The sequence below is a fragment of the Mixophyes fleayi genome, chromosome 6 (assembly GCF_038048845.1).
Source record: "Mixophyes fleayi isolate aMixFle1 chromosome 6, aMixFle1.hap1, whole genome shotgun sequence".
NCBI classification, from domain to species: domain Eukaryota; kingdom Metazoa; phylum Chordata; class Amphibia; order Anura; family Limnodynastidae; genus Mixophyes; species Mixophyes fleayi.
Window position 1 is genome coordinate 130,691,762 of NC_134407.1, and position 72,089 is coordinate 130,763,850.

Sequence of the window (72,089 nt, forward strand, 5' to 3'; positions counted from 1 at the left end):
GTATTAACCATACTTACCAACTTTATTGCATAGTCTTCCGGGAGCTGCCGTGGGTGGGCGTGCAGGGGGCGGGGCTCCAAAATCACGATTCCCGGAGAATCACTGTATTTTGGCCCTTATTCTGCAGATGCGGGATTTTGCCATACTCTCCCGGGAATCCAGGAGACTCACCCAAAATGCGGGAGTCTCCCGGACATTCCGGGAGAGTTGGCAAGTATGGTATTAACTAAACTATAAAAAGCACACATTGCTGAAGACCTCTGCTAGTTTAACTACTGATTCCTTTCAGACTTCTGCTTAGTCCACTAACCATACCTCTGCTTACAGAACTTGACCTGCGTCTCCTGCCTGTCTTACTCTGATGTTCTCTCTTAATCTCCTTTACAAGGGGAGAAAACTTTAATAAATAGACCCCATAGAGAGCATATCTAACACACTATAGTAACTAGAGTAACTAGGCAGGGGTTCCATTAATAAAAATGATGTTTGGGGTTTACTTCAGTTTAATACATAGCGGTATATTTACTAAACTGTGTATTTGAAAAAGTGGAGATGTTGCCGATAGCAACCAATCAGATTCTAGCTATCATTTATTTAGTTAATTCTACAAAATGACAGCTAGAATCTGATTGGTTGCTATAGGCAACATCTCCACTTTTTCAAACCTGCAGTTTAGTAAATATACCCCATAGAGTGCACAAAATGTTGACATATCGGTTTATCAGGGTCATATTGTGATATGATGGCATTGTCTTAAGCTGCATAATTCAAAGGGCAGCAGAGATTAGGTTCTTACCACCACTACATACTTTTCTACTCGCTTCCCAGTGTCTAGCAGCTGTCACTTCTTCAAACGCAGGAGGAAGCTCAAGATCACTTTGCTTTTCTTCCTTCAATGTATGTTATTGACCGCACTCCTCATATAGCTTCCTCCTCTGTACCTCCTTTGGTCCTACAGTCAGTTACCCCATTCCTGACAAGGTGACCGTAGGATGTATCACAGAAAGACAAGAATCACTGTGAGATTCTATCTTCAATCGTTGTTTAATGTTGTTGATATCTGTTGTGTGGTGGAGGAAAAAGAGAGTTATTTTGTAGCTGTGGACTGTCTCATGAAGCAGAGGGAAGCTTAAAAGCTCTAGTCACCAACATTTTGTGTTCCACACTTCAAAACTATGGCATAAGATTTGCAAAGTATGAGGCATGAAATACAACACTCTCATGAACACATTGGTCTAGATTTACCAAAGTTGCTGTCTCACTAACTGCCAGGAAAACCACCAAAAACAGAGGGGGCTGTGAGAGCGATTTTCAATTTGCTAGACATCTAACATCTCAGCTTCACACCGCCCTATATGCAACGGTGTGGAGTGATTTTTTTTTAGTCCATTTACCCAATGGTCTTATTTACGATTAATTCTCTTTGATATATTTTGTATTATATAGTATGTTATGTATTACACCCCCCTCAAGAAATAACTCTTGTGCCCCTACACAGCCCTGTGTTTTTTAATTAGTAAATGTTAAATCAAACAGAAGAGATGTAAAATATGATACCATGCTTTTGAATTGTTAAGAACTTCTTCATTAAAATGATCTTATATCTGTACTGTTAGTACTTGCCAGCTTGAAAATAAGCTTCACCACCTCATAAAACATACAAACCCATTAAACCAAATTAAAAATTGATCTAGCATTGGAATTGGATTTTCTTGTTGTCAAATTCTACGCTTCATGTTGTTCTGTGACCACATTGTTTAAAAATATGGACATAAATTATATCCATGCTTTTCTAATACTTTACAAAGGACCTCAGATGAGGTAGAGTGTTTAGAAAAATATCTCTCCTCCTCAATGTTAGGCTCTCATTTAGAAATACATTTCAGAACAGTGCACAGAAAAGCTGCAAACCAATTTGGGGGTTAAAGCCTGAGATATTTACATGTGAGCGGTTTGTACAGATAGAGCGCAGTGTGATGTCTCCGTGTACCAGATGTAAGTGAGACTATTTACTGCACTTGTCAGAATCCCGGTGCACTTAGCTAAAATTCTTTATAGAGACACCGGTCCCTGGTGACCATCTGCTACACTCAGCTGAACTTGAAATACAGAAGGAACATTTTGCTGAAGTGATGCAGCAGAGTGTGATATTAATCCCTACAGTTATTCTCATGAAAACAAACATCAGAGCAGCCAGTTCTCCTGCTTTACTTCCATACCTTCCTCTTGTATGTATAATCCTTACCTTTGCCCACATTGCTTAACTGCAGATAAAACTTGTTACACAGCTTCCCTGGGCAGTTAGTTTGTTGTCAATGAAGTAACTAATTGATTTTTTTTCTCCTTCTAAGTAATTTGCAACTATAATTCTTTTCATATTTGATCAGTCCTAGCTTAATGCAATCTAAGGAAACACAGTGTTATATCACACATCATTTCGCATGTCACCTGGGATGGGTCTACTTAACAATGGCGGGCAGTGGGCGGCAATAAGATTAATTATGTATCGTTGTATACTGCAGCAATACAAAATGTCCTGCCGCTTAATGCACTTATTGCTATATTGTACTATGGTATGTCTCTTGTTTTATATATATATATATACATATATATATATATATATATATATATATATATATATATATGTGGGAGAAAAAATGAAAGAACCAACTCCTAAATCGCTTGTCTATGGAAAAGAAACAGGAACTTGCGGAACATCATTTATATCAAGTACTGTGACTTTTGCGTAATCTCGGTGAGAGTCCCCTGTGGTGAGATTTGTATTCTAGGGTCAGAGTCTAGGCACAGAAGGCTGCTTATGATTGTTTGCACTGATTCACTTTTTTTTTTTTAAGCAAGTTTTATGGATGGTTTAATACATCTCAGAAATAGCTGGCAGAGAACATTTATTCCAGGAAGAAGGGAAAACCTGCTTATGGAGACCGTAGTTGGCAAAGAATGGTTAATAGATTGATTTAAAGCACTGCTGTATACAACCTTGGCTATCAGTAGTAATTGAGACCAGTTATTTCACTGAAAATTAATAAATGCTCTGAGATGTACGGATACAATATCCTCTGGATATCCATGAAGGCGATACATTACTTTAATAATGATCCAAGCTGTGAGAGGAGCTAAGGGAAGGCCTTTTAAAGGGACAAAATTACTATTTGTTGAACCTGTCCACAATGATTTATATGGTATAATCACCAGAGGGCAAATCTGAAATAAATTGCATAGAAATAGATCTCCAGAATCCTAAAGGGGAGCTAGTTGCTGTATAAGCCTGGATGAGCGAGTATTATGAATTAATTTATGGCACAAGTAGAAAGGGATGCAACATGATGCCATATTTTGTGCTGAAAAGTTGACCACGAGTAGTATTGACTAGATTAATACAGACCTCTAGGTGTTCAGCTTTCACTGCCTTAGCCCTTTCTTTGTGATTCCTTGGTAGTAATAAACAATCTGGATTTATGTCAGATATCCATGCACTTCTATCATGATTCCAGGATACCTAAGTCGAACCTCAGAGAATAAGTGTCCCTTCCTGGTAGCTGCCCCAATAGATGTGGGGAACTTGCCTGGACGAGCTCCGTCTGGGGGGGGTCCCTTTGAGTGGGTCAGTTCTCTCCAGCAGCACCAATTATACTGGCCGGGACGGAAGGCCAAACAGGGCTCCCAAATTGGCCATTTAGATTTTGGTGCCGTGGCAAGCCAATCAAGACTCGCGGTGTCATCACGCAACGGCGCTGTGATGTCACAAGACGTCAGCGCATTGGCGTCTATTTAAAGTCCGGCGCCATGTCAGTTCTGCGTAAGCAGATTCAGACAGAAGACGTCGGAAAAGAAGCTCCGCCAGAGCTCCGCGCAGAAGAAAGAAGAGGAAAGAGACAGCGGCGGCGACCAGTGGCAGGGAGCCATTGTAAGTCCCAAGAGCTATCCTGCCAAGTAGACGTCGGAGACAAGTGGGGAGTGAAGACCTCCGCAGCGGGTCAAAAGGATGGCGGTAGAGGCCAGGAATCAGGTAGGGTCCTGCTGGGCACCCCTTCATCTGGGCCCCCGCCCGCACTTTCATCTATCCCCTTTTTTACAATGGGCACTAGGCCCAAGCCTTAAAACGGGCAATAGGCCCGAGCAGCAGATAGGGTGGCCACAGTAGGGAGATTTTGTTGGGCACCAGGCCCCTTATAGTAGTTAGTGGGACACCAGGCCCCTTATAGTAGTTAGTGGGGCACCAGGCCTCTTATAGTGTTTAGTGCAGAACCAGGACCCTATAGCAGTTAGTTGTTTACTAGGCTCATTAGTTATAGTTGGGCACCAGGCCCTTTAGTTAGGGCTGAAAGCCCTTTAGTTGGAGTTGGGCATAAGGCCCATTAGGTAGTAAATGGATGCACAAGGCCTCTAGCTTGTTAGGAGGGGCACCAGGCTCCTGATAAAGTAGAAAGGGCACTAGGCCCTGGTTGCTAGAGGAGCTATAGGCTCCTGATAGAGTAGGAGAGTACTAAGCACTGTGACGAGAGAGACAGATGCTCCCTGATCTTAGTTACTGCTAGGTTGTCAAGATGTAGTATACCAGACTCCTCTTTCCGTTCCAGAAAGGCACCCAAAGTCCTGAGCCCCACTAGGCTGGCTCAAAAGCCGGGATACAGGCCATGGGCAGAGGCCTATGGAGTGATTGTGCCGGTTGATACGGGAGGTCAGAAGTTAGGAGGTTATGGCAGTAACCAGAATGGGGAACCAACGCAAGGAGAGCGTTCCAAATTGCTGAGAGGGAAAATACGGTGCGCTTCCTAGCTATCCCTCGAGATTGGGTGAGTACCAGGGGTGTTGGGAGTGGGATTGAGGTTTGTTTGACTTTGTTTCCCCTAGCACCCGTGACACTGGTTTGCTGAAATGGCCATAATCAACAGTGGCAAGAATAGCTCTTTTAGGAAGGATATGATCTGGCCGTTGAAGCAGTTCATCTGCTTTTGCAGTGTCGAGAGACTGTAATGTGAAATGGAAAAGTTCAAAGAACAGGGACCAACAAGTCTGACTAGATATAAGTATTTTAGTAGCCTTGAAGCATTGTATATTGTTGTGATCTGTGAAGACAGTAAAGAGAACTTAAGCCCTGTCCACAAGTGTTGCCATTCCTTTAAAGCAGCTTTCACAACAAGAAGCTCTTTATCCTTGATAACATAGTTTTGTTCAGCCGGTAGTCCTTTCTGTGATTAATAGGCAAACAAAGCCTCTTATGTCCTTTTCTTTGGGAGAGAATGGCTCCTATGACTCTCTCTGATGTGTCTACCTCCTCAGCAATGGATAATGTAGGATCTGGATAAGCTAGGACCAGAGCTGTGATAAAGGTCTTCTTTAACGTGATGAAGCCATGTTGCCCCCGACCATTTGAAAGTGTGAGTCTCATGGGTATAGACAATAATAAGAGTCAAACTTTTAGAAAACTTCCAGATAAAGCTGAGGTAATACGGATAACGTTCCCTGGCTCTACAGAGTAAATGTTGTGTGAATGGTAATTATACAACTGTTTTGTGCATCACTTGTTGGCGTTTTTCTGCAGTGTGCCGGCTTTTTCGAGCCTCATACTCATCCCTCAAGAAGCCTTACCTAAGGTGAAACACATACGAGAATAAGATACATTAATTATTTTTATCTTCAGCGTTCCTAATCTGGTCGCAGAGCAAAGCCAAGCAATCATCTATCAATTGAAGCCGCTATCAGTGTGGTAAAACATAGCTGGCACACTGCAGCAAAGAGCACCGCAGGAGGTGAGACGACCATCCAGGACACTACTGTATAACAATTCCCATGTGCATGTGGAAGACAAGAAGAGATGCCGAAAATAAGACCAGACCGCTGAAGACAGTAAAGATCACCCCGTGTTTAAGTTATCATTAGCATTATGCTACTGGTCATTATCGAGGGACTAACGATGTAAACCATTTAACAGGAATTTAGTCAGAAACATCCAGGGGATCTGGAACTACTTCACACTAAATCTTTCTGAACAATTTACTACACGGAACATTTCCTTCTGGAATGCTTAAGCAATACGAGTAAATAATTAAGTTAATAAGTGAACATTTGTAAGCTATCTTTTGTTTTATTACTTGATACAATTATTAAAAAATATGTGCTACTTCTATTTGTTGCCAATATATGAATGTTGTTTCCATAGTAACATAGTAACATAGTTGATGAGCTTGAAAAAAGACACCAGTCCATCAAGTTCAACCTATTTTGGATCTCCTGCAATCCTGCACTTATATTTGAAATTAATCCAGAGTAAGCAACCGCCAATCTGTTTCAATTTTGAAAATCTCCCCAGACTCAATATTGCAATCCAATTTTTACCCTATATCCACTACTATCCTTTATTTTAAATTAACGGTCGTATCCCTGGATACAACTTTCCGCTAAAAATTTGTCTAACCCTTTCTTAAACATATCTATTGAATCTGCCATCACAACCTTCCCTGGCAATGAATTCCATATCTTGACTGCCCTTACTGTAAAGAACCCCTTCCTTTGCTGGTTGTGAAATTTCCTCTCCTCTAACCTTAGGGGATGACCACGTGTCCTGTGTATGGTCCTTGGGGTAAAAAGTTCCCTAGTGTATTTGTACATAGTAATCATATCTCCCCTTAGACGCCTCTTTTCTAAAGTAAACATGCCTAAACTGGCTAACCTTTCCTCATAACTTAATGACTCCATACCCTTTATCAATTTTGTCGCCCTTCTCTGAACCCTTTCTAGTTTAAAATTATCTTTTTTATAAAGTGGTGCCCAGAACTGTACTGAATATTCAAGATGAGGTCTTACCAACGATTTATACAGTGGCAAAATTACACTGTCTTCCCTTGCATCTATGCCCCTTTTTATGCATGCCAATACTTTGTTTGCCCTTGCAGCTGCTGCTTGACATTGAGCACTATTGCTAAGTCTACTGTCTACGAGCACTCCCAAATCCTTTTCCATTATCGATTCTCCTAAATTAATTCCATTTAATTTATAGATTGCATTCTTGTTTTTGATTCCTGAATGCATAACCTTACATTTATCTGTGTTAAACCTCATATTCCATTTAGCCGCCCAATCCTCCAGTTTATTTAAGTCCCTCTGTAGAGAAGCTACATCTTGCTCTGATTTTATTTACCTTACAGAGTTTAGTGTCATCTGCAAAAATAGAAACTTTACTCTCTAAACCATCACCAAGGTCCTTAATAAATATATTAAAAAGGAGTGGTCCCAGCACGGAACCTTGAGGTACTCCACTTAAGACTTTTGACCAATTAGAAAATGTTCCATTTATCACAACTCTCTGTTCCCTATTCTCTAACCAGTTTTTGATCCAAGTACAAATTTTGATTCCTAGACCCAGTTCCCTTATTTTGTAAATCAACCTCTTGTGTGGCACTGTATCAAAGGCCTTTGCAAAATCTAAGTAGACCACATCTACTGTCCTGCCCTGGTCTAAGTTCCCACTAACTTCCTCGTAGAAACTAATTAGATTAGTTTGACATGACCTATCCCTCACAAATCCATGTTGATTCCCACTAATAATTTTATTGCGTACCAAGTAATCCTGAATACTGTCCCTTAAAATACCTTCCAGTAGTTTCCCCACTATTGATGTCAGGCATACAGGTCTATAATTCTCTGGTTGTGAGCTCGTCCCCTTTTTAAACAACGGCACCACATCTGCTATTCACCAATCCCTTGGTACTGAGCCTGATGAGATTGAATCTCTGAAAATTAAGAATAGCGGTCTAGCTATTTCCGAGTTTATCTCCATAAGGACCCTTGGGTGTATGCCATCTGGACCTGGAGCTTTATTTATCTTTATATTCTTCAGTCGCCTTTGGACTTCTTCCTCTGACAACAAAGTATTAATTAATGGCATGGTTTCATTTCCATTTTTATGTATTACTCCTGTCATTTGTTCCTCTCTGGTAAATACTAAAGAAAAGAACGTGTTTAATACCTCTGCTTTTTTCTTAGTATCATTTATCAATTCACCCATCTCACTTCTTAGGAGTCCTATATTATCTTTTTTAATCCTTTTGCCATTTATATACTTAAAAAACTTTTTGGGGTTTGTCTTACTTTCTTTTGCAACGTGCCTTTCATTTTTTAATTTAGCCAATCTAATTTCCTTTTTGCATGTTTTATTACATTCCTTGTACCTACGGAAGGACTCCTCTGACCCTTCAGACTTAAACAATTTAAATGCACGCTTTTTGCTTTGCAATTCTTCCCTTACCTTTTTATTTAGCCACATTGGTTTAGACTTAATTCTTTTACATTTATTTCCAATAGGAATGAACTTATACGTGTATGTTTCCAACAACATTTTAAAGACAGCCCACATTTCTTCCGTATTTTTTCCTTCAAAGGCTTTGTCCCAGTCTATGCTCTTTATAGACTTCTTTAGCATATTAAAATTTGCCTTTTTAAAGTTTAAAGTCCTAGTTGATCCCTTATACTGTTGTTTCTGGAAACTAATTTCAAATGAGACCATATTATGATCACTGTTTCCCAAGTGCTCCTTTACTTGAATATTTGTCTGTACAGTCCGTATAAATTATGCACAGTTGTATAATTACGATTCACACAACATTTACCCTATAGCGCCAGGGAACATTAACTGTAAGACACATAAAAATACATAATACCCCATTTTGGCTGCTAAACTGGGTACTGAGGGAAACAAACTAAGGAGAGCAGTGATAGTTAAACTTTCTAAAGCTGGGGTAATATTTGATGAAGCCAACCAAGTATCTATAACATCTTTAGGAATAGGCCAGTCATCAATGGGATTGGTTTTGGCAGGATCCTTCTGTAAGCATTGTGGTGAAATAATGTGGCCAAAGAATTCCAATAATATTTGCTTAAAAGAACATTTTTCCAGCTTTGCAAAGAGATTATGCTTTCAGTGTTCCAGAAGAGACTGTTAGAAGACTTGGATATTTTCCAACTAAGCTACAACATTCTGCTTCTGCAAATCTGTGAACACATCATTAATAAAGTATTGAAAGGTAGCAGGGGCATTGCAAAGGCCAAAGGGAATGACAGTATTCGTAATAGTTATGATTCTTAGATTAAAGGAAGCAGATATTAATTCTGTACAGTAATCAAATTCAAGGAATGGTATTCAATGCAGGGACATAAGATCCATCTTTTTTCCCCCCACAAAAAACATAGGGGCCACCCAGGGGCGGGCTGGGCCGCGGGGCAGGGGGGCATCTATTCTGGCCCCCCCCCCACCCCAGTCCATGGATGGATGCGGCGCCATCCGCTTAAACTGAGTATTTCCCAGCGCACATGCGGCCGCATCACATCACACTCGATGCGGCCACGTCATCCACTGACGCGACCGCATTGAGTGTCAGGTGATGTGGCCACCTGTGCGCTGGGAAATAGTTTAAGCGGACGGCACCGCATCCATACACGGACTGGGAGGGGGGGTGGAGCGGGGGGGGGTCACCGCGGCGCGCTCTCACTGCAGGGGTGGATGATGGCTCATTCATCCACGGGGGGGTCGGGGGGGTATGCAGGACACATGGGTAGTATTCTGTATATACTACCCATGTATACAGGAAAACATTAGCCAAGTGCTACAGGGCTCCTCCAATAGCCTACAGGAGCCCTGTAGCAGCCAATCACTGAGGGCCAGGATGTCACCCTGTGCCCTGCCTATCCTCCCCCCCAATACCAGCCCACTCTGCTTATGATTGGAGCAGCCCCAATCAATCATATACATGGGAGCCTCAATCTCACAAGGAGGCTCCCATGAAGTAGGTAAAAGTCAGTGAGACACTATATAAATTAACAGTAATAAAGAAATGTGTGTGTATATAAATATATATATATATATGTACATATACACACACACACACACACGCATACACATATTTAAATAATTGAATCCATAATCAAAATTAAAAAATAATATATATATATACAATGGGAGCTTCCAATACAGTAGGAGGGCATGAAAAACACCCACCCCTGCAGCCATTATTGAAGAGAAGTGCAAGGCACAGCAAGAAAAAAGAAATAGAGAAACTACAATCACTTTTATTCAGGTAAGTGTATGTTCATTTTTTTAATATTATCTTTTTAATCTTTATTGTAAAAAAATAGATTTTTTTTTGTGTATGTGGGCGAATAGATAATCATACAAATAGTGTAGTGCTATTTGTATGATGATCTATTGCTAGTGCTTGATAAATAGGTTTCCCCAACAGGGGTTATCGCCTGCGATAACCCCTTTAGTATTTTATGGAGCAAAACCAAGCCATTCTGCTGGCAAAAACATCAGTTTTTTAAAGCAAAACAATGTTGCATTGGAGGGGGAGGTAATTTTAAAATGTGGGGACATATTTATAGTTGGTATATGACATGTCCTAAATCAACTTTAAATTTCACTGTAAAAATAAAGCTATCAAGTATTTTTGTGCTACATAAAAAAACAACCAGTATTTAAGTTATGTGCAAAATAATAAACTAATTTGCACCCCTTGCATTGTAACATGGTTTGTCCAGGAGCAAACCTACTCCTTTTTTTGTTTTCTTCTCCTTAATGACTCAGGCCCTTAATGTCTGTTTCACCTACCCCTTCACCCCTCCTCCCCTGCATTCTTCTACCTTCTCTCCCCTATCTCTCCTCTCCTGCCCACGCCCCCCTTATATAAACACAAAATGAGAGGAAACACCATGGATACTCATGTTACATTGATTAATATGTTGGATGTTTATATTTTATTTTCTGTCCTGCTGTTTCCTCTTCAAATAAAGAATAAAAAAAAATCAAGCAAGCAATTAAGAATAATTAGTGAAAATACCCTGTGCCTAAACAGTACTTGCTGTACATAGACACACAAAACAGACTGCAGTATATCCACATGTGTAGGTACAATAAAAGATTGCATGAGAACGCCTAATAAAAATTAAAAAAATTAAAATAACTGTAAACTGTATAGTTATTTACATAAAAATTATTTCAATATTTTTTGTATTATTATATTTTATATCAAAACATTAAAGATGATTTTACTGTACATACAATGCATTTTTTATAGTATATCTTAGTTTAAGTATGTTCATCCATGCTGCTACTACTACTACTCTGATCATTATTCTGTGAATTTCATCCCTGCAATCTGTGTTTAAGTATGTTCATCCATGCTGCTACTACTACTACTCTGATCATTATTCTGTGAATTTCATCCCTGCAATCTGTGTTTAAGTATGTTCATCCATGCTGCTACTACTACTACTCTGATCATTATTCTGTGAATTTCATCCCTGCAATCTGTGTTTAAGTATGTTATAGGAAACTGTTATCTGTTTAAACTTAGGTTGGCACAGTCTTTTATTGCTGCCTAATTTATGATAGGTATCTGGCCTCTATCCTTTCCCACAAATGTTTTCTTTTCCTTTGATTAGCTGACCAATTAGCACATCTGTAGTGTATTCCTAAATTAGACTGACTACATCTTAGCTTCATTCTATGGGGAGACGTATGTGGGGTTAGACGTGTGTGATTTCTGCACTAAGTGGGATTTTCTCACAAAGTGGACGAAAATGCACAGTTAGACAAACATTGGACTACATTTGACTTGCTTTTACTCCCAGCAATAAGCAACATCTGCCACAGCCTATTTCTGCACTACTTGTCTATTTATATGGAATACTGCTAAGAGGTAATTCTTAAAATACCCTTGCTTTTTGCTTTTACCCCTTTTATCACAATGTTTCACAAATTGCTTTTCTTAGTCTCATTTCATGGCATGATCTTTAGGACTGTGTCATCTTTCACCCCTCCACCAACACACAAATTTGTTCATATTGCACCTGCATTACTCCACTCACCTCTATTTAACACCCATGAACTGTTGTCCTATTTATTATCTCTAACAAGTACAGCCTCCACCTGTCGCCAGAAAATAAAAGGCCACACATCTTACAATCCCCTTGCCTATCTTTCGCTCACTCTGCTTCTATTAGCTGGTGATATATCACCTAATCCAGGTCCCCCACACTCCTCACACACACATACATCAGAACACTACCGTTCTATAGCAAACCTCAAACACATCACCTGTCTACCCTCTCTTCCCAAGTCCTTTAAATGTGCCCTTTGGAATGCACGATCTGTTTGTAACAAACTTACCTCCGTTCATGATCTCTTCCTCTCAAAAAACCTCAACCTTCTGGCAATAACAGAAACATGGCTCATGCAATCAGACACTGCCTCACCTGCAGCACTTTCACATGGTGGCCTCCATCTCACCCACACCTCCAGACCTGAAGGCAGACAAGGAGGTGGGGTTGGACTACTTCTCTCCCCACAGTGCACATACACAGTTCTACCAAATGTCCCATCACTCACGTTCACATCTTTTGAAGTACATGCTATTCGCATTTTTAATCCATTCTCCCTACGTGTTGCGGTGATCTATCGTCCCCCTGGAGCACACCAACAATTTATTGAGGATTTCTCTGCATGGCTCCCTCACTTCTTATCTTCAGACATCCCCACCATCATCATGGGTGACTTCAACATCCCCATTGATAACCCACCTTCCAAAGCTGCTTCCAAACTACTCTCTCTAACATCCTCACTTGACCTCTCCCAGTGGATTGAATCATCTACTCATAAGGATGGCCACTGCCTTGATCTTGTTTTCTCTAGACTATGCTCAGTTTCTAATTTTATTAATACACCCTTCCCCCTCTCGGATCATCACCTTATCAGCTACACTCTCACCCCCACTGCTCTAACCTCTCTACTGTCTAACTCTACCAAGCCTCCTCATACTCGTAGAAATCTTAATTCTATTAATCTTCAACAATTTTCCACCTCTCTCCAACACCTTCTCTCCCCTATCTCTACATTCTCATCCCCTGAGATGGCAGTACCTCATTTTCACCTAACCTTAGCAACGGCCCTTGATCAAGTGGCTCCAGCGACACTTCATACTACACGTCGACTTCGATGTCAACCGTGGCACACCAAAGCAACACGAAATCTTCAAAAACTGTCCCGTAAAGCAGAACGTCACTGGCGTAAATCTCGAAGCTCTAATGACTTCTTCACATATACTTCTGTCTACCACTCCTATCGAAATGCTCTGGACACTGCAAAACAAACATACTTTCAATCTCTTATCTATGCTCAGGCTTCTAACCCCAAACGCCTTTTCAATACATTTAATCATCTTCTCAATCCTCCCACCCCGAACCCTCCATCTACTATCAGTGCTCAGGATCTTGCTACCTACTTCAAGGACAAGATTGATAAGATCAGACTAGAAATGGTATCCTCCTCCTCAACAAGCCATCAGCTCATTTCCTTCCCACTACCCTCTGACACCCTTTCTTCATTTGACCCCACAAATGAAGAGGAAATTTCTTTGCTCTTCTTATCTTCCTACTCTACCTCCTGTCCTCTTGATCCTATTCCCTCGCAAATTGGTAGATCCCTGTCTTCTGTGCTCATTTCACCTCTAACTCAAATCTGTAATCTCTTACTCTCTACTGGCATCTTTCCATCACTATACAAGCATGCAGTGATTACTCCTATTCTAAAAAAACAAAACTCAGACCCAAACTCTCTCTCAAATTACCGTCCCATCTCTCAGCTCCCTTGCCCCTCCAAGCTTCTAGAGAGACTTGCCTACACTCGCCTCACACGCTTTCTTTCCGCAAACAACCTGTTGGATCCTCTTCAGTCTGGCTTTCGTTCTCAACACTCCACAGAGACTGCGCTGACCAAGGTTGTTAATGATCTGATCACTGCTAAGACTGAACGCCATTACTCTCTCCTAATTCTCCTGGATCTCTCGGCTGCATTTGACACCGTTGACCACTCTCTTCTCATACAAACGCTGCAATCCCTAGGTCTTCAAGACACAGTTCTATCCTGGTTCTCATCTTACCTCTCTAATCGCTCTTTCACTGTTAATTTCTCTGGAGCCACATCTGCTCCGCTTCCCCTATCAGTTGGAGTACCACAAGGCTCGGTGCTAGGTCCTCTGCTGTTCTCTATCTATACCGCTTCTCTTGGAAATCTAATAAGTTCCTTTGGCTTTCAGTATCATCTCTATGCGGATGATACCCAAATCTATCTATCCTCTCCTGATATCTCGACATCTGTGTTGTCCCGTGTAACTGACTGTCTTTCTGCCATTTCATCTTGGATGTCCTCTCGTCAACTCAAACTTAATCTTTCTAAAACAGAGTTAATAATATTCCCACCCGCCAACAAGAGCATACCTGACATTTCTATCTCTGTTGATAACATGACCATAAATCCCACCCCACAAGCTCGCTGCCTAGGTGTAATCCTTGATTCACGCCTATCCTTTGTTCCCCACATTGACTCTATATCTAAATCATGTTACATACATCTAAAGAACATTTCCAGAATCCGCACATATCTCACACAAGACACTGCTAAAACCTTAATTCATGCACTAATCATCTCCCGCATTGACTATTGCAATTCCCTCCTTACTGGTCTTCCCAAAAACAGACTCAAACCCCTAAAATCTATTTTGCATGCTTCGGCAAGACTGATTTTCCTTGCAAATAGCTATTCCTCTGTTGAATCACTCTGTATGTCTCTACACTGGCTGCCTGTCTTCTACCGAATCCAATATAAAATACTTTTACTAACCTACAAAGCCATCAACAAAGCTGCACCAACATACATCTCCTCTCTTGTCTCAAAATATCTCCCAACTCGGCAATTCCGTTCTGCAAAAGATCTGCGTCTCTCATCCACCCTCATTACATCCTCCCATTCCCGGTTACAGGACTTTTTTCGGGCTGCACCCACTCTATGGAACTCTCTCCCTCGCACAATAAGACTCTCCTCTGTTCTACAAACTTTCAAGCGTTCTCTGAAAACCTACCTATTCAGACAAGCTTATAATATTCCTCAACCACCATCTTAACCTCACTACCTTTAGCCTGTTACACAATTTCACACAAGACAACTACCCCCGGACCAACATTGTTGTGTGACAGGATCATTTAGCTTATGAGTCACCCTACCTTTGCAGTCTGGCTGGGCCAAGATGCAAAATGTATACTTAACCTCATGTGTCAATCTCCCATTGTCCCATAGATTGTAAGCTTGCGAGCAGGGCCTTCTCACCTCTTTGTCTGTTTTACCCAGTTTGTTTATTAGTTTATTACGTTTGTCCCCAATTGTAAAGCGCTACGGAATATGTTGGCGCTATATAAATAAATGATGATGATGATGATGATGATGATGAATACAGTTGCTCTGCGACATGCATACATGTCATGTTTAATTTAAAGACTATAGCTGTGTACACACTACAGAATTTTCCACCAACTTTTTATGCCGAGCTATTTTACATGCGATCGATGGTCCGATCGCTCGTTCCATGGACTGCATACACACTAGCCTTGTTTAGGACGATAAAGGGAAGAGCGGACGTCCCTTTAGCAACTTTTTACAGCCATCTTGTCGTGAGCAATAATTTTAATTTCGTACACACTGAAGCATCATTTGCGGGGCATGTAACGATATATCAAAGACATTAGCCTAAAGGGGCAGAGTTTTCACTATAGTTAACACCCAAAGCTGCATAAAAAGAGAAGGCAACACTGTCTCTTCATTCATTCATATAAGATAGAAGTTTAGTAACATACATAAAATTTAGAAAAATATTTAACTGCTAAAGTGCAATGCAATGAATATTCCCTAATAATAAAATCCCTTCGTATGTAATGGAATGCTCCATTCTAGGCATGCATCATCGCTAATTGGTCCACAGCAGAAACGAACGCCCATGTCTGAGTGTATAAAATGACAGAGGAACCTGTTTGGCGCGGAGGAGCGTGAGAAGATGGCGAGTGAGAAAGTGTCAGTGGGTGTTAAGTTTGAGGAGAAGGTGTCAGTGGGGGTTGCGGGTGAGGAGAAGGTGTCAGTGGGGGTTGCAGCTATGGAGACGGAGACAGAGTCAGAGATGGTGCTGGAAGGGCCAAAAAATTTCGAAAAAGTTAAGGTGGGGGATGGAGATGCTCAAGAAGAGCAAAGAGCAAATCCAATGAGCCCAAGAGAGGTGGAGATGATGGTCAAAGTACTGGACCAGGACGACAACGACATTAAAAAAGGTCAGTAGCACATGTAGTGTACCTGCTTGAAGGACTTTATTTCATTCTAGTGTTACATAAAGCAATGTAAACGCCTAATTTGTAACCTAATTTTTTTATGTCAGAACGAAGAATTAACGGTGATAAGGCCTGTTTAGATACCACTGATACCACTAATGTTACACCTGTTATCAAACAAGAAAAAATTGAAAAAGAAAAATATATAAAAGAAGTTCGACACAAAGGTATTTCAGTGAACATGTGTAGACAGCTAAATACTTTGGGCACATACCTGTACCGTTATAATAACCAAAATGGCGCCTGTTTTCCAGAATGTATGGAGGTTAAGCCCGCTATTATTGCAATTGCGCCACAGGGACCAAAACCTAAACTGATCTCGAGCAGTGTGCAAGGTGAGAAAATGAGAGTATTTATCTCGTTGAATATAAATTACAGATATAGAAGTTAAATGGTAAACATTTTTTATTTCCTTGTTTCTTAGATAAAGAAATCAAAGGGAATAGAAACCCAAGCAACATCAAGACCTGTTCTGCCACAAACCAGTAGCACCTTTAAAAATACTAAATACTAAAAATAATACTCTGCAGTGCTCTGCAGTACTCTGCGCTCTGATTGGATCTCTGAGCACATATGGGCACGCTCACGTCTCACGCGGATCTTTCAGACACCTGTGTGTGTAAAAAATGTTGTACTTTTTTTTCCTGCAATAAAAATGTTGCATGAACACTGTGTGGTTTATTTTGGATATTGTCGTGTCAGTCATCACTATCAGGCATTAGACCTAATCTGTATTGTGTACAAAAGAAACGGCTGAAAACAAGCGTACTGATTACAAACACAGAACTTGAATTGGTCGTATCTGCGTTGGAACGCCTTTATTGTACCTGAGCTATGGTAGGTTGTCCACCCCTTCGCTCCCTCGTTTCGTCTTTCAAGTTGTAAATAGTCCTAAGCGTCAGTTGCGTGCAGATATGAATTGCACACAATTGTATTTATTGGCGTAATGTCTATTTCTGGGAATGAGCAAAGCTATTTCACGCATTAGAGTCCAGAGTATCAAATTAACCCCCATTTGAGATTCTCATCTAAATACTCCCTTAAGACTTTCAGCTTGGGTTCTAATAAGAGTATATTATGCCAAAAAGAATCTAAGCCCCTGGTAAGAGATCAATAGGGAAGAATTGTGGCCTATGTGGTTATAGTTTTCAGCCTGTTGTTTACTAAATATTTTTGTGATGTCTTGTTAGCATGCTGGGAGCTCAAGTAGAGCAGGAAAGATGGCTGCAGAAAAAGAAACAGATGACAAACTCAACACTACTAAAACGGTAGCCCTTCCAAATAATGTTTCTATTGAGAGGCTACGATGGTTGAAAGACAAATTTAATTACAGATGGAAATCCACAGAGATATCATATCTGGGTATACAGTTAACCTCGGGTCTAGACTCAGTTATAGACAAGAATTTCTCTTTACTGCAGACACAATTGATATCATTAACAACAACCTGGATGTGCTACGAGGTCTCCTGGTTGGGCAGAATTTCAGCATTTAAGATGACACTCCTCCCGAAACTAATGTACCTATTCCGCATGCTGCCTTTCCGCTTACCCCCACGCTTAATGAGCAAACTGATCTCAATCATGAAGTCATACATTTGGAGAGCTAGGCCTCCTCGTATGGCAATGCAACGCATGACTCGGGGGAAACCCCAGGGGGGTCCAGCCCTTCCCAACTTGAGAAATTACCAAGAAGCTTGTCTGTTGTCCCAGGTGAGAGACTGGTACCTGCCACAGGGCGAGAAACCTTGGGTGGACCTGGAGCGTGCCCGCAACCCTGGTTTTCCACTAGTAGACCTCCTATGGGTGCCCAAAGAATGGAGGCCACCGGCTAATAATTTGCCTGCCACCACTAGAGATGCTTTAGTAACATGGGACCGGCTATGCAGAGATACGTAGGGGGTGGTGCGCCCAACAGCTAATGTGTCCATTCAAGCGGCAGCTAAACAGATCCCTGACTTAAATCTGACAGGGTGGACAGCTAGAGGTATTAAGACACTAGGCCACTTATTTGATGAAGGTAGACTCTCATCATTTACTTACCTATGTGATCTTTACCACTTGCCTAGAAGGGACTTCTACAAGTACTTGCAGATGAGGCACTGGCTTGCAACCCCGCCACTTAAGAACAGACTAATCGGCCCGCCCATAGTACTATACTACTCTAAATTGACTAAGGGGAATAACAAAGCAGGCATAACAAGTTGGTATAATATTTTGCAGGCGCAGGCGGATCCTCCCAAGTCCAAAGTTCAGCTTCAGTGGGAGGCAGATCTCAGATTGGATCTTTCGGAGAAAGACTGGGAGCGTATTCTTCTGAACTCATTTAAAATGACTAAATGCCTTAACCACACAGAAATGTTAGTAAAACTTGTAAACAGATTATATGCCACCCCAGAAAAACTACACAAAATATGGCCATCCACCCCTCCATCTTGCTGGCGTAACTGCTCGGAGAAGGGAGACATACTCCATGTGTTCTGGTCTTGCCCGGTGCTGCGGTCCCTGTGGAATGAGGTAGCTCTACTCCTTAAGAAAGTATTTAGTTACCACGTACATTTGAATTGGTTCTATTACACCATTATCCAGCTTCAATCCCGAAGTGGGATAGATACGTGATGGGTCAGATCTTCATAGCCGTTAGAGTGGCGATAGGCCAGGCGTGGAAACAGCCCCTTCCTCCTCCAATGGCAAAAGTTATTTCTAAAACCAATTTCAGTTTTAAAATGGAAACACTTGGAGTGCCTTATTCCACAGCGACTGCTTCCCCTTTGGTGAAATGGCGAGCGTGGCATGTATATATGACAGATGGTGAGGGGGCACCGAAACGGGATCCACAACAAAGTACAAAAGCTCAGGCCTTAAATATATAGAGTATGACGGATCTGGAGAGCTCAAGAATTAAAGTTATGTATAGTATATGCCTTTGGTTACTTGGATGACATTAGGTTGGGCCACCCTGTACATTCATGTGCCCAATATAATGCATTGAAAGGGTTTTTGATGTATCTTCTTTGGTTAAAAGGTGCCGTTATATTGTTGTGTTACTTACCCACTATGTACCCCCCCCTCCCCTTTTACCCATTTGCTTATTGTCCTTCCCTCCTCCCCTCTCACCCCCCCTTTTTTATTTCTGTACCCCTTAAAAACTTTTGCAAAATTTAATAAAAACTTTTAAAGGAAAAAAAAAGAAAAAGAAATAGATGGCACTTCCAAAAGCAGACACTTGTGCATACAGTACTGTAAAGAGAAATTCAAAGTTCTGGTCTCCCAGATAATGTTGGGGTTATGTTGATCCAGCCATGGTACCCACAAAAACAGCAGGGAAGTGTGGAAGGTACACCAAGTTGAGTATCAAGTTTTACTGATGATTGGTGGCAGCAGTGACACATAATGTCCAGGTCTCCATGGTAACTGGTCCATGAATGATGGGTGCCGCATTATTGGTCTAAAGTGGAAAAGGAGAGGTCTTCTGGACATTAGGAATGTTATGTTATTTCGTAAAAAGTCTTACCCAGTGTTATGACACCAGATGAATCCCTAGAACCAGAACTGGAACAGCAATGAGGTCTTCGCCTATAGCGGCGGTTCCCAAACTGTGCGCCGCAGCTCCCAGGGGTGTCGCGGCGCTGTCACTGAGGTGCCGCGGGCCAGCCATAAAAAAAAAAAGAACACAGAAACTTACCAATCCGTCGGGCGCCGGGACCCAGCAGCCTCCTCTCTCCTGCAGCTGTCACTGAATATCGACGTCAGTAACAAGCTGCGGGAGAGAGGAGGCTGCTGGGTCCCGGCGCCCGACGGATTGGTAAGTTTCTGTGTTCTTTTTTTTTTTATGGCTTGCGCCTGGCGCGGGGCAGAGGATGGGGACAGAGAGCAGAGGATGGTGACAGCGGGGCAGAGAAGGGGGACAGAGAGCAGAGGATGGTGACAGCGGGGCAGAGAAGGGGGACAGAGAGCAGAGGATGGTGACAGCGGGGCAGAGAAGGGGGACAGAGAGCAGAGGAGGGGCACAGCAGGGCAGAGGAGGGGGACACAGCGTGAGAGGGGCAGTGGAGGGGACACAGCGTTAGAGGGTCAGTGGAGGGGGACACAGCGTGAGAGGGGCAGTGGATGGGGACACAGCGTGAGAGGGGCAGTGGAGGGGGACACAGCTTGAGAGGGGCAGTGGAGGGGGACACAGCATAAGAGGGGCAGTGGAGGGGGACACAGCGTGAGAGGGGCAGTGGAGGGGGAAACAGCGTGAGAGGGGCAGAGGAGGGGGACACAGCGTGAGAGGGCCAGTAAGGGGGACACAGCATGAGAGAGGGCAGAGGAGGGAACAGCATGTGAGAGGGCAGAGGAGGGGGACATTGTGAGAGAGGGCAGAGGAGGGGGGACAGCGTGACAGAGCAGAGGAAGGGGACAGCGTGACAGAGGGGGCAGTGTGAGAGAGGGCAGTGTGTCTGGATGCAGAGGGGGCAGAGTGCCTAAGGGCAGAGGGGGCATTTTTGCATACAACTAAATAAGTATTTCTGTCCTGACCTAAATACTTATTACAATTTTTTGACCCAACTACTTCTAAAACAGGACTGCTCAATAATTATTTTGGAGGGGTGCCTTGAAAAAATTTGGAGACTCTAAGGGTGCCGCGAACTGCAAAAGTTTGGGAACCACTGGCCTATAGCAAACCAGCTTTCCTGTAGAGTGTGATATACTCACAGGTACACAGATGCCCCATTGGACTTGAACTCAGGGTAGTAATGACTTATCTGAATGCCAGCTAGAGAAGGGAGATGGAGACTCAGAATAGCAAAACTAACCATGAAAGTATTAGCTGACTAGTAGAGAGCGAGGAGGACTAAAAAGACAGGCCAAAGGTCAGGATGGGCAGCGAGCATGAAAATCTAATAAGACAAGCCAAAAGGTCAGGACAGGCAGTGACTAAGGAATTCCAGTAACAAATCAAAGGTCAAAACAGGCAGCAGACAAGGAAAAATCCAATAAAAGGCAAAGGGTGAGGCAATAGATAATCAGCAGAACAAGAAAACATACTACAGGCTACAAAAACAGCACAGCTAACGCTATCACTGGCAGGGAGTCTAAGCACTCCATTCCATTTATAGTACTGGTGGTCAATCACAATGCTACAAGCCCTCCTACAGCTATTCGTGGTTAAAATAATATGATCCAAACTAATTACTTACAACACTTTCTGAATGGCCCAAGGTTTATATTATATAAGATACCTTCCAGCCAAGACCGACCCTGCCCATGTTATTAGTGTGAATGAAAGATCAGTTTTGTAAAGCACCTACCTACAGGAAACATCATCGGTCCTTCTCACTGTCGTTCTGCCAATGCACCCTGATGTCAGGGGACAACATGCAGGCCATCTACAACTAACCAATTACCCTTCACATAAAACATTGTGTTGTGAATTGGAGAAACGAAGACACATCTGAGCAGATCATGACAAACATTGGACCAATAGGGGACAGTGTCACTTTTGCCCCAATTGGTGTCAATTTTGCCCCAAATGTCACATTCATCGTACTGATTTTTCTGGTTTGCTCAGCACCAGTGATAATGTAGGCACAATAGATTACTATCCCTCTGCCAAAGACTTAATTGCAGCCAGCATGCAATCAACAATTAGAGGCATTGACTATTTTTGAATGCCCATTTTACAGCCATCTTACCGGTTACAGACCGCCAAAAATAAGTGAAATTAAATGAAATATGGGATATTTACACAGCAACTATCACTAAATGACCCAGACTGATGTTGCTGGTCTAGAATACTAGCGGATAAATCATATTATTTAGAAATAATATTATCAATTTTGCTAACTAAACAAGGATATTTTGCATGTCTGGTTTCATAATGAACAGTTTAGTAAATCACAAGTAAGATTATTATTTTATTTTTTTTAAGGGAATTTAGTCTGTAATTAATTTATTATTGAATGTAACCAAAGTACTCCCATGTCTGTGACGGTGGTAGTTATTGTTTCGAAGATCCAACATGAGGGAGGTAGACAGAAGAATTCCAATGTCTATTATAGTAACATCTACTAAATGTAGACATACACAAAAAGTGTCAGGAAAGATGTGCCAGACCACTGAATGCCAGCAGTGTCATTCTTCACACAAATAAGTTCCTGACAGTTAGTGAATGGGTGACACTGCCGGCATTCAGTGGTCTGGCAAATTTTTCCTGTCTCTTTTTATGAAGTCTACATTTAGTAGATGTCGCTTTAATAGGCATCAGAATTCTCCTGTCTACCTCCCTCATGTTGGAATTCTCATCCTCGAAAATTAGTACCCCATCCGTCTGTGAGATGCTTTGTTTATATATCTGTTATTTGTAAATAATAATTTCACCTCTAGGGCTTGTTCCATTGTTGATTTTAGGGTTCATATTGGCAGAGGGAACAAGGTGACTCTTGCTGACTTATTTGACCTCCGTTCTGGCTGTTCTCGGAGAGGAAGTCCAAGTGTGGCCCGATAGATAATGGTGTGATTTACGTGGTTGAGCAACAGCAGTGGGGCCATGAGGACATGATTTACAGTGACTCATGGGGAGGGTGACTTCTCTCCTGGAAGCAGAACTGAAGCAATCTTGAGAATTGGCAGTGTTTGTACGTAACCTCACTGGTGTGATAATAGAAAGGGCACAGAATGCACAGACAAGGCAGCAGGAGGTGCTAACGTGCACACAATTAGCACAAACAGGCTGTTGTGTTAATAAGGCATGCTGATACTTGTAGTACCAATACAGGTAGAAATACACATGTGCCTACCTCTGGTGTATCATGTAACAGACTAGGATGGATGGCTTGACATTACGATGAAATCTTGCACAAATCAAGGCTTAACACCTCATTGCCACAATATTTTATTGGCGAGAATGAATAACCCCCACCATTTACCAGATACCAGTGATACACAGACCACATAATCTCATCATGTGAATATAATGAGGAGCGGTCTTGCTGATTAAAGAGAAGTTCTAATATGTTTATATAGCATCACATTTTGTGCTGAAAAGATTTATTTGCAGAGATGCAATTACATAGCTCACCCAAGTGATTCATATGCAAACTTTATTTTTCATTACTCAGTCAGACCTCTCTGTTTGCATATCAAATAAAGCAAAAACTCACTGAATTTCAATTGGAGGTGATACAGGGACAAGATCATATTTAGATATTTAGAACCATGCATAAACAGCAGTGTTATGGGCAGCAAAGGAATGTAATAACGAGCCTGCATCAGAAAGATGTCAATAGAAGGTACACAACAGCAGGGGAGGGCTGGCAAATTTTAGCCCTGGGGGCAAGCACATAGCACTGACCCATAAGTAGCGGCCCATATATACATATATATATATATATATATATATATATATATATATATATATATATATATATATATATATATTCACAAATACTTTGCACAGGGGCCCAGAAGGAAAGTCCAGTGTGTCTGGGCAGGGGATATACTTTTTTAGTCTAGTCAAATTGTTTCTCAAAATACCATTGATACCGCAAGTCAAAATAACATCGATACCGCACATTAAAACTAGCATTAATACTGCACATTAAAACTAGCACGGAAACTGCAAATTAAAACTAGCAATGATACCGCACATCAAAATTGCATTGATAACACACATTAAAAATACAATTGATACCCCACATTAAAAATAATTTTGATAACGCATTTAAAATATGATCAATAAAAAAAAATATATTATATAATAATGTTCTATTACAGTACTGAACCCAGGGGCTGATTTATCAAAGTGCAAGAAGCCATTTAGCTTTAAAAAACTGATGTTTTTGCCAGCAAATGGCTTGGTTTTGCTCCCTAAAATACTAATGGGGTTATCGCTGGTGATAACCCCTGTTGGGGGAACCTATTTATCAAGCACTAGTAATAAATCATCATATAAATAGCACTACACTATTTGTATGATTATCTATTCGCCCACATACACAAAAAAATGCTATTTTTTTTACAATAAAGATTAAAAAGATAATATTAAAAAACTGAACATACACTTACCTGTTATTTGTAATTTCTCTTTCTTTTTTCGTGCTGTGCCTTTGCTCTTGTCTTCAATTATGGCTGCAGGGGTAGGTGTTTATCATGCCATGCCTAAATGAGAGCCTCCTACTGTATTGGAAGCTCCCATTGTATTGGTGGGCAAGCCACCAGTATATAAAAATATATATATATATATATATATATATATGTATTATTTTTTTCATTTTTATTACGGATTTATTTAATTATTTAATATTTATTTATATATTAACTCACTTTTACCTACTTCATGGGAGCCTCCTAGTGAGATTGAGGCTCCCATGTATTTGAGTGTTGCTGCCCCAATCATATTCAGAGGGCGCTGGTGCTGGGGGGAGGAGAGGCAGGGCACCTTGGCCCTCAGTAATTTGCTGCTACAGGGCTCCTGTAGGCTATGGGAGGAGCCCTGTAGCACTTTTGGCTAATTTTTGCCCTGTATACATGGGTAGTATACAGGGCCATCTTAACAACATTATGGGCCCCCGGGCAAGGCAGTGTACCGGGGCCCCTACATATATATATATATATATATATATATATATATATATATATATATATATATATATATATATATACAGATGTATAGAGATACAGATATAGATATATAGAGATAGAGATAGATAGATGTACTTGCTCAGTGACCCTTGAAGGTTTTTTGCAGGTTTTTTCTTTTGCAGGATTATTTATTCTAATTAAGAGCCCTGCCTATGGGGCCCCCTTGCCCGTGGGGCCCCCGGGCACCTTCCCATCGTGCCCAATGGAAAAGATGGCCCTGGTAGTATATACACAATACTACCCATGTTTCATGCGGCCGTACCCCCCACCCCCCGGCCGGCCGTGGATGAAAGAGCTGCCATCCACTCTGCCCGGCGGTGAGAGAGCGCGCTGCGGTGCCCCCCCTCGTTCCAACCTCCTCCTCCTCCGTGGATACATGCGGTGCCATCCGCATCAACTGAGTATTGCCCAGCGCACAGGCGGCCGCATCACATAACACTTGATGCGGCCGTGTCATTGGATGGCACGGCTGCATCGAGTGTGTCTGACCGAGCGGCCCGGGGGACAGCTGCCCCCCTGCCCCCCGGGCCAGCCCGCCCCTGTACAACAGGCATGTCATACTCAAAACTCCAGTTGGGCCAAATAATCAAAGTCTAAGATTATGTGGGCTTCAAGAAAACTAAAAAGAAATAAATAACCATCAGTAGCACAAACGTGTAATGCATTTGATAAATAATTAACAAATTGTCATATAAATGTACTTGGCCACCAACTGGTCGTATTCACTGAATTTTTAAGGAATTTAACCAAATAAAGTAAAATGTTGGCCGCATTACACTTGTTCTCCCATAGTAATGCTTGGCTGCAAAAAATATGCAGCAACTTTGACACAACTGGTATACAACCTTCATCATCATCATCATCACCATTTATTTATATAGCGCCACTGATTCCGCAGCGCTGTACAGAGAACTCATTCACAACCGTACTATTATAGTTTAATCATGGTATTTCCACCTGTATGACATGTTCATTAACAACATTTTCTTAAAATGAAGGTCAAATTACCTTTCTTCTTACTGCAAAGGGTGACCTCATAATTATTCATAAGTCCTATATGTTTAAAGATTATAAAGAGAAATTGAATGAGAACATATAGCTAATCAAGGATCCCCTTTACATGGGTCCTGCCTATTCTTATATAAGGTGATCATATCTTCCCTTAGGCATCTCTTCTCCAATATTAACAAACCCGACATTGACTACCTATCCACCTAACAAACTTCTTTCACCCTCTTAAAAATTGAGTTGCTTGTTTTTTGTTTTTTTTTACTTGATCTTTTCCCAAAATGTTGTTCTTAAAAGAGGCAGCATACATTTTTTATTAAGCTTTTCAAATGTCCAGAAATGGAATGGATGGGGTCCTGGTGAGAATGTCCCATAACAGAAGTGGTTTGAGAGAAGCACAATAAAAGAAGGTAATACTTCAGAAAGACTTCGCTAGAAAACTGTGGTCATTTTAGAACTGCTAAACACTCATTCCCAGAAATAGGGACCACCGGAGCCTCAGCTTCATTTGCCCACTTGCAGACCCTGCTGTAGGTTTAGCCTTTCTTACTACGACTAGGCTGAGCCCTTCCCAGTGAAAAGTTTAACAATTTACTTGTACAATCTAATCTTAAAAGAAAGGTTTTGAGCTATGCTGTCTAAACATATTTATTTTCGGCAGCGATATCTCACCTAACATTACTACTAGCATTAACTGTTCGGGCTGAAAATAAAACGTTACCTCTGTATATGATAGGTTAGGCCAAACCAGTGGCTGATTTACCAGGTGTTGTTAATGGTGAATGGGCTTTTTTCATTTGCTTTATACATGTAGGGCATAGCGACAGCTATCATTTTAAAATAAGCAGCACTAGAAAAAAAAGTACATTTATCACTGTTTCATAAATTTGACCCATGTCTTTGCAGGCATATTTTCAGTGTGTTTATACTATACTAAAGCATCAGGGAACCACTCTATACTTTACTCCATTTAATGGTAAGCAGTCTCAAGCTACCAAGACAGCACTATCAGATAAGAGTAATAATACTAAGCATGTATTTATTGCCGTATAGCGAAAACTCACTATTGAAACAAGACAGGGGAGAGCAACAGTAAAAAAATATCAGCTGAAATCCCACCTATAAGACAGTAAAACCTGACTGTGAAAGTGTTGTCTACAGAAAATAGCTTCCAGCTATTCATAGATGTGTATACTCTTCTTGTTACAGAAAACTACATTTTCAAATGTTCTTGTAAAACAAGCTGCTAATTTGCTGTCTCATGTTCTCTCATTATTTGGATACTTGTTTTAGAGTTAATGATTTTCCATAGAGTAGAAGCAATCGGTTTGTTTTCCAGACAGTGCACAACTGTCTTCTTGAAAAACATGTTCACAGATGAAAAAAACATTTTTCACATTCATTTGCCAATAAGACCTTAAACAAAGTGAAAATCTTTCTGGTAACAGGAAGCGGCTAAGTAAATAGATGAGGCAAATCACTGACAAATGCTTGGTCCTCTAAAGAAGATGAAAATAAAATGTTTGAGAATTTTGATTCTTTCTAAGTTAGCAAATACACAAAAAATCTAAAGTTTTGTTTCAACTGTGATAGGTTTTTCATTTCTGCACTCCGTGTTGCATATTAAATTTGGCATGATTTATTTGTCCATCTTTGTATATGGTATAATCTCATCAACCCATTAAAGAACAGTGCTTTGTGAAGATTAATAGTAATTATTTTAATGAATACAATTTTGTATATTCAATCTAAGCTTTGACAAACACAAAGGATTCTCCCATACTGTGCGTGAATGTATAGTGATTGAGGCAGGGTGTTCAAAACGTCTACAGAGAATAAAATGTCACTTTGAAGAGTGCAAACAGCACTAGATAGCGGATTACTGGGCACAGAATGAAAAAACGCTAATTAAAGTGACCTGTCATCACAATATTTTTGAATTCACCGGAATATGTCAAAATATGTATATATGTATTTATCTGCCTTTATCTCTATACCAGAGCCCGGGGGAGGAGTAACTAGACATTTGTGGGCCACATAGCAACATTTTATAAAGTCCCCCATGTACCATCCAATTGTAAAAAAAACTCAAATATGCACACATGGGGCTTTGACAGGAAAGGTGTGTCCCACTCATCTGTGGGTCCCATAGCAGCTGCACCCCTTGCACCTATGGTAGTTATGCCCTTGCCTCTGCCTTCCATCTGTGATGGTTTGCCTGTGTAATCAGGCTTCACCCAGTTGTGTTGCATAATTCATTGGGCCTGATATAGAGATGAACGTAAATAAAAAAATATATTACATACAGGCCCACCATCATGGGGGTACGGCCGGTACAGTTGTGAGGGGCTCAGTCACAATTTTGCCCACAAAAGGACACAGCCATGAATAAAGAATGTTACCAAAACATCCTCCAAGAGCAACTTCTCTCAACCATCCAAGAACAGTTTGGGGAGGAACAATGCCTTTTCCAGCATGATTCAGCACCTTGCCATAAGGCAAAAGTGATAACTAAGTAGCTCGGGGATTAAAACATCGAAATTTTGGGTCCATGGCCAAGAAACTCTCCAGACCTTAATCCCATTGAGAACTTGTGGTCAATCCTCAAGAGGCGGTTAGACAAACAAAAACCCACAAATTCTCCAGGCATTCATTAGGGCAGCCATCAGTCAGTATGTAGCCCAGAAGTGGATTGACAGCATGCCAGGGCGAATTGCAGAAGTCTTCAAAAAGAAGGGTCAAATATTGACTCTTTGCATAAACGTAATGTAGTTATCAATAAAAGCCTTTGACACTTATGAAATGCTTGCCATTTTATTTCAGTATACCATAGCAACATCTGACAAAAAGGTCTATAAACAATGAAGCAGCAAACTTTGTGAAAACCAATACTTGTGTCATTCTCAAAACTTTTGGACATGACTGTATGGATAGGGGGGTGACCCTGCCAGATTAATTAGTACTGGGCCCCACAGTTTCTGATGGCACCCCTGAATACATATGCCCAGCTGGGCTGAATTCAATATAATAGGGTGACCCTAAGCGTCAGGAGACCCTGTCATAACAAGAACGGTTACAATGGGTGGAATACCACAGGGTTATGTATCACACAAAAAATGCCCCACCTCCAAATGAGCCCCATGCTGAATAGCACTGGGATTCTTATTGGCACCACTTGGTTTCAGGGAAATAGTATACAGCAGAGGTTGAATGGACTGGTATATGGTGGTATGCCATACTGCCACTTCTGCTACTTCCTTCATTGTAAAACTGTCACACTCTATTCACTTACATGTTCCATACTTGCACTTCTACATTTCCATACCGCCACTTCTAAATTTCCACTTGGACCACTGGTGTATAGTATAAAAATAGGTTTGGTAGTGTTGTGGAACTAGTTCCAGCAACCCCTAAAACCAGTTTACTACTCAGGCATGCTATCAATTATAGAAGACCGAGCATAGTGGAGTTATGCTCTTTTTAGTAACTTTTTAGTAACTAATACTAAAAAGAACAGACTAAGTAAAGGGCTTATTTAAGACCCCTCACATTTCTCTATGTTAATTATCATTTTTTATCGCAGTGATAAGAAAATAAAAAATACATTTTCTTCAGACAGGACAGTGGCACCAATGAGAGTCTGTCCAAGCGAATAATCTATAGTAAGGTTATTACAATTTGCGATTCTAAACACATTGCTTCCAGGTTCCAAACTGGCCTGTGTACTGCATATGCCATCAGTCCGTGCATGCTCTGAAAACAATTAGATAAAGGGGGGTGAAGAGAAGAATGGAGCCTGCCAAGGAGGGATCAGAAGTTTCCTCTCCTGTAATGCTCTCCCCATAGGACTAAGCAGCTAAAACCATCCTCATATAGCGTTAGCTATTGGAGTCATTGAAAAGCTACACTTTTTGGAGTTTGATTAATTGGTCCAGACTACAGTCCCCATTGAGAATAATAGGGACTGCTGTATTGTGTGGTAGTGTTACAACTCTTCCTGTGTTTTGTACCTAGCAGCAGTACCTTATACCACCAGAGGTGCTGCTGTTCTGTTCCTAAACTCTTCAGCATGCCTGAAGGAGTTAATCTTCTTGCCTGAGGCCTAATTAGAACTGCACCTGTCACACTGCTTTAAATACCTGCCTCAAGCTGTGCTCTGTCCAGTTCATCCCGTTTGTTCCTGGCTGCTGCTAACCTGCTTCTGAGTTATTTGATATATACCTGCTGGACTGAACTTCTGTGTATGACCCCTGCCTGTACCTTGGACCTTGCCTGCTTGCCTGAGACCCCGAATCATTTGCCTGTACCTTGGACCACGCTGTTTTGCCTGTTGGCCTGACTTCTGGACCTTGATTATTTGCTTGTGTCAGTTACTTTGCCTGGACTCTCTTTGCTTCCTGGACAGACTTTTGCATCCTGGAACTGGGTAACTCACCATTCTTATCCCTGCATTCGAACTACATTAGCATTTTGTGGAACCTGTTATTTTGATGTACCTTCCTGCCACACCTGTTCATGTTTATGTTGGGAGTTATACCTGTTTATGAAAACCTGCATGTTCATTGAACTGAACCCTTGCTTATATATTTTGCTGGAATAAAGACATTTGTATTATACTTCCGTGGCTGCTTGCTGAGTTTACTAGGAATCGTAACAGGTAGTTTGATTATTATTATTATTATTATTATCATTTATTTGTTGGGCGCCACAAGGTTTCCGCAGCGCCGTACATAGTACAAACAGTAGACCGTACAGGGTTAAACAGTACAGAACGATAAACACAAAGTACCAATGCTTCAGTAACTCCGGGACAGCCATAAGGAGTAAGGACAGAGCAGAAGAACAGGTATGGAGACACGGGGGAAGAGGGGCCCTGCTCATAAGAGCTTACATCCTAAGGGAGGGTGGACAAATCAGTCACGAGAGGGAGCTGGTGATGCTAGGGGAGTGAGGGAATATTGAGCAGAGTAGATGAGGGGTTAAGTGGACGGTTGATAAGCTTTGAGGAACAGGTGAGTTTTAAGTGCTCGTTTGACGGAGCACAGATTGGGAGCGAGAGGGATGGAACGAGGGAGGTCGTTCCAGTGCAGTGGGGCAGCTCGGGCGAAGTCTTGGATTCTGGAGTGGGAAGTGGTAATTAGAGTGGAGGAGAGGCGACGGTCATTAGCAGAGTGCAGGGACCGGGCAGGAGTGTGAATGGTGAGAAGGTTGGCGATATAGGGAGCAGTAGACAAGGAGAGAGCCTTGTAAGTGGTGATAAGGAGTTTGAAGAGGATTCTGTAGGGGATGGGGAGCCAGTGTAAGGCATGGCAGAAAGGGGAGGCAGAGGAGGAGCGGCGTGAGAGAAAGATGAGTGTAGCAGCCGCATTGAGTACAGAGCGGAGGGGGGTGAGATTTGAGAGGGGGAGGCTAGTGAGGAGAAGGTTGCAGTAGTCGAGGCGGGAGATGATGAGTGCGTGGATGATGATTTTGGTGGCGTCTTGTGAGAGGAAGGGTCGGATGCGGGCGATGTTGCGCAGCTGGAAGCGACAGGCTTGAGCAAGGGATTGGACATTTGGGGCAAAAGAGAGAGATGAGTCGAGGGTGACACCCAGGCAGCGGAGTTGGATGACAGAGGAGATGGTTGTGTTATTAACAACGATAGAGAGGTTGTGGTGGGAGGGGAGTCTAGGGGGAGGAAAGACAATGAGTTTGGTTTTAGAGATGTTAATTTTGAGAAAGCGTGAGGACATCCAGGCGGAGATGGCAGAGAGGCAGTCAGATACCCGAGAGAGGAGGGAGGGAGAGAGATCAGGAGAAGAAATGTAAAGTTGAATGTCGTCAGCATAAAGGTGATACTGAAGACCAAAGGAGGAGATGAGGGCACCGAGGGAGGATGTGTAGAGCGAAAAGAGTAGGGGGCCGAGGACAGAGCCCTGGGGGACTCCTACCGAGAGAGGGGAGGGGGTGGAGGAAGAGCCAGACATGGAGACAGAGAAGGAGCGGTTAGCAAGGTAGGAGCAGAACCAGGCATGGACGGAACCAGAGAGGCAGAGAGAGAGAAGAGTTTGCAGAAGGAGGGGGTGGTCCACTGTGTCAAAGGCAGCGGAGAGGTCAAGAAGGATGAGTATGGAGAAGTGACCCTTAGATTTGGCCGATAGGAGGTCATTGGTCACTTTGGCCAGGGCAGTTTCAGTAGAGTGGAGGGGGCGGTATCCAGATTGGAGAGGGTCAAGGAGGGAATTGTCCGAGAGATATCTGGTGAGGCGACAGCAGACAATTCGCTCAAGAAGTTTGGAGGCGTAGGAGAGAAGAGAGATGGGGCGATAGCTGGCGACAGAGGTGGGGTCAAGATTAGGTTTTTTGAGGATAGGAGAGATAAGATAATTTAATGTTGTTAAAAAGCTCCATTACTTAATTTTCAGACATTTCTGCGTGATTTAAGGCTTCAAAATAGGTCCCTAAGTGTTTTAATTAAAGTAACTACTCCTCTAAATTCCTTTTATACCTCTTTATTAGTTTCTCAGGTCTATAGGGATTCTTCTTCATCCCGTCCTGAAGTAGGCCAATTGAATTAAAATAAATATATGTAAAAAACAACAACACTTAGTCATAGTGAAATTGCAACATGAATGAAGGTAGGGGTGAACATGTGGCAAGCCAATCAGAGCTGCATTCATCTGATACGGCTTCACTAGGAGCAAGTAGCATCATTCTGTTATGGTTTTTATTTTCAACCCAATTGATCAACTCCAGGATTGAGGAAAGCAGATTCCCTATATATTGAGGAATCTAATAAAAAGATAAACCGCCATCACGTAGGTTCGTTGGATCAGAAAAATGTGTCTGTGAACTTCTTGCTCATGTTGCTCGTCACAGTCAAGCAGGTAGGGGCACAGTACCGGGAGACCCCTATTAATCTGAGGCCAAGTAATGATTGCGACCATTGTGACCCTTTACTATGCCACTGGTGTCAGTATAATATGAATCCAGCGACATGTACATTTCAGGTAGTGGTGGGTAAGAGGCTCTGTATTCAGTTGCTACACTCCTTTCATGGGTCTTCTGGCTGATCATAAAAGGCTGAAATGCTGACCTTATGACTTATTGTTAGAAGGTGGTTGAAACTATTTTTAAAATAAAAAAAAACTGTTTAAAACAGTTCATATTTTTGCTATAGTTTCATTTGTCAGCAAGAAAAACAAATTCTAGAAAATTGCCTATAATTGGAGTGGTGCATATTTGGATTCTGGGAGAATTATGATACTCTCCTTTTTAAAAATACATTTTATTCTTGCCTGATTATTGTCACTCACAAAACATATACAGCAAATCTCTCCCTGTGGGACGTCTTTCTCTAAGATTTAATGTATTCTGCATGGAGAATATATACAGAATTTATTATAAGCCCTAATGACTTATTAAATAGGTTTGCATCTGCCAAAGCTGACAGTTTGAATACATCTTCCTATTTGTTTTCCTGTTCTAGGTATGTCATTTCTCTTTTATTATTAATGACAAGTGCTGGATCTGCTAAAATAAATATACAATATTTTTTAAATGAATACACGTCTTCCTTATACTTAAAGTGGAACCCGTCTCCTTTCATCTGCTGATTTCCCGGCACACAGATGCTATAAACAATAATTTCTAGTGTTGCAAAAAGCCAGTTAGCTGCGTTGTAGGAACCCATTAGGCAAACTGTTAATTGGATGGCTACGTACCCTAACACTGCATACAGCAGCTTAGGAAGCTGGTAAATCTTATATTTTGTATAGTCATATTTAGAAACTTCCTATGTCTAGTCACTGATTAATAAGGAATGAATTCATTTTGGAAGTTGGTTCCTTATGGCAGATGATTTATTAAAAGAAAAAAAAGACTTGTCGATTCTAAGAGCAGCTTATTTTGACTTAACAGCGGAAAGATACAGTCCTAAGCTGCCAAAGATAAATCTCTGTGACAAAAATAGTAAAACACTTAAGGGCTGGTTTAGAGTGATCCAGTAAATACATCTGCAGAGGTACTTACTTGTGTGGTTACACTAAAAACATTACTATTTATAGTCAGCCCCCTCCACCCCCCTATCTTCCCCATTCTACCTGAAACTCCTTCACTGAAATTCCATTGTTTTGTCCAAATGGCAATGAAAGCTAAGATCAGTTAGTCTGTTTATGGGTCATTTCCAGAGCAGGTGCACAGGGTACAAGACGCTTCGTTTGGCCATCATGCACCAATTTTTTAATTAATTAGTGCAGCAAGATGGTGTAAATAGCAACTGGAGAAAAATTTTTGTACAGTATAATGGGCAGAGCTTAGCAGGCATAGCAGCACCATAGCAATCTACAGTTGTCAAAGTGGACATTTAGAAATGGGTATGGAAATTTCGAAGTGGCGGTATGGAAAGTATAATTGAATGTAATTTGATAGTATTACAATCAAAACAGTAGGAGAGGCGGCGGTATGGCATACCACCGTCTATCCCCCCACAGTTCCTATAAAAAAAATGCATAATATCTACAACAATGTGGCTAATTACATGCACTAGTGCAAACACAAGATTATTTTGTGAGAAAGAATGTCAACCATCCTGATTTAATAATCGGGACAAATTAGGTCTTTCTCCCTTTGCATCCAAACCATGCCCCAGATGCTTCCAAAAAATATGCCCTTTTTGTAATAGACCATGTTCTTTTCAGTCTCTGAAAATTGGGGCACTTCCTGGAAAAATCAGAACTGTTGACAGATATAAATTGTTAATGTCCTACCATGGATGGATGTCACACATATTTAATTGACATTAGCATGGACTTGGAAAGCTCATATTTCCTGGATGCCACTATTTCACCTCCTCCAAATAAATTAGCAAATTCCAGACAGGTGCTGAAAAATCTGGTAAAAAGGAAATAAACATCTAAATGCAGATTTTTTTATTAGGCTTAAAGCTGCAATCCCATGAAAATGTTTTTGTTCTTTTTAACATGAATCACTGAAGCAGGCTATAAGAACTAGCTTGGTAATTACCACTTTCTTTGGTTTGTTTCTTCAGATTGCTTTTAATTTATAATTTTGCAGAGATTCCACAGTGTCAGGAACTACCATGGCAACCACAGTCACATAGCAGCAGTAGTGAGCAGAGAGGCTCTAGAATGCTGCTTTGAGCTCTGTCTGCATTGTAAAATCCACCCCTTCCTTTTCAACCCTTCTGCCTTCACATGACATGCTGAGAGTCTGAGTCTATGAGTCTGGTAGCTATACTTGTCACCCCTCAAAGAGATTTTTAAATGAGTGGATGATTTGTAATTTGTAGGAGGAAAGCTAAGAAAAATGAAAGATACATTCTTAAAAGTAACTTAACCTGTTAGTTAAAGAAATAAATATTCTATGTGGGATTGCTGCTTTAACGGGTTGCAAAAAACAAAGTAAGCAAAGCATAGAACCCAAGGGAGGTGAGTTGGAAGAGCTGCTCGTATCGCTCATACAAAGACACAGTGAGCCCCATTTACAAAATATTTAATTTTGCAGAGTGAGATTATTAGAGTGGGGTGGAAATGGCGCATTTGTAGGAGTTTTCCTTGTTTGTACACAGAAGTTTATAGCTATTTCCGCTTCTCAAATGGCTTGATTTTTGCACTAGCTCAGAGCTGGAAGAGATTGGATTTTGAAGTGCATTTGAAGACACTTTGCCCAATAAAATAATAAAATAAAGGATTATACACACAAAAGTACCACAATGAAAACAGCCCCAAATTTCCCTTACTCTCTTGATTCATTTAAACCATGAAAGAGGCTAAACCAAGCAGTATTTGAGAGAGAAACAAAAAAGTTTAAATTAATTAAAACAGGATTCTAAAGTGTTTGGACTTCTGAAGTGGAAATTACATGTATGCAAAGTGTACCTGTTCAGATTTTCCCATCTGTCCGAACAGTTAGATGCACTTATATTTTATAACGATGTCACCTTAGAGTGGAGCACCTTGAAGTGTGCTGGGAAGTTGATTTAGACACAACAGTACAAAACCAGGGTGTTTTGGAGTGTACATTGAGTTCACACAGTAAATTAGGTCTAGTGATTAGCAGCATCAACTAGCTGCCTGTCCCCGTACCATAGGTTTTCTACAACAACGAAAATAAGAATTGGACCTGGGCATACACTGAAACAAGGATGCTAAATTTGCACCTGGCAAAAAAAAAATGTTCTGCAAGGTGGTCAATGTAAAAAGCACAACTTGATTTACAGTTGTGTGTGTGGGGGGGGGGGGGGGGGGACTACAGCATTTACTTTCCTTGCAGAGCAACATGGTTTGCTCTGCTGCAAATTCTGCACTAGGCAAAATTTGCATTTAATTCTAAATCTGCATAAAAGAAATATGCAAGCCCAAAGTAATTCTGGGTGTCTGTGCTCATGGCAACTTAAAGTCCTGAGTACTTAGCCTTTAAGTCCTCTTTATTTCATTGCAGAAAACTTATATTGCAATGTTTGTCAGTCTCCTATACTGTTCCCAAAAACTACTATTGCATTATTGTTTTTCTTCGCATGTGCTACCAAAGAACTCTGAAAGTGGGTACACTACTTAATATTAGATGTTGGTCAAACTGTTAGCAGGGATAGTGAAATAAATCCTGCTCTTGCTGTGACTACATTCTGAATTTATATGTAAAACAGGCACCTGTTTTCCACCAGCTGCTCTGTACAGAAGATGTCATGTTCACCAAGAGCAGGAAGTGTTTCACTATTTGTCCAGGAGTAACTGGATAACTGCTACAATTTTAACTTCTTCACCCTGGCATTATCAGGGTGAAGATTGCTTTATATACTACATTATAGTACAATCTTCTGTGCCATATTCATTAGGGCTGCTGCTTTTTATATAGTGTAATGTGCCATCTGCATAATGACTATTGTTTATTATACTGATTTATAATGCAATCTTATGTGTCATTTACATTGTGACTATTGCTTTATAGTGCACTCTTATGTTCACGACTGGGAGGACCATTTGGCGACATGAAGTGGTTGTCTAGAGCACCAACATTTTAGGGGCTCCTAAAATGCTGAATGAGTGAGATCATTCATTTAGGGAGGAATGCAATTTTCCGCCATGCACCATGGAGTGCTTCCGGAATGGTCGTGAAGACGCTTCGAGGAGATGTAACATCACATATTTGTAATGTTCGAGTACCATGAAACCTGGATATGAACACAGCTGGACATCAACGTGATGTCTGGTGGCTCATGACGGGGATATTAATTCCCCCTTTGGAGTTTTTATTTTTTTCTGCAGCTACCCCTGGGATTTCAAATAAACCCTTCCACATTACCTGATAATAATGAAGGGTGGTTGTGTTTAATTATTTCAATTAGTATTTGTGCTGGCACATTTCCGCAACATGCTCCTAGCCTGTCACGGAGGGGCAGCAACCTGCACCATCACAGGCAACACTAAGACAGACATCTACATTCTCTGCCTGCCATCCACTTCTTTTACAAAGGTAAGAAGAAGCAGGGTGGATGTCAACACCTGATGGGGGCATTCAAGTGGCCAGTACCTTTTCATTGTCTCTGTGCATTCAACATAGTGACCATTGCATTATATACTGCTTTATGATTCAATCTTATGTGGCATTCATATAGTGACTATTGCTTTGTGATTTTATTAACATATTAATTAGATTTTTCAAATTGTTAAACACTATTAATTTAAAATTATAGGAGCTTCTATAGGTGTTCATATCTTACATAATTACAGTATAGGAATAAAACACCAAAGTTGGAAACATAAAACAGCACTCCAGTCTAAAAAGATAAAGAGAAGAAAATACTTCTTATCTTTTTATTGTTAAAACTTTATTTAATTTTGCCTTTATTAATTCATGCTTAAAAATGATAATGTCCTAAACAGTTTTACATTCACCTTGATCCATACCACATTGATCCATAGCGGTGAAATATTAACTATATAGGTAAAGGGGTATATTTACTAAACTGCGGGTTTGAAAAAGTGGAGATGTTGCCTATAGCAACCAATCAGATTCTAGTTATCATTTATTTTGTACATTCTACAAAATGACAACTAGAATCTTACTGGTTGCTATAGGCAACATCTCCACTTTTCAAACCCGTAGTTTAGTAAATACACTACAAAGAGTTTGATAGAAAGAAAATGAGTTATTAAAATACTCTTGTCAACCCCTAGGTGGGGCTGTATCTTGAAGTCCATACATAGAACAGTATCCGTTTATTTCAGATATGTTGTATCAATAAATACTTTGGATCTCATTTGTGTGTTTGTATCCTTCTTTATTTCCCATAAAAATTGTTGTATCATCATTAAATTTTGCAATTTAATTATTAATTTCAATACACTTTCACAAGTTGATGAGTAACTACTGGGAGAAAAGACTTCCTCAGTGGATACAATACAAGAAACAAGACATATTTGAAAGAAAATATCTTTATTTTTTCCAAATGACAATATTTGTCCTGAGATAAAAGATTTTGAGAATCTAGTATCAAAACATCTAGATGAAAACCTCCGGATTCAAGAAGAGTAATGTTAATATGACTAAGGAGGAAAGAAACTCCTTTAGAAAAATTGAGGGTTGGGAAGACACGGATAAGGGTGGTAATGTTGTCATCTGACCCATCACAATGTATAAACAGGAGATGTATCAACAACTATACTGTAAAATGTTACCGGTTACTCTCCTCGAATCCTATTGAAGTTTTAAATCAACATATGATGGAATTATAAGAAAAGCTTTTGATATGCAAATTATTAACAAAACAGAATTTGAATTCCTAAAAGTCGCAAACTCAAAGATACCATCCATATATCTGTTACCTAACATTCATAAAAAAAAGAGAGGGTGCCACCCTCTTTCACAGATATGGACCAGGGTGAATGTAAAAATATTTAGGACATTATTATTTTTAATCATGTATTAATAGAGGTGAAACTAAATTAAATTTTAACAATAAAAATATAAGAAGTATTTTCTTCCATTTTTCCTTTTGGACTGGAGTACCTTCTTATGTTTCCAACTCTGGTCTTTTAGTCCTAATGTTAAAAAGTTAGAAGAGCATCCCTCTCCTGTACTAATGAGAAGTGTGTCCATTAGACTAAACACAGTCAAAATCATGCGGGTGAGTGACTTTGCCAAAGAACCTATTATCTGTGGATTCCTAGAGTTTCAGCCAATGGGAGCATGAAGGGGTTGGGACTTATACACAGTTATAAGTCAGTGCAGACAGGATATAGTTCTTCCTGCTTCCGGATTCGTGAGAGTCAGGCTGAGTAGTGATATTCACATTGTGTAGTGTATTGCTTTGCATTGTGTGTTTTTGTGCTTGTGTTTTATTTTATTTTCTGCCTTGTTGTTCCCCTGTACTGTCCTTTCTCTATTCTCCTTTTCTCCCTTCTCCCTCTTTTCCGCCTCCCCTCTCATCGGCGCGGGGCTCCGTGTCTTTACCCCCCTTTTCCTTACCTCCGCTTCTCCCCCCTTTTACACTCTTCTTATTGGTTTTTTGTGTCTTACCTGGTGCAGCAATGTCGCGCCCAAGCCAAGTTAGTAGTGCCCCAGCCAGGTTTAAAGATCCGGTCCCGGCAGCCCAAGCCCTCTCTTCCTCCTCGCTAGCCCACGTGGAGACAGCGCTGTCCCCAATCACTAGCGGTGTGGCCGCTAGGTGGACCCGGAGCGCTTCTCTCTTCAGACACCCACGGGGCAGGTCTTCCTCCGGCGGGGGGCACAAGTGTAGCCACTGCATCTGCTAGTGGGGGGGGTGACTTAGGCGGGAGTAGCGGGGGCGCGTAGGGGGCCATAGATGGGCAACAGGCATCCCTGCCTCCTGCTCTCAATCTCCCAGGCGCAGGTTTCTTCCGGAGCTGAGAGAGGACAGGAGGCCCGGCGGGTGGCAGTGCAGAGGCAGCGGTCAGGTCTCAGGCGGTCCCCCTCTTTAGTGGGGCAAAGCAGTGCCCTTTACGTTCCCGGGGGGGGCGCTGTTGGTAGGGATAGCTTTGTCGATTTGGGCCCCAGGCAGGGGGTCGCTGCGGGTCCTATTGGGGGAGGTTTTATTTCTTCCGGTACGGGTGTCCCCACTCAGCCATTTCTGGGCCCAGTTCGGGGCGCCATCTCACAGTTCCAACTTGGGGGGGATTCCCCCTTTAAGTTCCCACCTATCCCGGCAGGGCCTGGCAGTAGTCTCTTGGAGTGTGAGCAGTCGCGTTTCAGTCTCAACAGGCTGGGGGGTGGGGAGGGTTGGAGTTTACCTTATCCCCCGGCGGGGGGAGTGTCGGCCATGGGTGGCTTGTGTTCCTCTGCCCCTCCTTACCCCATCCCGTCTGGATCTTATACCCATTATTATCCTGTTTCGGTCATTTAGGTAGGGGCTGTTAGCATGGGTCATCAGGTTTCACCGTGGTATTTACCCCCTCCATCAGGATTTGTTGGGGCAGGTCGCAGGCAAACCGGGGGTGGACCCCTTACTGGTACTCATCAGGTTGTTTCCGATTATAACGTGCCTGTGTTTGCAGATTCCCAAGCTCCAGGGGAATTACCATCGGTGCAGCCATTGAATCCGGTTGGTAGCACAGCGAGAGCCACAGGCCGGGCAGAGGTCACAGCAGAGAATCAGGGGTCGTCTGCAGCAGTACCGCAAGGAGTTTTGACGGGTCCGGAATCCCAACAGCCGGGCGTTATGGAGGCTTCATCGGTGCCAGGACCATCTGGGGCCGCAGGAGCCGGGCTGCAAACGGCGGGGAGCGCAGGCGATGAGTTGTTAGATGTTTGTCCACCTTACGTACTTACACATAGCCCTCCAATGTCGTCCACTGACGAGGACTCCCCTCTTCATCGGGGGAGGGTCCTCGGAAGTTGATTAAGATTCTCAACTCTAACTTTAGTAAATCAAGATCTAAAGGGGATAGACGAGGAGCAGCAGCGAAATCGTCAGCAGTTAGAGCCCCCATGGTTCAATATGAGAACACCACCCTTTTAGCGGGCATACGCCCTTGCATTAGAGACAGGATAAAGAAAGGTTGCTTTTTGTGGACATGTTTGAGATCACGAAATCGGGTAAGAAAGAGTTAGAAGTGGCCTGCGGAAAAGGGGGTATAGGGGAGGATGCCTATAAAACCTTCCCTAACTGGCTGTTGGGTTATTGTTCCTTTTCGGCGTGCTATATTGAGACGAGACCGCAGGCCACCGAAGAGGTCTGGAAATATTTACATCTGATAAACGAGATGTTTTTTTTACGATCGCCCGGGGACTTGGCGTAAATACGACAAATTGTTCCGGGAGAGAGTAGATGCTTGGGTGGACATGCCTTTAGGTGTTAAAGATGTTGAGATCTGGATGGAACTGAACCGGGCTAGCTTAGCCTTTGGTACAGGGGTACAGTGGAATCAGTTTCCGCAAGGCGGGAGACGTGGAGCTCCCCAGTTTGCAAAAAACAGGTGTTTCGCTTTCAACAACGGGGCGTGCGGTAGAGGAGAATCTTGCAGATACAAACACATCTGCTCCTATTGCCGCGGTGCACATTCAGTCAGAGAGTGTCCGACTGTCACGGGCACTAGGAGTCTTGCCCAGGAATTCACCAGATGACTGGGCTTACCAGAGTAAGGAAGTTCACACAACGGTCCTCTGGTAGCGGGGTGACTAGCGGAACAGATATCACAGCAGATGGAGAGAGAATGCCAATAAATAATAGGAAAGTCAGTGACTTGCAGCAATCTTTGGTCAATGAATCAGCGACTAGCTGATATAGTGGAAAGGCAGATTTGAACACGGAGATCAGGATGGACGTGAGTAGATGCAGGGAGGTAGCAGGGAAGTCAGTGGTCTGCGTACAGCAAGTTGTACCACTGCTTATGGTGAAGAGACTTGTCCAGGTGCAGGTAGGTAGCGGGAAAGTCAGTGGTCTGCGTATAGCAAGTCGTACCACTGCTTATGGTGAGAAGACTTGTCCAGGTGCAGGTAGGTAGCGGGGAAGTCAGTGGTCTGCGTATAGCAAGTTGTACCACTGCTTATGGTGAGAAGACTTGTCCAGGTGCATGTAGGTAGCGGGGAAGTCAGTGGTCTGCGTATAGCAAGTTGTACCACTGCTTAATAGGTGAGGATGTGTACAAGTGTTGATGAGTGGAAGCATACAAAGATAATAGGATGCAGACACTGAGAGCACAGAGGAACTTGATCCCAATAGGTATGCAGCATATCCAACAAAGTCTATATAACGGTATGTGTGGCGCTGCTTGGTAGAGACTTGCTCAGCACAGATATGCAGGCCAATAATGGATAGTCAATCACAGTTATGCATATAACGACTGAGTAGTACGGTAAATTCCAAACAGGTATGCAGCGTAACAATAACAGTCTATAGCGGGTATGGATACCGCTGCTGAGCGTGGAAACTTGTCCTAGCGGATATGCAGAGTAAACGTAGAAAGTCAATAACAGATAGGCATACCGCTATTCAGTAGAACAGTCTGTCCACAGGGAGATGCAGGAACTGCAGAGACGCTGGACGGCAGAGACGAGTGTAGGAACCACAGGTGAGTAGATCCGGTAATCAGAGTCCAGCTGAGGACACAGGCAGGAAACAGAAGACTGTAGCAGGTATGGAAACCAGCGATGAGTAGCACAGGGAATCCACAGGAACTGAAGACACTAGTAGTACACAGGAGATAGTAGCGGGTATGGAAACCAGCGATGAGTAGATCAGGAATCAGCAGGAAACTGAAGACACTAGTAAAACACAGGGGACACCTTCAGAGACTCACGAGGAATGAGACTCCAAGATCAGGCAATGAGGTAATGCACACAGGTGCCTTAAATAGGGAGTTGCCTGTTCAACCAATTTGGATTAAAAGCAACAGTCACAAAAGTTCTTGGGAGCTGCGCATGCGCAGACCATCAGGATGGCGGACGGCCGCGGTTCAGGATAGGTGCCGGAAGGAAGGCTAGGGAGCCACGCACCAGCGTAGAGGCACTCACGGTCCGGTGAGTGACACCGAGGAGTGCCCCCGGCCTCTCCAGAAACCGTGGCAACGATAACAGCGTTCCTTAAAGACCAGTCTCCCGTATGTATTCAGCTCAGGCTCTTTTCTTGGTTATGGGGGTACCGGTAGCCAAGGATAAGACGGAAGGCCCAACATCTTGCTTGTCGTTCCTGGGGATAGAAATAGACTCGGTGGCAGGCTGTTGTCGCTTGCCAGCTGATAAATTGCAAAAATGGAGTTTTTGATATCCAGCACTCTGGCCTCTCCTTCTCGTACACTTAGGCAGGTTCAAGCTTTGCTAGGATCTTTTAATTTTGCATGTAGGGTCATACCCATGGGAAGGATTTTCTGCAGGAAATTACAGTTGGCCACAGCGGGCAGGAACAGACCCCACGCATTAATTAAACTGAGTGACGAGATAAGGGAGAATTTGGCAATATGGGTAATATTCCTTCGGAAATTTAACGGTTTTAGGATTTGGCCTTCACCTCCCATATCCACGTTAGAGTTGGATTTATTCACGGGCGCCGCAGGCGCTAAGGGATTCGGTGCTTTCTTCCAAGGTTGGTGGTGCGCTTCATCATGGCCTCAATCATGGATAGAGGGTGGGCTTACAAAGAATTCATTAGTGCTAGAGCTTTTTCCTATAATTGTGGCTCTTGAGCTGTGGGCCCCTCAGCTGTCGGGGTGTAATGTGTCCTTTTGGTGTGACAATTTGGGCGTGGTGCAGGCAATTAACCATCAGATCGCTTCCTCTAAACCGGCATTAAATTTGCTGCGCGTTCTGGTGCTTCGTTGCTTGGACTGCGAGATAAATTTTTGAGCCAAACATGTTCCAGGTATAGACATTTGCATTGCTGACTCCCTTTCTCGTTTTGAATGGGGGCGCTTTAGGTCCCTTGCCCCTCGTGCTGACCCCGTGGGTACAGCCTGTCCATCTTATGTTTGGCAGATGGTCGGTCCGGTCTAAGATTCTTGGCAGAGGCTTCTCTAGCTCCATCCACGTGGAAGGCCTATTGGTCAGCTTGGAAACGATGGGAGAGCTGGTTCCTCTCGCGCCCCAGGGGATCCTAACTGTATTGTGGACTTCATGTGGGGGTGTTACCAGGAGGGGATTAGTAAAACATCTATGTCAGCTATTCTAGCAGGTATATCATTCATGGCTAGGTTGCAAGGTTTACAAGATCCTACTAAATCGTTCCTCATTAACAAAGCTTTAAAAGGATGGTCAAGGCTTCACCTCGCCCCAAGGATAGGAGAAAACCCATAGATCCCGTCTTATTGTTCCGTATGATTTTGATTTTGCCTGAAGTGACATCAGACCATTTTGAAGCCTCATTGTTTGCGGCAGCGTTCTCTATGGCTTTTCACGGCACTAGGCGAGTCAGTGAGATAGTTGCACAGTCTAAGCACAGGGTGGACGCAGCCATGTTAGCTAAACACGTGGTGTTGTCGGACGACAACATTCAAGTTAAAATTAGGCACTCCAAAACTGATCAAGTAGGATTAGTGCATTGGTTTACCCTTAAAAAACATCAGGATCAAGTGATATGTCCGGTTAAGCTTTGTCAATATTTCGCCAGTTTGAGGCCACATGGAGCAGAGATCTGGCTGGTTCATAAAGATTGCTCCCCCCTTACCAAATTCCAATTTCATTGTTATGTGCAGCGCCTTAAATGCCCTAGGCTTACCAACATCAGAATTCGGGACACATTTGTTTCGGATTGGAGCTGCCACGGCGGCTGCAGCAGGTGGGGCTTCCGTAGCTTCAATACAATTGCTAGGAAGATGGAAGTCAGACTGTTATAAATATTATATACGTCCTGATGTATAGCCATGTAGTTTTTTCCTTTTTGCAGCTTTTCTCTACCTCTTTTCTCCTCTAACCAAGTTAACCCAGGGCGCTTTGCTGCTCGCCACTATTTGTGGGGGCGTGAAGGGATTTTTTCCTCATAGGTTTTTACCTTCACTTGGGTTGCTGCTTTTCCTTTCGTTCTGTTAGGTTTAAGGTTGGAATTAATGTTTTATTCCCAGTATTCCCTCACACTTTCCCCTACTTCTAGTTAGCTAAAGGGTTATTTTTATTATTGGAGGATAGGCATCTATATTTAGTTGTGGGCCTTAAGTTCATTAGGTGTATCTGTTATAGTTGTGTTCTCTTTGGTATTTCTGTTAGTTTGTTTTCATGGGTTCCTTGCTTATTGTTCCTCTTTATTTATCTCGTTGTATGAGTGAAAACTTCGAAGATCTCTGTTTGGGTGTTGGGCCACTCTTACATTTTCTGCGCTAATAGACACTCTTTATCTCGCATTTGCCCCTGGTTATCGGATCGGGTTTCCATTAGATGGATAGGGAAGAGAGGATTGAAATGGGCAGATTTTCTCCTTTTCTTGTTGGAAGAAATTGCATGGGGTTCCCGATGTGCTGGTTGTTCACGCTGGTGGTAATGATGTAGGTCAACTTAAATCTCTGGAGCTCATCATTAGAATTCGGGAAGACATGTCTGTGGTTTCTTGTAGATGGCCTAACCTTAAATTGTGTTGGTCTTATATTGTCCCTAGACGTCATTGGAGATATTCTATGTCTGCTGTTAACATCGCGGCGGCTGTCCGCAAAATAAATCAGGTGGTTAGCAAAATTTTTCGTGATTTAGGTGGTTCTGTTATAAAGCACCCTTTGTTGAAAGCAGAGTTTGCTTTCTTATACAGATTAGACGGTGTTCACTTGTTTTATAGACCAGTTGTGTTGGAGATTAAGAGGCATGTTTAGGTCTGTAGTTGGCGGGCCGCATGTATAAGTTGCATGCGGTGTGGTAGGAGAGCAATGCAGTCGGTAACTGTGCATATGGTGCTCGGTTGATCTTGTCATAGGTCACTACCCCTCTGTGGTTATGGTGTCATACTATGGTTGGTCCGCCTGTTAGTTGGACCATTGGGCCAGTATTGTATGGTTTATACTGGTGGAGTCAATAGGGGGCGTAGTCTTGCCGTTGGACTTGATTTTAGCACCGGCCAATAGATAAGGTATGATCCTGGGTTGGTGGTACTATGGTCTGACCTTTCCACCTTTATTGGTTTTGCGTTCCTGACTGCCCTGCTCTCGTCCGCCTTACGGTCCCATTAGTTTAAATTTTAATAAATACCGTCATTCATTCCAACTTTAGTTTGGTGTCCGTGTCTTTATTTGGTTTGGTAAAAGGGTATGTCACAGTGTGTGTTATTTGGGGGAAAAACTTCCCCGCTATGCATTTTAATTAGATACAATACCATAGGAATGAGGATAGTCCTGACCTTGTGCGGATCTCTTTTCGCTTTTGTTTAATAATTACAGGATACTATGTCGACTGTACAACAGCTTTATTAATTACATGGAACGCCTTGCACAGCATACACTGCCTCAAATATATATACATATTGCCTTAGAGAAGCAATGTTCTATTTATTATTGTTCTGTGGTGTTAACCTTGCCTGCCACTATACCATTATTTCCCACCATCTACCCTATTTTTCCTGTACCTTTTCAAAATATCCGAATTGTTGGTTAAATGAACTGGTTTAAAACTAATTGTTTTTGAGTCCCTGATATCCAAAGCAATTTTCATGGCACCTGAGCAAAACCATAGTTCAGATACTGTTACTTTACCAGACCTGATGCACTGATCTGGTTCAATCATTTGCAGCGGCGTAACATCCAGGATCAAATTTTATTCTTTCATTTGTCTTTGTGGAATGTTTGCTATTTGACCAATATGTGTTTTTTATTGTATACTCCCTATTTCATTTCTTTATATATCATTGCTTCACTGAGGGATAGGATCTGTAGAATCATCATTTGTAGGCTATATTTAAACATTCTACTGATTGCACTGGATTAGTCTGGCTCTAAAATATTTCAGGTCTGTGAGACATTATATCAATAAATGAAATTAGTGGAGGATTGGAATTTCCGGGACAGTAGCTTACTGGCTACAGTTTTATACAAGTATTTCCTTTCACACACACATAATTTGTGTCATGTTTTTCCTTTTCCCTGATATTTTCCAAATGAATGGACAAAATACAATAATGTTAACTACTCACATGTTCCCTTTAGATTTGGATCCTTCTAAATTAGGATATATGACAAATAAATTTGAGTTGAGATTTTACAATTCAGAGATCTGAAAGGGGACAGTATAATACACAAATTAAGTATTCCAGATCTGACATTTCAACGGGGATAAACATGTTTTTTCCTCACAATTAATATTTAAAGGGCCAATTTAAAAGACAGGGATACCACCTAATTGATTCTGCAATGTGCAACATTTAAAGTGGCCCAAAATGTGTGAATTTTATTGGAGGTTTGGACAGTTTTTTATGCAATATTAAAATATGCATTGTGACTAAAGCACACTTCTGGTGAAACACACACAAATAACTTCTTGCTTTTTACTCTGCTTTAATATCAGGATGGAAAAGTAACTTGACAACATAAATATTCCAAACACTGTCTTGTGACCCTTACCCCCAAATTAACAGAGACAGGTCTCTAGACACCAGCCAACTTATTTAGTATCCATCACACTGAACAATGAAAGCATGCAGGTTATACTTGACACTCCTCCTACAGCCCTAGCTTGATGGACAGATGACACTCCCACCTTCACTTTAAAAAGGAGTTCTCATCAGCTGCTCTTGTTTGATTGCTCTGACTGCAGACACACCCTCTCAACCTGATGTGGGAAAAAGACACTTTCAAATCATGTAAGTTAGAGCAGACACTATACTATCATTTTGTCATACATATGTCTTCAATCTGTTTATCTTTAAACTGGGTACAGTGCTGCACAAATGTGTAACTCTGTTTGCATCCTTTCCCTGCAGATTGCCAGCTACAGTATGTATGAAGTGTTTGTGTATCAGTTTTCGCACATTTAGTTTTTTTTTTCTTTGACACTTTAGGTCTATTTATCAAGACCTCGTTTTAATGTAGATTTCCATTAACTCAGCTCCCCAGCGACACTGCCCGGCTAAAATAAGAGTAATCTACCAATCAGCATGAGCTTGCTTCTCAGCTCATACATGCACTCTGGAACTGAATGCCCAAACTTTGGCTTCCAGTTCCAGATTCATTAAAGAAAATGAATACATTTAAAGAAAAATAGTGTAAATAAATAGAATGAACAAAAAACTTAATGAAAAAAATTGAAAAAATGGTTTATATTAATAGTAAAGCATTTTTTCCTGTGGGCAGCACCAGCTAACGCCATCTTAAGATGGTACTAGTACCCCTGCTGTCCTTGATAAATAGGCATGAGGAAGCATCATGGGATGCCCCAGTGCTGGCTACTGCTGGCGATAGGGCTTATCTCCCTAAATCTGCCAGATCCACCAAAAACACCCACTTTTGGGTGAAACACTGTCCATTTTTTATTAAACACCGCCACTTTTGAGGACCATGATTCAGGACTGTCCTTAAGAAATTGTTTTGCAATGCATGGGTATAGCTACCTTTTTCAGACTTAAAAATAGAAGAAGAGTTAATCAAATAGAGAGTAACATGTCTCTTAAAAGCTAATTATAAGCATAAAAAGTGTCCCTGTGATTCTAAGCCTTTCCCCTGGTGTGGAGACTGTCCACCATGACATCTGTTTTTCCCACTCTCTGCTTGATTGGATAATCAGCCACTTGGAGGTGGTATCTGGAGCAGCACATCTGGCCACTAGAGTCTCTGGAATGACCCATATGAAGTCTTGTCATCCTTGCGATATGCTTTAACCGCATGAGTCTACCACACACTCGATTAGAGTTCTTTATTTGGCATATCAAGCCTCCAGCCTCTCCAATAATGAGCGAAATTATCAGCATTCAATTCTTATTCCCTCAGATGCAGTTGGATCCAGCTTCCAAGGATTTCCTGCAGCAGTCCTTGCAGTTTCACTTTATTCTGACCAGCAATTACAACACCTTCAATCTTACTACTCAGTAATAGGCCTCAGTAACTTTCACAATGTGGCTTTAACTCAGAAATAAAAAAAAATTCACTGGTTGCCCTATGTCCTTCCTGATTGTTTGCAGTAGTGATTGAACCACTAGCATTGCACAGTAGTTGGGGAGTGTAGCTCTAAGATCTCACTTTTATCAGATGATGTTCATAAACAGGATTCTAGTTCTGTTATTTTGAGAAGAGTTATGAAATGTATTCAATTCAGCAGTGACTTCTTTCTCACGAGGAGAGGAGAAGTGTGCAAATGTACATGCACAGGTTTATATAATTTCATTGAAAACCAATAGATTGTCAGTTATCAAGATCATAACTTACGTGGAAAGAAACTGCATTAAGGGGCAGTTGTAGAAATTGTACAGACAATTTGTTAAGACAAGATAATTTCAAGAACAGGAAGCATAGCTTGATTTATTACATACTTCGTAATTGGATCAGAACAGAAAATAACTTTAAGAAGAAAGATTAACTAGTAACCCTTTGTATTGCATATTGATTTAAACATATTCCTACTTACTTACCTTGTCAAAAACTCATTTTTCCCTGTCATTCTCTTGTTTTCACTCACCCAACCGAGAACTTCCCTGCTCAATCTCTACATAATGATGCAAAAGTATCGCAAGATATCAGGCTATAAAATGAACTATTTGAAATTGAATACTATGCTGCTTCATGTCTCCCCTCAGGATACTGAATCCCTCAAATCAAGCTACATCTTTAAATGGCAACCAAAAAGATTGAATATATGGGTGTATTTACAACATCAATATGCAATTTATTATTAAGGAAACATCCCCCAGCTCTTTAAGAAATTCAGGCTTCATTAACCTCTTGGTTAATAGCGTGATAATATCATGGCTGGGCAGAATCATATCATTAAAAATGAATATCATCCTTAAATAATGGCTGTACCTCTTCCAGACCCTCCCACTCACGGTCCCTTTCTTGTTACTAAGTAACGTGAAAAACCTCTAATACGCTTTATCTGGAGTAGATCGCCAAGATTGTCCTCTAACATATTGAAGGGCTTCTGACCTTTTGATCACTAGTACCTTAAACCAGTGTGAATTGTCCTTGTTAGGAACACTGGAGCTAAATTAACATAACTTGCTTCAAGTCTTGCTTGACAACGTCTTCCATGCTGTAATTTCCTGTGACCTACAAATTAGACCCAACTCTAATCCGTTTCTGGCTTTTCTGAGGTTTGGATCCAGCTTTCTAGTACCACTGCTCTGCTCACTACCCAGCAGCTCTAACCAGTGTGATAGGCCAGGGAGGATCCATCCACAACAACCCTGATCTATAGCAAGAGGTCAGGGATACCAGCAAGGGTGCACCTGCTAGTAGCGACAGATACCCAGAAGGAACTGGGTTCTGGATGCCGTGAAGGAGTCCAGTGGTGCAAGTAGCTTAAGCCCCTCCTACTGTGGTTAGAGGGCGCATTTGGGATAAAGAAAGGGAACGGTGGCAAAGTAAGCCCAGCCGGTTTCCAGCAACAACAGACAGGGTGGCAAAGCGGTCCATCCTGTCACAGATTTCTGAATCTACAGAATCTGCTGGCACTATATAAATAAATGTTGATGTTGATGATGAGGAAAAGGGCTTCCGGGCATAAAATGATATTATCTAGCTGCATATTTCTCTCACAATGCAGCTTCATTTGCTCCCCAAAGCAGGACCTCTTCAGTCTAATTTTCTAAATTGGCCTAATGTATCCCCCTGTGGGGTCTACACAAAAAGTGTAAAACTGGTTCTCTCCTCCTCTGTCTCTCTATGACTCCCATCTGGAGCAGGCCTGACTATCCACCCATATTAGTTATATTTGGTGGTCATGCACTGTGACAGCCCCCAACTGGGACAATATACATACACTTCTAAATAGTATGTTTGAAGCCCCAATTACAAAAGCCTACTATCTCCATGACGGAACAAGTTTGAACTGGATATTTGCAGAGAATCAGACCCAGACCTTTCCATAATCTGTTACTCACCCCCTGGACCATGTGCTATGGGAATTACTCATATACTTCTGCCTTGTTTTTATTTTCTTCTCCACCTAGTATAAAGAAAGGCAATATGGCTGTAACCATAAATGTAGTCCTGTAACCTTTCACTTGTCTTTTCCTACCTGTTATGTTTGTCTAGTCACTATTCAATGAAAATTTTCCAATTCGAATTGTGTGGTTCCAATTCACAAACTGATTTAAAAGCAAGAAGCCAAAAGAGTAACAAATTAATAAAATAAGTACAGCCAATTACATACGCAGGCGCTCTGGATCCAGTATACAGTCATTCAATCCTGAAGTCTGTGGTCAAGAAAAACTGTATGATAGTCCCAGAGCCCAGTTTATATACAGTTGGTGTTACATTGAAAACAGTAGAGATGACTTGGAATGTTTCCATTGGTTCAGGATTCAGGACAGTCCAGTATAATTCAGATCATAGGTCAGTTCAAACGATGCCCTCGTGTGGGGGTCAACTCTCCAACAGCTGCATACGTATCTTTCCGCCGAAAAGCTGGTTCAAACTGGTTTATTTGCATTACACACACAATACCATTCTGATCATTAATTCCCTTTCATCCATAACTAACATACGCAAGGCACGATCTCTTAGCCGATAGAAACGGATGTCTGAGGATAAATAGGGGATTAGAATGATACTAAACATGATATGTTTCCTGTATCCTGCACCTTAGATTTCAATAAAGTGCTTTTAACATTATTATATTTAACTATTAACTCTATTACATTTGATTATAAACGACTGTGTGTTGGAACTGTTTTAAGGTGAACTATTAACAAGTGAATGTGTAAGTGAAAATGTGTGTAGAAGTGTTCGCATGTGTTGTGGTTAAATACGCCCTTTCACGGCGTAGCATGCTATTCGAATATTTTCAGACAAATCTGTACCATTGATCCTGGGGCATGCTTGGCTCCAACTTCACAATCCTCACATCGATTGGAGCACAGGGGAAATCATACGATGGAGTAAGGCTTGTTCCTCAACCTGTCTTGTTCTTCCTCTTCGGGTTGTTCAGCCTTGTCTTGAATCTCTTCCTTTGCCTTACCATGAGTTCCACGATGTGTTCTCTAAGAAGGAAGCAGACTCTCTGCCCCCACATCGTAGCTACGATTGCTCCATCAATCTGGTTCCGAATGCCAAGCTTCCTAAGGGAAGGTTATATGCCCTGTCCATTTCTGAGACTAAGGCTATGGATGACTATGTGGAGGAAAACCTACGTAAGGGATTCATTCGACCATCTAAATCACCCGTAGGAGCGGGTTTCTTCTTCGTAGCAAAAAAAGATGGAAGCCTCTGCCCGTGCATAGACTATTGGGGTCTGAATGGGATTACCGTGAAGAATACCTGCCCGTTGCCACTCCTCTCCACGCTCTTTCATCAGCTCAAGTTAGCCACGATCTTCTCCAAGATTGATCTGCGGTATCATATAATTTGGTCCGGATCAAGAAGGGGGATGAGTGGAAGATGGCCTTCAACACTCATTCAGGCCATTATGAATATCGGGTCATGCCCTTCGGCCTATGTAATGCCCCCGCTGTGTTCCAAGATTTTATTAATGATGTTCTACGAGAATTTCTGGGAAAGTTCGTGGTGGTATACCTCAACGACATACTGATCTATTCCCAGTTACTGGAGCAGCACCGTATTCATGTTAGAATGGTCCTCCTCAAACTCCGCCAGCATTTTTGCCAAACTCGAGAAATGCGAGTTTGAAGTCACTCAGGTCACGTTCCTCGGATATGTCATCTCTCCTTGTGGCTTCTCCATGGATCCCAGTAAAGTACAGGCAGTTCTCGATTGGATCCAGCCAAGCAATCTAAAAGCCATTCAGAGGTTTTTAGGATTCGCTAATTACTACAGGCGATTCATCCGGTCATTCTCAGTATTAGTGGCTCCTATTACTGCCCTTACCCGAAAAGGGGCCGATACCGTTAATTGGTCTTCTGCTGCTTTGACGTCCTTTCAAGCTCTCAAAGAGGCCTTCATCTCCGCACCTGTCCTCCGGCATCCGAATCCGAATTTACCTTTTACTATCGAAGTAGACGCCTCTGACGTCTGGGCCGGTGCCATCCTTTCTCAGAAGGATCTCAACGATCACTGTCTGCACCCCTGTGCATTCATCTCCAGGAAATTTTCCTCCGCAGAGACCCATTACGATGTTGGTAATAGGGAGTTGCTGGCAATCAAGTGGGCATTTGAAGAGTGGCGCCACTGGCTAGAGGGAGCTAACCATGTAATTACTGTATATACCGACCACAAAAATTTACAATATATTCAATCTGCCAAAATTGTAAACTCCAGACAAGACCGGTGGGTACTTTTCTTCTCCCGTTTCAACTTCACTATTACCTTCCGGCCCGGATCCAAGAACACAAAGGCGGACGCCTTATCTCGCAGTTTTATCGCCTATCATACTTTCCTCGCAGAACCTACTTTTATTATCCCGGCATCCAAAGTAGTCCTTGGCCTGACTCAGGATCTTGGCACGACCTTCCGTGGTCTCCAACATCACCATCGGCTACTCCCAGGGGTAAACTATTCGTACCTGATTATCTGAGGAGGACGGTCATCGTCGAATGCCATGGTAATAAAACCTCGGGTCACCCTGGAGTATCCAAGACGTTAGAACTTCTGTCTCGTTCCGTCTGGTGGCCTTCCTTGTCAGCAGATACCAAAGAGTTTGTGTTATCCTGTGAATCCTGTGCCAGTAATAAGTCTTCTCGCAAACTTCCTGCAGGTCCTCTTATGCCGCTGTCCATTCCAGTGAGACCCTGGACACACATATCGATGGACTTCATCGTGGAACTACCCCGCTCATCCAGCTTTAACACCATCTGGGTGATAGTAGACAGATTTATCAAGATGGCCCACTTCATCCCTATTGTAGGATTGCCATGTGCTAAAACGTTGACATCTCTATTCATTCAGCACGTTTTTAAGCTCCATGGACTTCCTGTTAACATTGTCTCTGACCACGGCTCCCAATTTTATAGCCATCTTCTGGAGAGCGTTCTGTGCTTAATTGGGAATCAAACTCTGTCTGTCATCAGGGTATCACCCACAGTCCAATGGACAAACGGAAAGGGTCAATCAATCCCTTGAGCAATTTCTCCGTTTATATGTAACCAAATGCCATAGTGATTGGGCCGCTCTGCTTCCATGGGCAAAGTCTGCCTACAACAACTCGTGCCATTCTTCTACTCTGGTATCATCATTTTTCTGTAACCTTGGATTCCATCCTCGGTCCAACTCGCTAGAAGTTCCGAACCAATCTAAAACTAGTTCTTCGATTTCTCATCTGTGCCGGATATGGAGAAAGATTCACATTGCCCTCAAACAAGCTTCATTCAAGTCTAAGCATTATGCTGATCGGCATCGTGGACCATGTCCTTTCAAAGTCTGGGACAAGGTGTGGCTGTCTACCCGCAACATTAAATTCAAGCAACCTTGTAGGAAGTTAGGTCCCAGGTTCATTGGACCCTTCTCCATTATTAAACAAATTAATCCTGTGGCTTTTAAGTTAAAACTTCCTCCTTCACTTAAGATTCCTAATACCTTTCATTGTTCTTTGGTCACATGGTCGCAGAGGTTCAGGTCACATCAATTGCACAGACCTCGTCCTGTCTCAGTCAAAGGGCAACAGGAGTTCATTGTTGAAAGAATCTTGGACTCTAAGAAGGTACAAAACCAAATTCCCTTTCTGGTCCACTGGAAGGGCTATGGTCCGGAGGAATGGTCTTGGGTGCCACGCAAACATCTCCATGCTAACCAGCTCATTAAGGACTTCTTCAAAAAGTATCCTGGGAAACCTGGTAGTCGGGGTGCATTGACCCGTCCTCAGGGGGGGGGGGTACTGTTACGAGCTGTGGCTCACTGACGGGCTGCCGCGGCTCGCTTCCGGCTCTCCCAGACGCCCCGGCCGCCTCCATGATGACCGGGGCATCACTTCCGCCTCCGACATTCCAGTTTCCTGGGCAACAACCGGGACGCTGTAACCTCACTGCCGTAGCGCCTTGCCAGCGAGCTGACACCCGGGCGCATGCAAGCAGAAAGAGGTAAGGACTACTTCATGTTTTTTCAATTAGACTCTGGGTTAGAGTCTTTTTGCTAATATTTGTATTGTTGCTGTTTGTTTTTATGCCTGTATTGCCTAGGGTGCTGAGACTATGCAGTGGGAGGCGTCTCATTAACACTCACTCCTATTGGCTCTCCTTGCTATTTAAGGCAGTGAGGACTGAGCCTCATTGCCAGTTATAGCTCCCAGTGTAGCTAGGCTCCTGTTCCTCGTTCTCTGCTCCTGTGCTTTATTCTTGTTTGGACTTCCCGTGTATGACCCCTGGCTTGTTTTTGGACCTCGCTGTATTGCCTGTGAAAACCAACCTCAGCCTGTTATTTAGTATCGCTGTCTGCTGCCGACCCTTGACCTTTGCTTGGATCTCATGCTGCTGTGTACTACTTCACGCTACCCCTGGGTTCTCCCCAGTCAGTGCACATTACACAACCCTCCGTTCGTCTCCAGCCAAGTCTGTCCCCACCACTAGGGGCTCCAGCGAACACCAGACTTCGGATCAGACTCCGGGTTTTGTCGTGCTGACTGAAGGAGTTCCTAACAATCAACATAGGTTCATTAGGCATAACATATTTGAAGTCACCTGCCAGCTAGTTACCAACTGGAAATCTCCTTCGTCCCCCAATTTTCTGTCTATTTTAAATAATATTTAGTACATACATATACTAAATAGAAAATATGTTTCTTGAAGACCCCTTCTTGTATTTCAAAAAATGGGAGCCATTGGCCACATATTTCTAATTGAGGATTCCTTTCAATATTTTAATTTATATTTCTAAGTTATTTATTTTTTTTGTTTGTAAATGTTTAATTAATGAATTAATGAATCCCACTTGAGCTTACCAAACACAATGACTAAACTGCAGGTATGAAAAAGTGGAGATGTTGCCTATAGCAAATTCTCAAATTAGTGTAACTTTCTAGCCACTTTTAAAGCTAGATATACACGTTTCTTTAGGCCGATTAATTAGGCAAAATGGCTACCAGTTAGGGTTAAATCAGGACAGAAAACAGGTAAGTACAGAAATTGGTAGGAGGGGCCCTCAAATGGTACATAATGGTACAATATCCCGTGGTCACTGTTGTTGTAAAGAAATTGTAAAACCACAAATAGCTTAAAAGGAACTTTTGCTGTCTGTGTATTCAGAATTTCATTTGAAATTCTGCCATGAAAAATGTTTCTGTCTGACTTTTTCTAGAAAAAAACAGGTCATCTGCCAATGGTGTAGTCGCAGCTTCTGTGTAAGACAATGTTATTTTTCAGAAAATGTTACTATTAAAGTTAAAGGCAGAGCCCTTCAAGGTCTAACTACCTCTAGATAGGAGGATGGTGTTGGGTCACTTAATGTTATATGGGAGTGGGAATTAGTGTGATATGGGGGTTTGTGGGGAGTACCATTGGTATGTGGTTGCTACCCTTCCTCGTAAGACGTGGAAGGGTAGCCTGAGGGGGCTTCCAGGGCTTGGGAATCTAAAACATGGTCCAAAACATGGTCTGTTTGCATTTAGTGACACTTGATATTGTACTGTTTAGGTATCTCTTTTTATTATTATTTTCAAACAATGTACAACAATAAAAATAATATGTTAAATGGAGATCAAATTGGAAAATATAATTATTGCAAAGTAAGACTGATGTTAATGTTATAAAACTTGTTTCTGCATGTTGTATTATTAAAAGTGCATATAAACTATAAATAAATGGTCAATCAACAAATCATTAACAGTGTTAACATCTTTTCATTGTGGTGCTTGTGTTCTGTGGGAATTAATATAGTGTATTTTAGCAGCTCATGAGGTACCCGAGAGTGAAGTGTTGTGATAAAAGTACCAAGGGTCACCTCACAAAACTTGTGAAAGTTTTCAACTTTATTATTCAGGAGGCTTATTATGTATTTTGTAGATGGTCCAGATGCAGTTAATGACTTCTTGTTGTGTGGGAAAGTTACTTTAATCTGATACAAGCAAATTAGTATTGTGGACATATGTATTATGAGTTTGTCTGTAGACTTCTCTGTATATGGTATGGGGGAGTAGAAAAACATGTTGGTGAGCAATGGTGTGAGGGTTAGTCCAGTGACGCTATTTATGAGAGTTTTCTATTTCAGAATAGGATGGGGCAAGATCACCATAGATGAACAAAGTTGCCTACTGGGCCACATTTTCTCCAACATAGGTTAGAAGAGTTGGGGTAGCTTTTATGGAATGTTCAGGGTTCAGATATCATTGGGTAAAGATTTTATAAGAATTTTATTTTATGGTTAAACTAATCAACCATTTAGAGATTCTGGCGCCATTTTTTCCAAAGTTTCTTTTCAAAGAGAGACCCCCATATCTAGTCACCCCAGAATTAGCTTGGGAGACAGATCTGGCTGTTTTGGGGCAAGAATTGTGTAGTAAAGTAGAGATATGGAGCTTCTACAATTTGGGTTGAAAGTGCAGGTGAGTTCAATATGGGTGAGCCTCCTTGCAAGTGCATATTTGAGAGAAGTATAGAGGAAGTGTCAGGTCTGAAAATATTGGTAGAATTTTTGTTTCTGTACTGAAAGAATTTTCAAGAGATCAATAAATCAGTAGATGACTTCAAATTTAAGTCTCTGCATTGGACCGTAGAACAGACAAACTGATGAGCTGTTCAACTCTCAAATTACTATGGATAAAGAGCTAGACAACATTAGGTCTGAACTGGAATGGTTAAAAGAGAGACAGACAGATCTTGAGAAAAGGTCTAGAGGAAACATCATCAGAATTAAAAATATCCCAGAAATAGTGAAAACCAGGCCCTTCTGTCACGAGCCGCGGTGGCTTCAGCCACCGCCGCGACTCACTCCTTTCTGTGCCCCCGTGTCCCGGCCGTCGTCATAACGACCGGGATGTCACTTCCGCTTTGTCCCAGCCGTTGCCAAGGCAACGGTCGGGACGCTCTCTGATTATAGCTCCGCGTCCTGGCATTTAGGGCAGCAGGGTGCGCGCGCACTAGATAAATTACTTATTGCCCAGCTGGACTGTTCCTCCCCCTACTGCACAGTACAAATGTTATTGGGCCACATTTGTATATAAGGCAGGAAGGGGCAAGTCCTCCCTGCCGGTTATAGTCCCTGCTACTCTGCATACTACCCTGCTTTGACCTTGCTCCCAGAGTATCATTTGGATCCTGATTATTGTGGCCGACCTTTTGCCTGGATACTGACTTCGATTGATTGCTTGTGACCCTTGACCTATTGCCTGGATGCTGACTTTGATTGTTTGCCTGTGATCCTTGACCTATTGCCTGGATTCTGACGCTGCTGTATTGCCTGTGACCTGTTTGACCGCGGCCTGGACCTTGGCATTATCGTTTTGCTGTCACCCTCAAAACCTCTGCTGGAATCATCACTCCACCTCTGCGTATTCTCCTGCGCTGCATTTCCACGGTATCAGCTCCTACTACTAGAGTACAAGACCTGGGGGCATCAGAGTACCTGTGAGCGCATCTAGCTCTACGGGAAAAACGGTTCCTATAGGTGAAGACCTCTGAAGCGGTTCTAGGAGCTGATACCTGTTACATGAGCCGTAACATTATAGCTGGCCAGAAAATATACGCTAGGAGTGAGAGAATTGTCTTGTATTCGGTCCTATGGAACCAAGTCTGGCGCAAGTGTTGGCAGGACAAATCCAGACCTTGTCCCAAATGGTTCAAGAGTTGTCTCAGCGGGAGACTGCCCAAGAACAGGCGTCAAGAGCCTCGCAAGCCGCTCAGCCTTCAGTTGTGGAACCCAAGATGCATTTACCAGACCACTTTTCGGGAGACCGCAGACTCTTTCGTAACTTCCGTGAAAGCTGCAAACTCTACTTCAAGTTGAGACCACTCTCGTCTGGATCTCTACAGCAAAGAGTGGGGATAATTATCTCCCTCCTACAAGGGGATCCTCAATCTTGGGCATTCAGTCTGGATCCCAACAGTCCTCAGTTGCAATCTATGGACGCCTTTTTTGAAGCTCTTGGCTTGATTTATGATGACCCGGACCGAGTGGCTTCTGCTGAAGCACAGCTTCAATCTTTAACGCAAGGACGGCGTTCTGCTGAAGAGTATTGCTCCAACTTCAGGCGTTGATCTTCGGACTGTGCATGGAATGACCCAGCTCTCCATAGTCAATTCCGTTTTGGGTCTCTCCAAACAGATTTAAGACTCCCAGGTCCAGTACCCTACTGCGGGATCCCTCGAGGAGCTTATGCAGTTAGCTAATCGGATTGACAGGAGACACAGAGAGAGAAAAGCTTAGAAGGAAAATTCTTCATCCTATTCTCCTGTGCTTCCTCAAACTACCCCCATTGATCAAGTGGAACCCATGCAACTGGGAGCATATCGGCTGTCATCTGAGGAGCATACCCGGAGGCGTACCTTGGGCCTCTGCTTATATTGTGGAGAAAAGGGCCATCTGCTTCGTACCTGCCCAGTCAGACCGGGAAAAGATCAGGCCAAGTGAACGTGGAGAGAGTACACTTAGGCCTACAAGCCATCTCTCCAAAAAATTCTCTACAAATACCTGCCCAACTCACATATGGTGGACAAGTCATTTCTGTTCCTGCATTCGTGGACAGTGGAGCTGCTGGGAATTTTTTAGACTTAACCTTCACTCATTCCTTGGGATTCTCCGCTATTCCTCTAGACTCCATAATTGCTGTATTCGGGTTGGATGGGAATCGCCTGAACCACGAGAAATTCACCATCATTCCCCTCCTCTGCAGTTGAAGATTGGCGCTCTTCACTCCAAAACCATCTCACTGTACTTAATTTAATGTCCCTCGGTACCGTTGATTTTGGGTTATCCTTGGCTAGCTCTTCATAATCCTCATATCAACTGGACTAGGGGTGAGATAACTCAATGGGATCCTAAATGCTCTTCTTCTTGTTTGTCCTTGCCAATTAGGATTACCCATACTGGTCCCGAGCTATTGCCTCCTCCTTACCGTGAGTTCCAGGGCGTTTTTTCTAAAAGAGAAGCTGATACTCTCCCTCCCCACCGGGAGTACGATTGTGCTATTGACATCATCCCTGGTTCAAGATTGCCCAAGGGAAGACTGTGTACGCATTATCTATTCCTGAGACCCGAGCTATGGAGTTTTATGTAGAAGAAAACATACGGAAAGGCTTTATCAGGCCTTCCAAGTCACCTGCTGGAGCAGGCTTCTTCTTTTTGGCCAAAAATGACGGCGGGTTGAGGCCCTGTATTGATTACAGGGGATTGAATAAAATAACCATCAAAAACACGTATCCTTTGCCACTCATCTCAGTCATCTTTGACCAACTAAAAGGAGCAAACATCTACTCTAAAATAGATCTGCGCGGAGCATACAATCTGATACGAATCCGGAGTGGCGACGAATGGAAAACAGCCTTTAATACTCAAACGGGCCATTATGAATACCTCGTCATGCCCTTCGGCCTCAGCAACACTCCCGCTGTCTTCCAAGATTTGATTAATGATGTACTTCGAGAATTCTTGGGCTCCTTGTTGTGGTTTATTTAGATGACATACTGATTAATTCCCGATCTCTAAAACAACATCGAGATCATGTTCGACAAGTACTTCTGAAACTCCGTTATCATCATCTATACGCCAAATTAGAGAAATGTGAATTCGAAGTTGCCAAAGTCACTTTTTTGGGATATGTTATCTCCCCTGAAGGCTTCGCTATGGATCTGACAAAAGTAGAGGCATTCCTTGACTGGGTGCAACCCTCTAATCTTAACCCATTCAAAGATTCCTAGGATTCGCTAATTATTATAGGAAATTTATCAGTTCCTTTTCTATCCTCGTTGCTCCCATCACAGCTCTGACTCACAAGGGTGCTGATCCGAAAATCTGGCCATCAGCCGCAGTATCAGCTTCAAAGCCTTGAAATTACCTTTCGTGTCTGCCCCTGTGCTGAGACATCCTAACCCAGACCTTCCATTTATTGTAGAGGTTGATGCCTCAGATGTAGGAGTAGGGGCCGTGCTTTCGCAAAAAGACCTAGAAGACCATCGCTTTTATCCTTGTGCTTATTTATCTTGAAGATTTTCTTCCGCTGAAGAACATTATAATGTGGGTAATCGAGAGTTACTGGCCATTAAATGGGCGTTGGAAGAATGGCACCACTGGCTTGAAGGAGCAAGACATGTTATCACCATTTACACCGATCATAAGAACCTTACATCCAATAAGCCAAAAGGTTGAACTACAGACAACCACGATGGTCCCTCTTCTTCTCCCGTTTCCGTTTTATTATTACCTTCTGGCCTGCTCAAAGAACCTTAGGGCGGATGTCCTATCCCGTAGTTTTGTCTAGTGTCAGACTCCTACCACACAGCCTTGTCCTATTGTCCCGGCTTCATCTGTGCTGATTGCCTTTACTCAAGAATTGGGAAAAATTCTTCTACAAGTTCAACCACAGGCACTTCCTGAAACCCATGCAGACATACTGTTTGTGCCTATCCACTTCAGGAAAGCTGTTCTTTCAGAATGTCATGACAATCAGACTTCTGGACATCCTGGTATTGCCAAGACCACTGAAATCATCTCCCGAGTTGTCTGGTGGCCATTTATGTCTGCGGATATCAGAGAATACATATTATCCTGTGATCTGTGCTAAAAAAACAAGGTTCCTCGGAAATCACCTACCGGTTTATTGTTAGCCTTACCAGTCCCAGTCAGACCTTGGACCCACTTGTCCATGGACTTCATTGTCGACTTACTTCCATCATCTGGGGGGCAACACCATCTGGGTTACTGTAGAGAGGTTCAGTAAAATGGCTTACTTTATTCCATTGACTAAACTACCCTCAGCACGCGCCCTAGCTTCATTATTCATTATTAGACTTTTGGAGGATGGCCTGGTGTCAAGAAGGCCAGCAAAGAAGCCACTTATCTTCAGGAAAAACATCAGGGACAGACTGATATTCTGCAAAAGGTACAGGGATTGGACTGCTGGGGACTGGGAGAAAGTCATTTTCTGTGATGAATCCCCTTTTAGTTTATTTAGGGCATCCGGAAAACGCTTGTCCGGAGAAGGAAAGTTGAACACTACCATCAGTTCTGTGTCATGCCAACAGTAAAGCATCCTGAGACCATTCATGTGTGGGGTTGCTTTTCAGCCAAGGGAGTGGGCTCACTCACAATTTTGCTTAAGAACACAGCCATGAATAAAGAATGGTACCAAAACATCCTCCAAGAGCAACTTCTCCCAACCATCCAATAACAGTTTGGTAATGAACAACGCCTTTTCCAGCATGATGGAGAACCTTGCCATAAGGCAAAAGTAATAACTAAGTGTCTCAGGAATCAAAACATCAAAATTTTGGGTCCATGGCCACGAATCTACCCAGACCATAATCCCATTGAGGACTTGTGGTCAAGCCTCAAGAAGTGGGTGGACAAACAAAAACCCACAAATTCTGACAAAAGCATTGATTAGGCAAGAATGGGCGGCCATCAGTCAGTATGTGGCTCAGAAGTTGATTGACAGCATGTCAGGGCGAATTGCAGAGGTCTTCAAAAAGAAGGGTCAACACTGCAAATATTGACTCTTTGCATAAACTTAATGTAATTGTCAATGAAAGCCTTTGACACTTATGAAATGCTTGTAATTTTACTTCAGTATACTATAGCAACATCTGACAAAAAGTTCTAAAAACACTGAAGCAACAAACTTTGTGAAAACCAATACTTGTGTCAAAACATTTGGCAATGACTGTACAATGTGTTTACAGGAGACTCTGTTTATGCAGACCATAGACAAAATGAAGGTTGATCTGATCCCTCCATGTCTTAAAGATGTTTGCCATTGTAAATTAATATGACCACCATGATTGGACAAAATGACTCCTGTGTGAGATACATAATATCTTTGTTGTAATGGTAAAAGTTTCCATGTGAGATAGGTGGATAGTATGTAATGGCTGCTGTAATGCATTATCTAGTTTGCACGACACATTTTGGAGTTTGACTGAGGTAAGTGAAATAACATGAGAATAAATTGTATACATTTCTATGTGAGATAACTGGTTTAGTGTAAGAATATGTTATTTTGGTTCATGTATAATGAATGTGAGTAGTATGGGATATAAAGGATATTTGAGGCTTATTGTGCCTGTGTCTCCCCCACAGTGCCCTGCCCCCACACACACTCATACACACTACACAATCACACAATACAAGCGTATACACACACCCTTAATAAAATAGGCATTGATTCATTCTACACCTTTACACCACACAATGCAAGGTTATATACCCACTCTTAATACAATAGGCACTGATTCATTCTACACCCACACACAGCAGAATACAAGCTTATACACACACCCTTACTACAATGGCTGATACACACACAATAACTTTTATAAAACTGGCCATGAATGTAATGTATTATGTTAACATCGATGCTATACCATCTATGCTAACAGAGTAAATGAAACCTGTTGAGTTTGCATAATATACACTATTTACTGTTTTATATTATATATGAGTGTTACAATTAGAATGTTAAATAAGAATACAAAACATTTTAAATAAAGCTAATTCTTGCATTCAATCTTTTTGAAAATATAAGCATATGCTTAATATATAAATATTGGTCCTGTGGATTTAGAGCAAAATTGGAATCATATTCCTTGACTTGAACCAGAACTACCTTTGCAAGGATGGTAATAGTCATAATTACATTATTAAATGGTCTCACAACATTTGCCAGACTATTAGGTACCGCACCCTCTTTTACAGTCATGCTCTGCATCGCCCTGGCTCCTCTGTTATTAGAAGAGATGGGCGGGTCCGGTTCCATGAGAACCGAACCCACCCGAACTTTGGGTATCCGAGTACCGAATCCAAATCGAGGCCGAACGTCATTGTGACGTCGTCGGATCTCGTGGCTCGGTTCTCGCGATACTTCAAGATTATAAATACCTGCCTCCACAGTAATCCATCGCCATTTGACAGAGGGAGAGAGCAGGGTGTAGTCACAGGCTGATTAGAGCAGGGACAGAGAATACAATATTCTTATTCCAATCGCTGTAACAAAAATCGCTAGAGAAGAGAGGAGGATCAGGGCCGTCTTTCCCATTGGGCACAATGGGCAGGTGCCCCGGGGCCCTGCAGCCCAGGTGGGCCCGTCGGAGGCAGCACAAAAAAAAAACCTGCAAAAAAAGAAGAAGAAAATACTTACCTTGCTGTCAGCTGGCGATCTGGCTCCCTCCCTGGTCTCCTCCTCCATGCGGCGCTCGCAGTGCATGTCGGGCGTGACGTTATCACGCCCGCCCGACATCTATTGCGGAGCGCAGCATTTTCTTCTTTTTTTTCAGGTTTTTTTTTTGTGCTGCCTCCGACGTTCACTGCTTTGCCCGGGGGCCCAAAAGGTTGTTAAGAGGGCCCTGAGGAGGATAGAGGTTTATTTTATTTTTGTAATATTTGGCACTCCCCAGTGCTTTTGGGGTGTCCCACATAATTGTGCATAAATATTTCTGGCTGTCAAAAGTCATATCTGTCAGCAGTATTTACCAAATAATTTTTAGCACTCCTCGGTGCTTTTGGGGTGTCCCCCATATTTGTGCATAAATATTTCTGGCTGTCAAAAGTCATATTTGTCAGCAGTATCTACCAAATATTTTTTAGCACTCCTCAGTGCTTTTGGGATGTCCCCCATAATTGTGCATAAATATTTCTGGCTGTCAAAAGTCATATCTGTCAGCAGTATCTACCAAATAATTTTAAGCACTCCTCAGTGCTTTTGGGGTGTCCCCCATAATTGTGCATAAATATTTCTGGCTGTCAAAATGTCATATTTGTCAGCAGTATCTTACCAAATAATTTTTACCACTACAAGTGCTTTGCGCTCAGAATGGATTCAAAGCAGTCCACATATGACCAGAATGAGCAACCAGGTTCTGTCACCAGTCCTGATGTTAGTGTTCCCAGTACGTCATCTAGGCAAGGCGATGTCAAACTACAGAGTGTTTCGAAATCAGTCCAAAAAACAAAAACAAATTTTTTTTTTACTGTGTTGAAGCGAAAAAGAAGTGTTACTGAGCAAAAGTTAAGTGCCGATAAAAAAAAAAATTGCCAACATGCCATTCTAAACACGCAGTGGCAAAGAGAGAATGAGGCCTTCATCTTTGGCTATTAGTGGCAGATCTCAAAAAGTTACCGAGCCTACAATTGGTGCACAACTACTGTTATGCGTCAAAGCCGAGCTGCAAGATAACAGTAAGGCATTACAGGATAATGTTTGCTCTGATTCACCAATGACACCAATCCCTGTGGAGAGTCCATCCAACAGTGGTATGTCTTATCGTGAGCATTCTGCTGATGTGTGCCTTAATAGCCCGAGTGTAGCCGGTGATACCCAAATTGAGGATGCCACTTTGGAATTAGAAGAGGATGAAGGGGAGATTTGTGTAGGCGACGAGGGCGCTAATGAGGATGTTGATGAGGATGAGGTTGTTTGTGTAAGTCCTGCAGCAGTTCTGGCACATAAGAAAAAGGCCATTGTCATGCCTGGGCATAAAACCAAAAAATCCACTTCTTATGTGTGGAATTATTTCTACCCAAATCCAGACAACAATTGTATAGCCATTTGTAGTGTATGTCAAGCCACAGTCAGTCGAGGGATGGACCTTATTATCTTGGAACCTCGTCTATGTTACGCCATTTAACGAGAGTTCATGGCAAAGTGTTGGGAAAAGCTGAAAGTTCTTCCCAAAAAAATACAAGCACTCCGTAATCAGCTAAGACCCTCCGCTCACTGACATCCCGACGGCTACAAAATACACCCACCACACCATCCTCATCAATATCCTCAGTAGCGCTCGGAGTTAGCCCGGCATCCCACTTAAGGCTGGATGACTCCTGCACTATTATTGATTCCTCTGAAGAAAGCGTTAGTCCCACTGCTGCTGCTGTTGCTGCTGCTGGGGGTGAATCGTCATCCCAGGGGCAGGTCAAAAAAATGAGCAGTCCTACATTTCAGCAATTAACTGTGAAACAATCATTTGCGAGGGGAAGCAAATATGACAGCAGTCACCCAGTTGCCAAGCAAATCACAGACGCCATGGCTGCAATGTTAGTGTTAGATCTGCGTCCAATCTCCACAATAAACGCAGCTGGTTTTTCACAGTTAATTGAGGTTTTGTATCCGCGTTACAGAATTCCATTGTGACACCATTTCTCCCGTAAAGCAATTCCACAACTATACCAAAAAGTGTGTAAAAATGTAGAGATTGCGCTGAAAAATGCCATTCTGCCCACTGTCCACTTAACCACAGATATGTGGACAAGTGGAAGTGGCCAAACCAAAGACTATATGACTGTGACAGCCCACTGGGTTGGTCATTCACCTTTCAGCAGCAGGAACAGCATCAGCATGTACACCACTACGTAACATTTGTCACAGGCAAGCCACTCTTTGTATCACTGGCTTCACTAACAGGCATACAGCTGACAATTTGTTAAGCAAACTGAGAGATGTGATTGATGCATGGCTTATACCACTTGGACTCTCCCCAGGGTATGTCATTTCTGATATCGCCAACAATATAGTGCGAGCATTACAGCTGGGTGATTTCCAACATATTCCCTGTTTTGCTCACACCATCAACTTGGTGGTGCAGAGCTTCCTATGAAATAACCGTGAGGTGCAGGAGATGCTTTCAGTGGCACGTAAAATTTCAGGCCATTTCAGGCATTCAGCCACAGCATGTAGGAGATTACAGCAGCTCCAAGAGCAGTTTAACTTGCCCTGCCACCAACTTAAGCAAGAGGTGGTAACTAGGTGGAATTCCACCCTGTACATGCTTCAGAGGATGGAGGAACAGCGCAAAGCCATCCAAGCATATTGCACAAGCCATGACATTGGGAAAGGAGGGGGGATGTATTTCACTCTTGCACAGTGGGAAATCCTTTCAGTGCTGTGCAAGGTGCTGAAATCATTTGAAGTTGTGACGTATGAGGTGAGTGCAGACTCTGCTAGTTTGAGCCAAGTCATTCCTTTAATTAGACTATTGGAAAAGTAGCTTGAGAAAATGAAGGAGGAGCTGAAAGCAAGCAATTCAGCAAAGTATGTTGGCCTTGTCGATCAAGTACTTCATTCGCTTCACAATGATCCTCGAGTTATTAAGATCTTGAACTCGGATCAGTACGTTTTGGCCACTGTGCTTGATCCAAGGTTTAAAACCTACATTGAGTCTTTACTTGTAAATGAGCGAGATGTGAACTTTTGCAAGGAGCTATTGCTCAGCAAGTTGGTTGCTGAACTGGGCCTCGGCTTAACAACGTGTCCTCCTTCACTTTCTCAAGCTGCTGCTGCTCGTAAAAAATTAATTTTCAAAAAAAGAAGCAGGGAAGATGCAGGGGGCAGACCAGAACAATTTAACATCTGGGCTGGTTTAAAGGATTTTTCTAAAAAATGTGTCACTTTGCCCAATACGAGTATAAACATGCAATGGATGGTGGAGGATTACTTTTAAGAGGTAGTTGATATGGAAATGTCAGACAGTCCCTTTCCTTACTGGGAAGAAAAGCAGGCCATTTGGAAACCCATGTACAAACTTCCTTTGCAATACCTAAGCTGCCCACCCTCCAGTGTGTACTCTGAACGAGTGTTCAGCACAGCAGAGAACTTAGTCAGTGATCGCCGTAGAAGGTTACTTCCCAAAAATGTGGAGAAAATGATGTTCATAAAAATGAACTACATCTTCCACGAGGAAGGCCTTCACTATCCAAGACATTCAAGCACTGACTGTTCTCTAATGGCGGATTCAAGCGGCGATGAATTGATAGTCTGTGATGATGACGTACACACTGATGAGGGTGAGGATGAAGCTGAAGATGATGACGATAAAATCTTTTTAAAACTTTCTATGTAAGTGTAGGGTGCAATCTACCCCTAAAGAGGAAAGGGACTTTTGGCATTTCCATATCACGTACCGTCTTGAAAGGCTGCTGTTTGGGCAATTTCTCCTTAAGGGAAGGGTGTCATAGACAGAGTGACCCCCAAACTGGCTTTGTCCATTTCTCTTAATATTGTACAGTTTATAACGGCTGAATTTTTTTGTATTTTCGACAAGTGGAGGGGGGCCTAGAGAGCCAGAAACAAAACTGGCTTTGTCCATTTCAATTAATATTGTACAGTCTATAACGGCTGAATTTTTTTGTTTTTTAAACAAGTGGAGGGGGGCCTATAGAGACAGAAAGAAAACTGCCTTTTCCATTTCTTTACATTTTTAACTATCAGTGTAGGGTGTAATATACATCGAAAGACGATGGCTGCATTGCCAATATGCATAGATGGAGAGGAAGACAATCTGTTTTGTGTGTAGAATAAATGAATGCCTACCTACCAGGAATTAAACTGTTTTTTGGATGATTTATTACCTCTACAATTAGATTACTTATCTATGAAACAGTTGGAGCACTAAATTGGGTTATTTTAGGCCCAAAAACATTGATTTTCCAACAAAATAGCAAAACAAAACCAAACAAAACCAAAACCAAAACACGCAATGGCGGTTTGGCAAAACCAAAACCAAAAGACGACGGTAATCCAGATCCAAAACCAAATCCAAAACCAAAACACGGGGGTCAGTGACCATCTCTAGTTATTAGATGTTGAGCTTCTCTAATCAGGACCCAGTACATGCTGAGAGTCAGGGGTGGGTTGGAAAATTTTAGTGGGGGGGTAAGACTGGACTCAGCAGCCTATTAGGAACATTTTAAAGAAACAAAAATGCAGGTGGCCCATTGACACAGCCCAATGTAGCCCACAATGGGACCACTCTTTTAATAACATTTGTACGCAATTACATTTTACATAGACCATGTAACTTTCACATTTATTAATTACAGTCCAGATAATATCCCCTACTGTGTGCGAGATATCTACTTTGACGTACATCTGGCGCAAATGCTAGTGTTGTACAGCTGATGTACATTTTTTTATGCATGTGTCTGTTCCTGCATGCAGACAGGGCACTTTAGACTTCCATGATGTACATAGCAAGCATGGTAGCTGAGTACCGGAGTCCCATGTAAAGCAGTGACTTCCTCTGCATGGTGCCTTTATGAAGGCAAATTAAGTTCCAGCGTGTTTCACCCTTTGTATGCAGTAGATTTTCTCAAGACCTTCATTACTAATGTCTGGGTTAGAACACATTTATACGGGATAACATGAGTAATATAATGTGTATGTTATACAGTACATTTTTTACTCCATATTTCCATTTGCATGTTAATGTATATGCCTTTTCTTATATTAATAAAACATATACTAAACTTGGGAGCCCAGATGCTTATCTACTCATTAGAATGAACTAAGGGACAAAACAAAAATGATGTTTTATTCTGGCTAACATATGTACTGATTAGAAATGCTAGGGATCGGTTCTCCGAGAACCAAGCCCACCCGGACATTGCCGATTTGAGTACCAAGCCGAGCTGGCTTGGTACTTTTGGGTGCCCTTGGAAGTGAAAACGCGACTAATTGTCATTGTTGCGTCATTGTATCTCGCGAGTTTTGGATTCTATAAGTACTGCCCTCCACGGAGATCCAGCACCATTTCACAGAGAGACACAGAAGGGGTAGCACAGTTCCTGGCAGTCTCTAGCGTAGTTGGGCAGCGTCATATCTAAAACAAAGAGGAGGGGTGGCAGTTTTCTTAAAAGTCTCAAGTGACATTCTACTGACTTATAGCTCACACAGAAAGGTGGTGACAGTGTTGTTGCCAGTCTACAGTCTGCGTGCCATTGCTCCATTGCTAATTGTCATTGCTGAAATAGAAATAATAGCGATGGCAGTGTTTTTAAAAGTCTCTAGTCACATTCTACTGTGCCATAGCTCACCCAGAAATAGGAAAGTTGTCAGTGTTTAGTGCTGAAACAGAAATTCAAATACTATGGCTGGCAGTGTTTTTAAAAGTCTCCAGTCACATTCTACTATGCCATAACTCACCCAGAAATAGGAGAGGTGGCAGTATTTAATACTGAAATAGAAATTGTAATAAGGCTCTCAGTGTTCTTAAAATTCTCAAGTGACATTCTACTGTGCCATAGCTCATACAGAAACAGGAGGGGTGGCAGTGCCCTTGTCACTCTCCAGTCTTCAGTCACACTGTTCTTGTCACTCTCCAGTCTTCAGTCACATTGTTTTTATCACTCTCCAGTCTCAGTCATGATGATTCTAATCCCCCTACATTATGTGCTAAAGCCTATGTTCAAGTGCATAGTGGTTTTAAGTCAGGGAGAAAAAATGTATAAAAAAAGCTTGTACCTTTTTAAAGAAAAAAAACACCTCTCTAATAAAGGTGAAAGTTTACTATAGAAATACATAAAATTGGCAACATGCCATTCTACCCAAAATATTAACAAGCATACCAGCATCAGCTAGCTCCCTTCTCTCAGCTGGATCCCAGCACTTGCAATATTCACTATCATCCTCACCCTCATCAGTGTGTACATTATCCTCACACAATACTAATTAGCTCCCGCTGGAATCCACCATTAGAGAAGTCTCTGCACTTTTATGTAATTGCCGGTAATGTCCTTCCCCATGGAATTTGTAGTTCATTTTAAGACATAGCTGTCATGATTTTGGGGCACTTTTTTTACACCAGACCAAATGTCAAAATGTTGTGCTGACTCCTCTGCATCACCACTGGGTGTCTTGGGAAAGCTAATTTTTTTCCTAGCAGCAGTTGCCAAAGAAACTGAGGGAGGATGAGTCGTCGTGTCATGTACCACATGAGCTGTCAGCTTGCTGACTAGGGGCTCATTGCATCTCTTGAGATCTGGGTCAGCTGGAAAGAAAGAGAAGACATATTATTATTAATATTATTATTATTAATTTTTATTTATAGGGCGCCACAAAGTATCCGTTGCGCCGTACAAGGACAAACAATGGCACAGTACAAGGTGAAACAGCACAGTACAAGTAACAGTAAGCACTATAACTCTGGGGGCTCAGGCACAGCATGAAAGAGAGGGAGGGAGGGGAAAAGTGAGTACAGTAGATCAAGTACTTTACTCACATAGCTCTTAAACCTAGGATCATGCACAGTTGCCAAAATATTGTGATCCAATTTCAAGATGTTGATAACTCTCGGATCCTGTCGAAGTGAATAAAGTACTTGATCTACAAGTCCTACATAGTTAGCTGAATTTCTTAGTTTAATCTCCTTCACTTTCTCTAGCTGTTTTCCAAAAGTCTAATTGGGGAATCACTTGACTCAAGGTAACAGTATCTGAACTCACTTCACAGGTGACTACTTAGAATGGTTTCAGCACCTTGCACAACACAGTGATAATGAGGATGATGATGAGGATGATGTTGTTTGTCCTGCACCAGTGGAATTAGTTTTTGCTAGTGATACGAAGAAGGCCATTGACATGCCTGGGTATAGTAACACAAAATCCACCTTTTATGTGTGCAATTATTTTTTACCCAATCCTGACAACAGTTGTTTAGCGATTTGTAGCGTTTGTAAAGCCAAAATGACAACAATTTCCTCATCAATTGGAGTGATTGGAGTTAATTCTGCATCCAAGTTGCTAAGGCTAGATGACTTCTCCCCTATACTCTGAAGATTTTTTGAATGTTAGTCCCGCTGCTGCTGCTGCTGCTTGGGAAGGATCTTCAACCCAGACATGACTGTTAAACAATCCTTTGCAAGATTAAGCTAGTATGAAAACTGTCACCTAGTTGCAAAGAAGATCACAGACGCCATGGCGACTATGCTAGTATTAGATCTGCGTACAAAAACCACAATTAATGCAGCTAGTTTTAGACAGTTAATTGAGGTCCTGTGTCCCCGTTACCAGATTCCATCACAACACCATTTTACTAGAAAAGCAATTCCTCACCTCTACCAGTAGGTTTCATAAAATGTAATTATTGGCCTACAAAATTCCATTCCACCCACTGTACAAGTAACCACAGATATATGGATAAGTGGATCTGGGCAAAGGAAAGATTATATGACTGTGACAGCCCACTGGGTTCGTGAATTTCATTCAGCAGCAGGAACAGCAGCAGCATGTACCCAGCATCGCCAGATTATTCCGAGGCAGGATACTCTGTGTATCACTGGCTACACTAAAAGGCATACCACTGACAACCTGTTTGAAAAACTAAGGGATGTCATGGTAACATGGATTATCTCGCTTGGACTCTCCTGAG